A 72089-nucleotide genomic window follows, 5' to 3' on the forward strand; every position below is an offset into this window, starting at 1 on the left:
GGACGGCGCACATTTCAAATTGGACTGTGTGGGAGCGGCGCATGCGCAGTTCCCACACAGACGGCGTACACAGAAGTGGATGGGACGGGACCCGTTCGCAGTCCCTATGGGACTGTGGCTGCCGTATTCCATGTCTGTATGTGTCGTTAATCGACACATACAGAAATGGAACAAAAAATGGCAGCCCCCATAGGGAAGAAAAAGTGTAAAAATAAGAAAAAGTAAAACACAAACACACAAATAAATATAAGCGTTTTTAATAAAGCACTAACATCTTTAACATATTAAAAAAAAAAAATTGTGATGACACTGTTCCTTTAAGGTGCCCATACACTTTAGATGAAAGTCAGCCGAGCCCACCTATTTGGCCGACTGTCTTAAGGGCTATGTACACTTTTTAAATCGTTTATATATATATACACGGACGTAGCTATCTTTATCTTGATTCTGATAACTTGCTGCAGCGTGATATCACACAACAAATGCCATTGAAAAATCATTGAAGAAGTCAAGATAAAGGATCTTGCCATCTGTATATATATATATATATATATATATATATATATAAAATGTCGATCAGTGTATTTGGTGCAACTTCCTACATTCATTCTATTAAAAAATATTTTTTTTTACTCTTTGAGATACAGCTGCTTTGTATCCTGTATACAGAGCAGCTGTATCGTTCGCTAAGACCTGAATCCGTCAGGTCCGCGGGACTGACGGGTTCAGTGAAAGCGGGTCCTGCGGGTCTACACTAGATTTACCTGTAATCAATCACATTTAAGTTATGAAACACCAGAGACATGCAGGACCCGCTGATACTGAATTCGTCCGTATGTCGATCGCACCGATCGACAATTTTATTAGATATTTATTTTAAATTTTATATATATATATATATATATATATATATATATATATATATATATATATATATAAACTATTTCAAAGGTGTACATAGCCTTTAAGGTTTTTTTGTGCCCAAGCGCTCCCCCCAGAGGGCAAATGTCAAGGGAAAATTAGTTATGAAATTTGAATACTTAGTTCTGTGTGATGATATTATCCTACGACGCCCCATCTTAAAGGAAGTGTTTAGTTTATAATTCACATTATCATACCTCCCTATTAGGGAATCTGAGATAATATTGGGGTGTCCTCTGTTCGAGATCCTCATCTCTTGGTCAGAGTGGAGAGCGGTTACATAGAGCATCTCTCCCTCTGGAGGACCTGTCCTCTCCTGTATTACACAGACAACACATTGATATGAATGTACACTGTGTAATACTTAATTTCTCCTGTGGTGGCACTGCAGGGAAATTGAACACTTACTGCCAGGTTTCTCCAAAGATGAGAACTGATCGCTGGGGGTCCCAAAGGACCTTTCGAACAACTTTTCAACCCCCTTGAGGTTTTACTAAATCTTTAATGAATATCCTTTTCCTCCAATATTGAGCAGGATTGTACAATAGTCTTCATGTCTCAGGCCACTATCAGGTAGTTTGAGACTTCCTGCACAGGGACGATGGCAGCACCGCCATCTTCATCCATGCTGCCCGCTCTCTGGACTCCCACTACAAGTGGGAGTCAAGTGACTCCCCTCTCTCCATTCCTCCGACCCCATTACCATGGCCTTTATACCCCACATCCACCCGCACAGTGATCTGACTATTTCCTCCTTCAAAACAGCCAGAGTCTCCAGCTTGTCAAAATAGAGATTTTGCTGAAACCCTCACTTATTTATATATACAAAGTGAGTTTTGGGGAACTACAACGGTGTATACCACCAATTAATGTTATTTATTATATTTTAGGAATAGTCTAGAGAATTTATCAATTGATAGACAGACATTATATCTAATTCTTTGCAACGATCTTGTCCCTATAAGCCTGCTATTTCATATATGTTGTCAGTTATTTTATGTCTGTCTATCAATTGATAAAGTCTCTAGACTAGTAAGCTTAAAATAACACATTCAGTGTAAAGCACAGAAGGAACAGATACAGTGTCTAGTTACTAAAGGATAATATCTAATAAATTGTAAGCCTTTGGCAATTCACTTAGTGCACAGCACAAGAATTAGATACAATGTCTATTTAATAACAGAAAACATTGCAAATACCAGTACACACAAAACTGATACAATGTTTAATGATTGACAGCTAATACTGATTCACACAGTGCATATAATATGCCTATGTGAGCAGATTTATACTTTCTCAGCAAGTAATAGTCCAACTTTATTGTTGTATTATATTAGCATACAAAAGACAAATTTTCGTCTTGAAGTGCAGGACAAGGGGTCCTCTGCACTGCTAAATAAATTTTGACCTACATTGAGAAATATATAGAATCAATTTTTTTTTTTAAATTTCTAATAGGAATTACAAACCTTTTCCCCTTTCCCTATTCCTAAAATATAATAAAGAGTCTCCAGCTTCTTTTTATCTTCCCTAGGTTATCTCAGGGATATAACAGTCCATAAATGGACAGTTACGTAACTGGGTCTATCACAGGAAAGCTCCAGTGACTTAGGTTCCCAGGAGGAGCGAAAAAGAGCCATATCTGAATAGTGACCTCAGGATACTCTCTAGGGTTGGCATTCATGGACAGAGCACCAAGAAGCTCTCTGCCTAGTATGGGGGTTGAGGGGGGGGGGGTCAGGACTGTTCGGGCAACGTATAGCACTATATGCCTATACATTGGAATACTTTGCAGTCTTCTGTTGGACGTTGGGAGTCCTCCTGATGTATACCTCCGACAGAAGTCACTAACGCGATGTGAAGGGGGTCTCATACTTTTTACTCAGACCCTGTTAGTGATTCCATAGCCTGGATCTGGTCATGGCTTTCCCCAGCAAAATCAGATGCTTACCGACTGTTGATCGCCACGGTGACCCGCTGATTGCTGCGGCGGCTCTAATCTTAATGGGGTTGTCTCTGATGAGACAATTGTGATTATAGGCACTGAAGCTGCATAACACCACTCTAAGCCGAATCCGTCAGGGAGCTAGACTGATTGGATTGAGCTTACAACGGCGTTATGCAGCTTTTGTGTATATTAGATACATATAAGCTGCAGCGCTGAATTGGTACAAAATTGTGTATAATACAAGAGTGCCTATAATTAACATATACATGCATTACACTAAAAAATTATATCTCAACCAAGCTTTACATAGCTTTTAAAGGGGTTGTCCAGTCCCTAAAAATTGATGGCCTATCCTCAGGATAGGCCATCAATATCTGATCGATCAGGGTTCAACAGCAGGGACCCCTGGCGATCAACTGTTTTGAATGGGCCACATCGTTTGTACGAGCGCTGCTTACCCTTCTCTCCTCACCTGCTCCTAGTGTGAATCGCCGACACAAATGTAGCGGCGGTTCACAGTATTACAGCCTTCTCCCGATATGTATTACTACAAGTGTGTCGGCGATTCACCGCGCGAGCAGATAAGGAATGAAGGGGAAGCAGCACTCGTATGAGCGACGCGGCACCTTCAAAACAGCTAATCGGCAGGTGTCTCGGGAGTCGGACCCTGACCGATCAGATATTGATCGTTTATCCTGAGGAAAGGCCATCAATTTTTAGGGACTGGATAACCCTTTTACCTGTGTATTTTAAAGACATAACACTCGGACATGATGAGGTTCGACATATAAACCTACAATGATCTAAGTCTAGTTCACTAGAGCCATGGTGGGTTGTTATCTCCGTAATATGTCTGTCAGTGAACGCTCTTGATAAAAACGTATTCACTACTCGCATTATGTTCAGTGGTAATAGCAGCTGAAGGCTCTTGTGTCAGGAAAATGAAAAATGAGATGTTACTATTTTCCACCACAGGTCGAATGCCAAACGTGGATTCATAATAAAGTTCCTTTACTTATTAAATTGAGTACTTGGCCTGAACACCCGTGTGAACAGACATGTGTTCTGATGATACAGATAACCCTGAGCCCATTAAAAGGTTTATATTGATGAGTACAGGCCAAGAAACACTTCACTGTTTGAACATGAAACGTCTCCTTCTCCTTCTTGTCCTGGGACTTGCTGGTATGTAGAATTTAACTTTTTGTATTTTTGGGAAAAAAAATCCCAATTTCCCTACAAGTGTATTGTATATAATTTCTAGAGGAGATATTAATGTCCACTAATTCATATCCAAGAGTTAATATCAGGGATTAGAGTGGCATAGCCTTACACAAGGGTAGACAGTAAGGAAGTATAGAGACGTTGGTGGAAAGGGATATTTGAAGAACATTTTTTTTCTTGATAATGCCTAAAACACATCACAATAAACATGCAGTTTTATACAATTATCACAGCTATAATGTAAGAGTATGTTCACACGAGGTCATTACGTCCGTAATTGACGGACGTATTTCAGCCGCAAGTACCAGACCGAACACACTGCGGGGAGCCGGGCTCCTAGCATCATAGTTATGTACGACGCTAGGAGTCCCTGCCTCTCCGTGGAACTACTGTCCCGTACTGAAAACATGATTACAGTACAGGACAGTTGTCCCGCAGCGAGGCAGGGACTCCTAGCGTCGTACATAACTATGATGCTAGGAGCCCAGCTCCCCGCAGTGTGTTCGGTCTGGTACTTGCGGCCGAAATACGTCCGTCAATTACGGACGTAATGACCTTGTGTGAACATACCCTAAAAGTATACAATCTACTCAACCAAATTTGTTCCTATTTTTTTCCCTTCCTTTCCCTTCCCCCTCCCCTTCTTTCTTTTAAATATAAGAGGGATATGGTAACGGGCCTCTTTTCGTTAAACCACCACTTTTTGGGCCAACCCGAGTCTTCCGCATGATCGTAATCCACTCAAACCTCTAAACCCCCCCCATATGGGTCCTTTCCTTTTACGTTCCCCTTAAACCTCCCTCTCTATCGTTCTATCATCCCATTTATAATTTAGTCTATTGAGTCCCGTTAAACTTATCAGCCCCACAATCAGTACACAAATTCAGTAGATCTTTAATAAAATACAATAGGAAACAAATACAAATAATCACTGCAGGTCAACAAAGAAAGATATGGGACATCAACCTATAGCCATATGTTCACAGAAACAAATCTATTTCAGGCTATGTCATACACATCTTCCTATTTAACATCCCAGTATACACACCCCTCCTATGTACCACTAAGGCTCTGTTCACATCTGCGTTGTGGTCCCGTTCTGACGTTCCTTCGGAGGTTTCCGTCAGAACAGGACGCTGAACAGACACAAACTGACACTGACGAAAACCAGAGGTTTCCGTTTCCACCACCATTGATTTCAATGGTGATGGATCCGGTGCCCATGGTTTCCATTTGTCTCTATTGTGCACTGGACCCGTCATTTTGCTGGAAGCAATAGCATAGTCGATTACGCTATGGCTTCCAGCAAAACGATGGGTCCGGTGCACAACAGAGAAAAACGGAACGCTCAGACAGAACATCAGAATGGGACCACAACGCAGATGTGAACAGAGCCTAACTCCTGTCGTGGTGTATTTTAGCATTAATTCCCATCCCCCCACCAAAATACTTCTAAATCACTGGATCATCCAAATCTCCGGCAACTGTTCTATGACCAATGCCACCATCCCACATGATCATAAGCGATACGACTAACCCTACCCCCAAAGCCTTTATTTCCCACCTACCTAAAGCTGAGTATGGATGTAGCTAAAACATAACTTTTATGGGAGCCCCACTTATGACCTGTCATGGAACTGTTATCTGGTCACTGTATTTTTGTATTATTTGAGCACTATATGGAGGTATTTATTTAGGTATTGTGTGGCACAGTTACTTAGGCACTGTATAGTATATGATTTTTGCAGTGTGGCACTCTAAAGCATTGCCATTTAGGCAACTGTATGGCACCATTATTTGGGCACCCTATTGTATGATGCTTTTAACGAGGCACTGTATGGTATGATTATACACTGTATGACACTATATCATATGTTTGGGGGACATTCAGCCTTAATGATGATTATAATCATGGCCCCTCACCTACTAGGTGCCATTTATAACACCACTGTTTTCCTATGGGGCAGAGGGGCCAATAGGACCTCTCAAGAACCAGAGTGATACAGAAGAACAAAGGGAACAAAGGTTTTCACAAAGATTAAAAGAACCTATGGTAGTTTGGGCATGAGGAACATAAGTAGAGATCTTTTGTTGAGTTGCTTATTCCACCAACGCTGGGATATTGTATAGATATTCTGTATATATTTTGAAAGTTTTTGCTTCTTGAATATTATTTTTACTTATTAATTTATTTCAGCCGCGGCACCCATTGAGGATGATGATAAGATTGTCGGAGGTTACAAGTGTCCAGAAAGTTCTGTTTCCTACCAGGTGTCCCTGAATGTCGGATACCATTTCTGTGGGGGGTCCCTCATTGATACTTTATGGGTGGTGTCTGCTGCTCACTGCTATCAAAAGTAAGTAACTCCGATATACAGAAACATAGTTAGATTGTACGGTTGAAAAAAGTCACATGTCAGTCAAGTTGAACTAACTTTGTTTCCCTACATTGATAAAAAAAAAAAATAACCCCATAAGGCGAGTCAATCTGCCATAAAAGACAAAAAAAAAATCCCTCCTGATCCCAAGTGATCAGACTGGATTTATATAAGTCCAATGGAAAATAAGTAACAAATGGGCACTGGGCTTGGCCTTTCTGATTAAAGCCTTGGATTTGATTTTGACCACAGACCCTAGAGAGTGGAACATCATAGGCAGAATATAGATTTGATCTGGAGCTTCCGGAAGAAATTTAAGAAGTACACAAAGTGGAGCCAATAGGAGAAAGAGCAGTGGGGTGGCATTTGATGAAAAAGATGAGAAGAATATGAGTAAAATCAGCATCTGGACAATACCCCAGTGATTCGTTGATCATTGTGAGTCTGGCATCTCTAACTCTTGATGATAAACTGATATTGCTGATGGAAGACACATGTGACTACTGGCCAACCATTGACGTGTCGAGTCCGGCAAATCAAGAGCTCTCTTGGCAAGGATTCTACACTTTGGCTTATAAAGAGGGGTCTCGATTGGAGAGCCCCACTCTGTGACATTCATATACTTGCAGTTGGCATATGGAACTAGGACCACCCCTTTAATGTAAGATTGGATGGGTGCAAGTTTATTTGTAGACCACAAATAATAATAATCTAGACCGTATGTGATAACTACATGGATTGGCATGAATATTAGAAAATGATCTTGAAGGTTTTTTTGGGGGACTGTAGTGTTGATGGCCTATCTTTAGTTGTGCCGGGTACTGCAGCTCACAGCAGCTCAGTCCTATTCAAGCAAATGAGACTGAGCTGCAGTACCTAGCACAGCCACAACCAACTGTATGGTGCTGTGCCTGGAAGAAGACTGATGGGGATGCGGCACTTCAAAGAGTGCTGTGGCCCCTTAACCCCTTTACGCAAAAGGACTTGCAATTATGTCCTGATGCAGGCGGAGAAGTATGGAGCATGCTCCATACGCTGCGGGTGTCAGCTGTATATTACGGCTGACATCCGAGACAAACGGCCTGGAACAGCGATCGTGCTGTTCCTGGCTTCTTAACCCCTTAAATGCTGCAGTCAATCATGACCGCAACATCTGAGGCATGAGAAAGAGGAGGGAGACCCCTCCAACATCTCATCATCCCCCTGCAATGCGATCAGGGGAGGGGGGGTGATGGTTGTCATGGCAGCCCAGGGGCCTAATGAAGACCCCCAGGAATGCCTTCACGCTGCCTCTGTTAATCAACAGAGCCTGTAAAAATGACAATATACTGCAATACATTAGTATTGCAATGTATTGTACTGGCGATCTAATGATCGCTGGTTCAAGTCTCCAAGGGAGGCTAATAAAATGTGTAAAAAAGTTAAATAAAGTTTAATAGTGAAAAAATAAATAAAGTTAAAAAAAAAACCTTTTCTCATTTTCATCAAGTAATGGGAAAAATAAAAAAGTAAACAAAATTGGTATCACTGCATCCGTAAACGTCTGAGCCATTACAATAAACCATTATTTAACGTGTACAGTGAATGCTGTAAAATGCCAAAATCACAGTTTTTTTTTGGTCAACTTAGCTGCAAAAAAAAGTTTTAATAAAAAGTGATCAAAAAGCCATATGTACCAAAAAAGGGTACTTAGAAAAGCTACAGCTCGTCCCGCCAAACATAAGCCTTCACATCGCTCAACCGACGAAAATATAAAAAAGTTCTGGCTCTCAGAATGCGGTGACACAAAACTTTTTTTTTTACAAAAAGTTTTTTCTTTGTAAAAGTAGTAAAATCTAAAAAAAATATATATAAAGTTGATATCAATGTAATTGTATTAAGCCACAGAATAAAGTTAAGTTGTCATTTTTACCACACGACGAAAGCTGCAAAAACGAAACCCAAAAAACAATGGAGGATTCGCAGTTTTTTCCAATTTCAGCCCGCAAAGATTTTTTTTTCAGTTTCCAAGTACATTATATTGTACTTTAAATGATGCTAATATAAACTACAACTCCTTCCGCAAAAGATAATCCCCACATCACTCTATTGACGGAAAAAGAAAACCGTTATGGCTCTTGGATGGCGGGGAGTGAAAGACAAAAACGAAAAATCAAGACATGGCCTGGTCCTGAAGGGGTTTTTAAAGGAGCTGATCGACGGGGTTGCTAGTAGTTGGACCCCCCCCCCCCACGATCAGATATTGATGGCCTATCCTAAAAATAGGCCATAAATATTACAGTCCCAGAAAACCCCTTTAATGGCTTTTTTAGTGTTATGCTAAAGCATGACCAAGGTCAACCAAGAAGACATTTCTGAACCCATTGACGATGAGTTGTATTTTTATATTTTAGGCATATTCAAGTCCGGATTGGAGAATATAACATCAAAGAATTAGAGGGACCCGAGCAATTCATTGCATCTTCTAAAGTCATTCCACACCCACAGTACGACCCCTCTGTTCTTGACAATGATATCATGTTAATCCGGCTGAAAAAGCCAGCAAGGCTGAACACCCAAGTACAACCTGTCAGTCTACCGACTCACTGTGACCCGGCGGGGACTCCTTGTCTCATCTCAGGATGGGGGAACACTCTGAGCGACGGGGGTGAGGAAACAAATCTAAACATTATTTCATACACTATTATATAGAACGATGGCAGCCAGCTCGAGAAGAGCTAAAGGGAACTCACTGTACCAGAAAAATTAGTTAAAGGAACACATCAGGAAATGCCTACTGCAGGGTCTGAGGGGGCGGAGCATGACACAGAAAGAACTCCAAATACAGACGTCATGCACCATCCCTCAGGCCCAGCACTGGGTATAACACAGGGATGTGTTCCTTTAATTCATTTTTATGGAACACAGTGAGTTCCCTTTAACTCATCTGCAATTGGCTGCCATTTCCGAGAGGAGGGGCTTCTCTAATTAGGCTGCGTGACAACCACAGATGTGTAACGCTATTTGGATCATGATGATGTCACAGTAACGCAAAAGACTGAATTATTTTGGACTTGTTTTAGATTATTTTGGAAACAGTTTTTTTTATTATTTTTCCCTTTATATTGCATAGATTTAGCATAGTACCATTGCTATATTAACTGAGAGTGAATATACACCTTCTAAAACCATTTTATTCTGTACTGATTAATTTCATAACATTTTCATAACAAACGTAATCTTTAGATCAGTCGGAGCTTCAGTTTTCTAAAACGGATCTTCAAATCCTCGACATAGAGTTGAATTATGATATTCTTTCTACCTGCAGCCACCACTAGGGGGAGCTCAGGAGCTTACTGCATACTGGGTTATTAATGAGTTCAATGTATAATCAGTCTACAGTAAGCTCATATATGTGGACATATGTTTAGTGTCCCAATAATAAAGAATTTTGGAATATTAGTCAGATCGTATATACTGACTTTAGAATTTTGAATTCGTGTGTATCACTGTTCACTGTTGATAGTAGGAAGGGGTGGAGCCATGACAACCTCTTCTTTTTACACTCATGTGCCTTTAATTGACTTTTCAGATGGATTTGATGTATAGTAACGACCTTTATGCTGTTGACACTAAAAAAAAAGTTTTCTATCTTTTTTCTAGTTAATTATCCGGATGTCCTGCAATGTCTGGATGCTCCTATTCTGGATGATCAGCAGTGCCATGACGCTTATCCTGAGCAAATCACTAGGAACATGGTCTGCTTGGGTTACATAGAAGGGGGAAAAGACTCTTGTCAGGTAAAAGCCAAACTCTTGAGGCTGAGACAGAAATTGGTTTAATTTTCAGTTGCCTTAAATCAACATTTTACAATTAACTTCGACATATAATATAGAATATATTTGCATATACTTTCTCATACTCCAGTCACATCCAATGCTGTATCAACAATATTGCTGTTTTTTCTTAGCTCTGACTTCACATTTCCCAGTACTTCCTCCTGATTCAGTGTCTGTTCAGAGCATTCTTAACATACATGCATTCGGGGAGGTGTAGTTTTTAGACAATGACCCCCTACAGTCAGTTTATTAAAAAAAAAAGCTACATTTCCTAAAATGCAATGCAGTTGAGCAGTTTTTACTGTAATCCAATGGAACCCCAATCAACATTGGGGACATTAGCAATAGGTAGAGCTGATATGGGTCTGCCAATACCCAGTAGCTTGGGCATACAGCGATCACCTGATTGGCCACATAATTGCTGGGTTCTAAATAGGCAGTGGCATTACCCATTGAGCGCCGTATATGTGTTGAGAACGGGCATCAGGCAGATTCTGAAAATTGGTGCTGTGTGTGCTGCCCCAACTTTTTAGCATTATTCCCATTTATATAGGATACACCTCTAACCTATGGGATTTGAATTGCAAATAGGCCATATGACCCCCTCCTTCATCATACCACAAAATTAATACAGACCCCAGATCAGACCCCCTTAATACAGACCAGAGCCCCCCTAGTACAGACCTCAGACCAGACGTTGTCTGTAGTGGTGATCTGGACTGCAGGAAAGAGAAGAGGTGAGCATGATTTTAAAGAATACGCCCAGGAGCTTTGCCATCTGCCTTTTTAGGGGTCCGGGAGGTCTCCGCCTTTTCTGTTAGTCAGGTATGTTCAAAAGAGAAGATCGAAATAAACCGCTTCTATCTTCTCTCCCGGGTTTCATTTAGCCGGCACCCTTCTAATGCTTAAATTGCAAGCGCAGATCCTTTATAGCTTACCTAAAAGCCTTTAAGCCCTATTTAATCAGGAACATTCAAAAAAGCCTCCCTAAAAAGTGCCACTTTGGGTACATCTGCATAATCCACCCCTTTAAGGTCCATGACAGTTGGGAAGTGGTGTGCGTATAAAAGACAGGATCACACATTTGGTCATTAACTGGTTAATACAGATCTCTATTCCAGCCTATGGACTCATTCTCATTGTCTCTTTCTCTAGGGTGATTCTGGAGGTCCAGTGGTTTGCAATGGAGAGCTGCAAGGAATAGTGTCCTGGGGTTATGGCTGTGCCTTACCTGGACAGCCAGGTGTATATACAAAGGTGTGTAACTATGTGTCCTGGATTGAGAAAACCATGGCCGGATATTAGGAGCTTCGGAAAACAGATTCTAAGCAATAAAATATTGGTGGAAATCATGTTTTTCTCTGCAAACATTTTTGTGACTGTAATTGATCTGCATATAGAGGGAATTTAAAAAATAAATAAATAAATAAAAAAACAGAAAATCAAATAGAAGAACTGGTAACAGAAGTACATTGCAAGCTGAAGAAGTAGATTGCAAGGACCGGTGCAGCTGAATCCAGGGGTCGGGGCATCTACAGGAGAAGGGGGCCACTTTGCCACCGTAGGGCTTTCAGTAGGAGCTGACTTTTGCTGGGGTACGTTACTGCAGCCGTGGGAGGTGGGAGGTGGGTGGCGTGTTTAGCTGTATTCGTGGCCGGCCTTTCTCTTCGCAGGAGATGTCTCCCTCCTGCACACAAGGACTCTACCAAGGGACTGCACTGGGAACTGATTGGTGTGTAGTGTGAAAACATGTGTCCAGTGTGTGACTTGCGTGCTTGTGACATGTGTCCTATGTGTTAGTGGGGTTTTTGTTGGCTGGCATGTATTCTACAGTATACGTGCAGTATGTGTCCTATGTGTGATTGGCACATGTGTGATTTATCTGGTTTGTAAATGGTGAATTTGTGACATCTATCCAGCATATGACTAGAGCGTAAGCAGCATGTGTCCAGCATACGAGTGGAGCGTGAGCGGCATGTGTCTAGCATGCGCGTGAAGCGTGACCAGCTTGTGCCCAGCATACAAGTGGAGCATGAGCACAATGTGTCCCACATACGAGTGGAGCGTGAGCGGCATGTGTCCAGTATGCGAGTGGAGAGTGAGCAGCATGTGTCCAGCATACGATTGGAGCTTGAGTACCATGTGTCCAGCATACGAGTGGAGCATGAACAGCATGTGTCCTGCATACGAGCGGAGCATGAGCAGCATTTGTCCAGCATACGAGTGGAGCGTGAGCAACATGTGTCCAGCATATTAGTGGAGATTGAGCAGCATGTGTCCAGCATAGGAGTGGAGCTTGAGCAGCATGTGTCTAGCATACAAGTGGAGCGTGAGCAGCATGTGTCCAGCATACTAGTGGAGCATGAGCAGCATGTGTCCAGCATATGAGTGGAGCTTGAGCAGCATGTGTCCAGCATACGAGTGGAGCATGAGTAGCATGTGTCCAGCATATGAGTGGAGCTTGAGTAGAATGTGTCCCGCATACGAGTGAAGCATGAGCAGCATGTGTCCAGCATATGAGTGGAGCTTGAGCAGCATGTCTCCAGCATACGAGTGGAGCATGAGCAGCATGTGTCCAGCATACGAGTGGAGCATGAGCAGCATGTGTCCAGCATACGAGTGGAGCTTGAGCAGCATGTGTCCAGCATACGAGTGGAGCATGAACAGCATGTGTCCAGCAAACGAGTGGAGCTTGAGCAGCATGTGCCCAGCATACGAATGGAGCTTGAGCAGCATGTGTCCAGTATACGAGCGGAGCTTGAGTAGAATGTGTCCAGCATACAAGCGGAGCTTGAGCAGCATGTGTCCAGTATACGAGCGGAGCTTGAGTAGAATGTGTCCAGCATACGAGTGGAGCTTGAGCAGCATGTGTCCAGCATACGAGTGGAGCTTAAGCAGCATGTGTCCAGCATATGAGTGGAGCATGAGCAGCATGTGTCCAGCATACAAGTGGAGCTTAAGCAGCATGTGTCCAGAATACGAGTGGAGCGTGAGCAGCATGTGTCCAGAATGTGTCCAGCATACGATTGGAGTGTGAGCAGCATGTGTCCAGCATACGAGTGGAGCGTGAGCAGCTTGTGCCCAGCATACGAGTGGAGCTTGAGCAGCATGTGTCCAGCATACGAGTGGAGCTTGAGCAACATGTGTCCAGCATACGAGTGGAGCGTGAACAGCATGTGTCCAGCAAACGAGTGGAGCTTGAGCAGCATGTGCCCAGCATACGAATGGAGCTTGAGCAGCATGTGTCCAGTATATGAGCGGAGCTTGAGTAGAATCTGTCATGCATACGAGTGGAGCGTGAGCAGCATGTGTCATGCATACGAGTGGAGCGTGAGCAGCATGTGTCATGCATACGAGTGGAGCGTGAGCAGCATGTGTCCAGCATACGAGTGGAGCGTGAGCAGCATGTGTCTAGCATACGAGTGGAGCGTGAGCAGCATTTGTCATGCATACGAGTGGAGCGTGAGCAGCATGTGTCCAGCATACGAGCGGAGCGTGAGCAGCATGTGTCATGCATACGAGTGGAGCGTGAGCAGCATGTGTCATGCATACGAGTGGAGCGTGAGCAGCATGTGTCCAGCATACGAGTGGAGCGTGAGCAGCATGTGTCCAGCATACGAGTGGAGCGTGAACAGCATGTCTCCAGCAAACGAGTGGAGCTTGTGCAGCATGTGCCCAGCATACGAATGGAGCTTGAGCAGCATGTGTCCAGTATATGAGCGGAGCTTGAGTAGAATCTGTCATGCATACGAGTGGAGCGTGAGCAGCATGTGTCATGCATACGAGTGGAGCGTGAGCAGCATGTGTCATGCATACGAGTGGAGCGTGAGCAGCATGTGTCCAGCATACGAGTGGAGCGTGAGCAGCATGTGTCTAGCATACGAGTGGAGCGTGAGCAGCATTTGTCATGCATACGAGTGGAGCGTGAGCAGCATGTGTCCAGCATACGAGCGGAGCGTGAGCAGCATGTGTCATGCATACGAGTGGAGCGTGAGCAGCATGTGTCATGCATACGAGTAGAGCGTGAGCAGCATGTGTCCAGCATACGAGTGGAGCGTGAGCAGCATTTGTCATGCATACGAGTGGAGCGTGAGCAGCATGTGTCCAGCATACGAGCGGAGCGTGAGCAGCATGTGTCATGCATACGAGTGGAGCGTGAGCAGCATTTGTCATGCATACGAGTGGAGCGTGAGCAGCATGTGTCCAGCATACGAGCGGCGCGTGAGCAGCATGTGTCCAGCATACGAGTGGAGCGTGAGCAGCATGTGTCCAGCATACGAGTGGAGTGTGAGCAGCATGTGTCGAGCATACGAGTGGAGCGTGAGCAGCATGTGTCCAGCATACGAGTGGAGCGTGAGCAGCATGTGTCCAGCATACGAGTGGAGCGTGAGCAGCATGTGTCTAGCATACGAGTGGAGCGTGAGCAGCATTTGTCATGCATACGAGTGGAGCGTGAGCAGCATGTGTCCAGCATACGAGCGGAGCGTGAGCAGCATGTGTCATGCATACGAGTGGAGCGTGAGCAGCATGTGTCATGCATACGAGTGGAGCGTGAGCAGCATGTGTCCAGCATACGAGTGGAGCGTGAGCAGCATGTGTCCAGCATACGAGTGGAGCGTGAACAGCATGTGTCCAGCAAACGAGTGGAGCTTGTGCAGCATGTGCCCAGCATACGAATGGAGCTTGAGCAGCATGTGTCCAGTATATGAGCGGAGCTTGAGTAGAATCTGTCATGCATACGAGTGGAGCGTGAGCAGCATGTGTCATGCATACGAGTGGAGCGTGAGCAGCATGTGTCATGCATACGAGTGGAGCGTGAGCAGCATGTGTCCAGCATACGAGTGGAGCGTGAGCAGCATGTGTCTAGCATACGAGTGGAGCGTGAGCAGCATTTGTCATGCATACGAGTGGAGCGTGAGCAGCATGTGTCCAGCATACGAGCGGAGCGTGAGCAGCATGTGTCATGCATACGAGTGGAGCGTGAGCAGCATGTGTCATGCATACGAGTAGAGCGTGAGCAGCATGTGTCCAGCATACGAGTGGAGCGTGAGCAGCATTTGTCATGCATACGAGTGGAGCGTGAGCAGCATGTGTCCAGCATACGAGCGGAGCGTGAGCAGCATGTGTCATGCATACGAGTGGAGCGTGAGCAGCATTTGTCATGCATACGAGTGGAGCGTGAGCAGCATGTGTCCAGCATACGAGCGGCGCGTGAGCAGCATGTGTCCAGCATACGAGTGGAGCGTGAGCAGCATGTGTCCAGCATACGAGTGGAGTGTGAGCAGCATGTGTCGAGCATACGAGTGGAGCGTGAGCAGCATGTGTCCAGCATACGAGTGGAGCGTGAGCAGCATGTGTCCAGCATACGAGTGGAGCGTGAGCAGCATGTGTCCAGCATACGAGTGGAGCGTGAGCAGCATGTGTCCAGCATACGAGTGGAGTGTGAGCAGCATGTGTCGAGCATACGAGTGGAGCGTGAGCAGCATGTGTCCAGCATACGAGTGGAGCGTGAGCAGCATGTGTCGAGCATACGAGTGGAGCGTGAGCAGCATGTGTCTAGCATACGAGTGGAGCGTGAGCAGCATGTGTCTAGCATACGAGTGGAGCGTGAGCAGCATGCCTTGACACTGACACTGAATATGCCCTTATTTGATTATTAGAGGTCATGTATCAATCCAGATACACTAGATTTGTAACTGCATTAACAAAAAACAGTACATTTGGGATTAAAGTCATTCAGTATATATGAAGATACATAAGAGGTAGTTGCCTTCCTGTTGCATGTAGATTTACTAAACATTCTCCTCTTGCGTTGCGTGTGTTGTGTTGAGGAATACAGTGCACAAAATGCTGTACCGAAATCTGGAATCTACCCAAAGACGATTTATGAAATTAACCCCAACGCTCCGGGTAACAATGTAGCGTCTTGACGTAACACAGAGGGAGTTAGGAAAGGGGTGTACACTGACAACGGTGGCTTCAATATCAATGTACACCAGCTGCAACAATATGGCGTAACAGAGTCTTGACGTTACATAAATCAAAGTGCACATGAATAGTTAATAATGAAGCGATAAATCCTGACAGATAAAGGATGTATCGTATGTAGCAAATATATGTAAAGACCACACACGGCATAAGGCACATGTATGATACCAAATAGATCCCCATGCGCAAACATACAATGTGTTTATTGTAATTTGACCAGGATACCATATAGTTAAATAAGTGCAGTTCAATAAGGACATGAATTTTTACAGCATATACACTAGTACGAGTCAACAAATCCAAATAATTACAAAATATTGTACGTGCACTAAAGATGACAAGATACTGAATACCCCATGTACCACCCCTAATAAATTTGTCAATGTCATATGCATATTTTCCGGGATTAATATATTTCTTGTTATGCAATTTAAAAAATGTATTAAATGGGCCACAAATCCGCTCTGTGGGTCACGTAAGGATTTTTTAGATATCATAAACTGGCAAATTGCAGTTGCCACAAGGACAGGATCCTGGAGATCTATTACCAAGTCTCAAGGCCACACGGACGTGTAAAGTGACTCCTTACAAGTATTTCTTTCAGATTACATGTTTGCTTCTCCAGACGCCACCTGGAAACTTGTAGTCCCTGTACTTGTAGTCCCTGTACAGTTGCGACTTAAGGACCTATTACCTTGGCCATTTTGGCCGATGCAACGAGTGCCGATCAACGAGACAGCTGGTTGATCGGCGCTCGTTTGCTTCTGTCACAAGGAGTTATGAATGGGGACGAGCGCTCGTTACTCCGATCACTCGTCCCCATACATTATTATCAAGTCGGCAGCGCGTCTCCCTGTCGATAATATTTCAGTTTTTTAAAACGATACGATCAGCAGATGATCCGGCGTTTGCTTGTTCATCTGCTGATCGTTCCCCTGTTTACACACGGCAATTATCGGCAACGAGCGTTGTATGAACACTTGTCTGCCCGATAATCGCCCGGTGTAAAAGGGCCTTAAATCTCAAAAGTTGTATCCATTTTTAAATGACCAGGATGAAAACTCGAATAGTAAAGCAAATTTTTTGTGGCCGTACTCTTCCTATACAAAACAGTGATAATTGTATTATCCTTTATGCTTTACTCAGACGAACAAGTGTAAACTCCAACGTGAAAAACTAAGTGGAGATTTTTAATCCAAGTAGTCAACAGCTTGCTCAGAGACCTGCGAAGTAAAGGAAAATGTGAAGAGTCCCACTGATCCCTACATGTGTCCAGCATGTGTGTGCCAAGTGTAGCATTTGTCCACCGTGTGAGTGATGCATGTGCACTATGTGTCCATCATGAGTGTGTCTTGTGTGTATCATTGGTCCATCGTGTATTGCGTGTAGTTTGTGTCCATTGTGAGGGTATGTTCACACGGCCAAATTTCAGACGTATACGAGGCGTATTTTGCCTCATTTTACGTCTGGAAATACGTCTCAAATACGTCGTCAAACATCTGCCCATTACTTTCTATGGGTAGAACGCTGTATTGTCCACACGACGCGTAATTTTACGCATCGTACGGCAATTACGACGCGTAAAATTACGCCTCGTAAAAAGAAGTGCAGGACACTTCTTTGGACTTTTTGGAGCTGTTTTCTCATAGACTCCAATGAAAACAGCTCCAAAAACGGACGTAAAAAACGCTGCGAAAACGGCGTGAGAACGCCGCGAAAAATGCGAGTTGGTAAAAAAAACGTCTGAAAAGCAGGGTCTGTTTTCCCTTGAAAACAGCTCTGGATTTTCAGACGTTTTTGTTGACTACGTGTGAACATATCCTGAGAGTGCCTTGTGTGTAGCATGTCCATTGTGAGAGTCTTGTGTCTAGTGTGCCAAGTGTGGGTGTCTGGTGTGTAGCATATGTTCATAGTGAATGTCTTGTGTGTAGTATGTTTCTATGTGTAAGAGTGTTTGTGCGGGTGTGCTATGTTTCCAGTGTGTTAATGGCGGATGTGTGCCATGTGTCCAGTGTGTGAGTGGTGCATGTGTGCCACGTGTCCAGTGAATGAGTGGTGCGTGTATGTCACATATCCAGCATATGAGGGGTGCGTGTGTGTCATGTGTCCAGCGTGTGAGTGGTGCGTGTGTGCCATGTGTCCAGTGTGTGAGTGGTGCATGTGTGCGATGTGTCCAGTGTGTAAGTGGTGCCTGTGTGCGATGTGTCCAGTGTGTGAGTGGTGCGTGTTTCCAGTGTGTGAATGGTACGTGTGTCCAGTGTGTGAATGGTACGTGTGTGCCATGTGTCCAGTGTGTGAGTGGTGCGTGTGTGCCATGTGTCCAGTGTGTGAGCGGTGTGTGTGTGCCATATGTCCAGTGTGTGAATGGTGCGTGCGTGCCATGTGTCCAGTGTGTGAGTGGTGCGTGTGTGGCATGTCTCTAGTGTGTGAGTAGTGTGTGTGGGTCATGTGTTCAGTGTGTGAGTGGTGCATGTGTCCAGTGTGTGAGTAGTGCGTATGTGCCATGTGTCCAGTGTGTGAGTGGTGCCTGTGTGCCATGTGTCCAGTGTGTGAGTGGTGCCTGTGTGCCATGTGTCCAGTGTCTGAGTGATGCGGGTGTGCTATGTGTCCAGCATGTGAGTGGTGCGTGAGTGCCATGTGTCCAGCATGTGAGTGGTGCGTGTGTGCCATGTGTCCAGCATGTGAGTAGTGCGTGTGTGCCATGTGTTCAGCGTGTGAGTGGTGTGTGTGCCATGTGTCCAGTATGGGAGTGGTGTGTGAGTGCCACGTGTCCAGCATGTGAGTGATGCGTGTGTGCCATGTGTCCAGCATGTGAGTGGTGCGTGAGTGCCATGTGTCCAGCATGTGAGTGGTGCGTGTGTGCTATGTGTTCAGCGTGTGACTGGTGTGTGTGTGCCGTGTGTCCAGTATGGGAGTGATGCGTGTGTGCCATGTGTCCAGCATGTGAGTGGTGCGTGAGTGCCATGTGTCCAGCATGAGTGGTGCGTGTGTGCCATGTGTTCAGAGTGTGAGTGGTGCGTGAGTGTCATGTGTCCAGTATGGGAGTGATGAGTGTGTGCCATGTGTCCAGCATGTGAGTGGTGCGTGTGTGCCATGTGTTCAGCGTGTGAGTGGTGCGTGAGTGCCATGTGTCCAGCGTGTGAGTGGTGCGTGTGTGCCATGTTTCCAGTGTGTGAGTGCCATGTGTCCAGCATGTGAGTGGTGCGTGTGTGCCATGTGTCCAGTATGGGAGTGATGCGTGTGTGCCATGTGTCCAGTATGGGAGTGATGCGTGTGTGCCATGTGTCCAGCATGTGAGTGGTGCATGTGTGCCATGTGTCCAGTGTGTGAGTGGTGTGTGAGTGCCATGTGTTCAGTGTGTGAGTGGTGCGTGTGTGCCATGTGTCCAGCCTGTGAATGGTGCGTGTGTGCCATGTGTTCAGCGTGTGAGTGGTGCGGGTGTGCCATGTGTCCAGTGTCATGTGTCCAGCATGTGAGTGGTGCGTGTGTGCCATGTGTCCAGTATGGGAGTGATGCGTGTTTGCCATGTGTCCAGCATGTGAGTGGTGCGTGTGTGCCATGTGTCCAGCGTGTGAGTGGTGCGTGTGTGCCATGTGTCCAGCATGGGAGTGATGCGTGTGTGCCATGTGTCCAGTGTGTGAGTGGTACGTGTGTGCCATGTGTCCAGCATATGAGTGGTGTGTGTGTGCCATGTGTCCAGCATATGAGTGGTGCGTGTGTGCCATGTGTCCAGCATATGAGTGGTGCGTGTGTGCGATGTGTCCAGTGTTTGAGTGGTGTGTGAAAGGGCCCTCTGCTCTCAGCATTAACCCCTATTGCATTGCATGAATTTTATCTGCGATGGGAGGTATAATGCTTTGAGAGGTAGTGGTCACATAATGCTCATGGGTGAACAGGTTCATTATTTCTACCCTCATAAAACACTACACAAATCTATGTGTTCATTGGTTAAGATGTGGCCTAAGACTTGAATGAGTTATTTCTTGTTCTCTTCTACGTTAACTCTTTACATCAGATTTTCCGCTAGTGGAAAATAGGAAGATATTTAGCCCCCTCTAGAGGTGGAGATTTTAAATAACACCAACACAGTTTGGATACAATTGAGAGCTGGACAATATAAAAAACACTTCCATCCATATTAAACTCAGGCATTATTGAGCATCAATTAAGACAAGATAGAGAGAGAGAGAGAGAGAGAGAGAAAGAGAGAGAGAGAGAGAGAGAGAGAGAATTACATGAATAGATATAAATATTAATAGAAAGTTAAATATATAAGAGATTGGCAAACCCCAAATGACAGGTCCCCTTTAATTTATCTCCGCAGATCATTGTGCACTCCTGGCTCTTATGTCTGTTGGGTTCAGGAAGTTTCTGTGATGGTTTTTTGGCCGATGCCTGTCAAGATAAGTGGATGGGAAAGTCACACTAAAAACTGAGGCACAGACTGTGGTTGAAAGCAACCGAAATTCATCAAGAGATTACTGGAAATTCTTTGCGCTTTTCAGACACTGATTTCCTGCAGGATATTGTGGGATTCCTGCTGAGTAAATACATAAGACGAAAGAGAACAAAGTTACAGGAGAACTATCATTTTATATTTATTTCTAAATAGGTGCAATATTCTGTAGTGATTGCATTATTATCATATCTTTATAGTGGTCAGAGCTCTGTTTTTCTTATACAGAGCTCCAAATCCCCAGCAGGGGACTAGTGCATGATCAAATTCTGTCTGCCTGCTGCCTCCACTAGGGGGAGCTTAGGAGCGTCCTGAAGACAGGTTTATTATTGACTTTAATGGAAGCTGTACTAATCCGTCTCCAGCTGTTCGTTTTTAGTTTCTAGATGTAATAAAGTAGTTTCCATTCACTGACAGCAATCAATAAATCTTAAAAATTTTGTACAAAATGAACTACAAAAATGCATAACTTCTCATTATACAATGACTAAACTTTATAGACATAAAAATTAAAACCATTTCAAAGTTCTGAACTGTAGCAACTATAAAATGATCTTCAAGTTTGCTTTCGAGGTGCCCTGAAGAGATCCATTGGATTTGAAGAAGTGGACGGGGGGGTAAACCATAAGTAATCCCCAAAACTGTTATGATACCAGCTGGGCACTTCATTCGTACATGAGATTAGACCACACTGACTCCTTCTTCCAAAAAACAGAGCCACCCTTGTCCGTGCGCTGTACCTGGCATTGCGGCATTTAAGTGAATTTTAATCCCTACAGCTGTCCTTCACCATCACTTTCAATCCCCATATAGGTAAAGGTCACTTTAAAGTTGGAGCATTACTTCAAAGTAGGTATAGAAGATTACAAATAACTTTTCTGCTTTCTAACAGAGACAGCACCACTCTTGTCTACAGGCTGCGTCTGGTATTGCAGCTCAGCCCCATTCACTTGAATGCTGCAATACCAGACAGAGCCTATAGCTCCAGGGATTCAGAGATCCTTTACCCTGGTCAGCAGTCAGATATTGTTTATGGGGATACGCCTATAATGTAGGGTCCATCTTTGCTTTATATGATAGAAGATAAATAAAGAAACAAGAAACTTGAAATAATTACCAACCACTGGTCTGCTCATTGGTCCCAGTTAATCTTTTACCGTGAGGTCATATTGCATGATCGAGCATGCCTCCAACTGTCCCGGATTCAGCGGGACGGTCCCGTGTCCTGCTATCTTGGGCGGTCGGTGGTACGCCGCGGTTTCAACTGTATCTGCGTCCAGAGGACGCAGATACGGTTGATTCCATGGCTGAAGCGGGGAACTGTCAGCTCCCTGCTTCAGCATTCACTGTGTAATGCCGGCCATGAGCGGCTCAGCAGAGACAGGCGGGATGCAGTGATGTCACCGTGACTGTCTGCGCCGAGCCATTTATAGCCCAGAGTTGAGGAGCAGAGAGATCTCCTCCACTTCTCGTGGGAACGGACCATGTGTTGTCTCTCTTTGCAATACTTGAAAGTTTGGTGCTATGGATCAAGGCAGCTAACCACGGCTGAACGCGCTGATGTCACTTTGGACAATTGGCTGCAATGGTCATGTGGCATATCACTGCCGTAGATTTTGCGCCATCATACCGCTTTTACAAAAAGAGCAGCCTGGATTGTCCAGGGCTGGCAACAGTAGAATGAATGGATATTCGAAAGGTAAGTCTGTTGTAAATGTTTTCTTATGGGGGACCACTTTGCAGGAGTAAGGGGTAGAAAAAACAGGTCTTAGACAACCCTTTTAGGAACCAGCCATTGTTCAAAAATATAAAAAATAATAATTTGAAATTCAAATTTTTTTGTCATTATGGGTATTAGAGGTCAATTTATTAGCAAAGAACTCGACTTTTTGGAGTTTAGGGTAGAAAATTATCATAGAAATAGTCAACGTTACCTGGTTCCCTCTCTGCTCTGATTGGCTGATTTTCAGTCTGACACCATTGGGTGCGCTCTACGTGTGACCTAGTTTAACGTGCCATAAAACAAAGTGGGTCAGAAAGCTAAATGGTAGTACGTGTATTCGCTACGATGGGAAGGTCTCTGAGTTGTGGGCTTGTAAAATAAGACCAAAAAATCAGAGGAGAATTTTTTTAGTGCTAAAGGAACTTTTTTAACTTTATTTTTGTTAAATTTAACTTTATTTTTCCATTGGGGTAAATTTTTGAAAATTACTTGTATTAAGACACTTCCCAATTAGACAAGATACTTATTATTAACATTTTCTCTTTTTTTTTCTCTCCATCTCTATAAAGGGAGATCAAAAACAATCTATAGATAGATACTGATGTGAATTTCTAAAAAATCGTTAATTTAAAAACCACAATCAGCAGCTCCTCCTGCCGACTTCCCAGGTGAGTGCAGCCAAGATCTGTCATGTAATACTGCAGCTGGGAGCACATTCTGTTCTTTTTGTATGAGAGTGTAACATTGTGGGGACAGGGGGCACTGTGATACAAACTTATGAGAAACCTTTACAAAAACCCCTTAGGGAATTTATCAGTGTAGAGTAGAAAGCATGCACCTGATATTGTAAGGACAGCCATTCGACAGGAGGATCTGTCAAAATCTTGAGACATCGGCCCATCCTCTTACCCCTTACCCAGTCTAAGGGCCACACGGGCCCAACCCAACAAGGATTGCTTAGTTGCAAAAAGATTTTCCACCAATTTTGTTGTGATTATCTTGTCTGGTCATCAAAAGTTCTCAATGTTTCCCCATAGAGTGGATCTTTTTAGGGCTGCATTACCGGGGAATTAAAAAGAGTTTACAAAGAAGGAAGAATAGAAATGGGCAAAACGCTGAGATATAAGGAAGATAATCACAGATAAAGGGAAATAAGAAATGTTTCTTATAAGGCTTTGGAGACCTTAAGACGTGCATGGTAATATCATGGCCACCACGCAACTTTTTCTCTGAAGGGAAAACAAGTCACAATTGACCGTGTAACTATAGCAAAAATTCTGAGTTTGTTGGAATTTTTGAAAAAGTTCTCTAACAACTTCCTAATTTCAGTTTTGTGGCGGAAGCAATTTTACCGTAATTTGTGCATAATTTCATGTAAACGCGTAGCCCTAATGTAATAAAATGATGAAGAAACTTTGGAAGAAAAAATGCTCCTTACACCGGGCGCTCTGGTGTGAGTAGTTCACTGATTCCACTGGTTCCATGGAGTCATTGGTATGGATTAAAAGGGTTTATTGGAGAACAAATTATAAAAACAGTAAAAGGATTTGCTGCAACGCGTTTCAAACTCGCACCGAGGTCTTCGTCAGACATAAAAGAAAACGAGGGACAATTAAAAACACACCAGAGGAAATTATTTAAGGACCCACCAACCAACTATACAGACTTTTTAAACTTGCCACAGACAGGACAAATCATCAAAAAAGTCTAATACTGCAGGTTATTTTTGGATCGTCTCATTAGGAGATGGTCATCATAGTCAATGACAAACCAACAATAAGATGTAGATGACAACATGGTGGCGAGTAGGAAGAAATACTGATCAAAAAGACATAAATGGTTTAGGGAAATAATAAACAATGGTTAGACTAGACTAGATGGACAAGGCTGTTGAGATAGAGGGTTATAATCTTAAACATTGTAAAGCTAATTATGATGATGGAGAATTAAGGAGGATATTTAGGAACAATAAAAATAAAAGTGGGGAATATAAAAGAAAATTAAAAATATTATAAACCATCGGAAATAGAGAAGATTGAATAGTCTCATGGATACCATATGGAAAAACCATACAGTAAATGGCTTAAAAGAGATTGGAAAAATGCAAATGTGACATCAGATGAAGATGGATGGAGCCAAGAAATAACAAAAAATAGTAACTAATGCAATTATTGATGAATGAAGATGAAGAAAGAAGAGAAGAAGCTTGTTGATGAACTATATACATGGACCTGAGCATCTGACTACGGGTGGAGGAAGTGAGACGTTTAGTTTCAGTAGAATAAGGGTTGTAGAAGGAGGATAAGAAATGTAGAAAGAGTCACTCAAACATCTGAGTAGGATCAAAGGAGATCTTCAATGAGAAATAGAGAAGGAGATTCATATTCTAAGTGCAGAGAGGGAAGGAGACATCCAAAATCTTCAAGCAGTCAAGGATTAGAAGAAGACATTTCTGATGAGATCACCCTTTATATTAGAAAACACATTCAGATGGAAAATCACGGGGGAAACTATTCAGTGTATGAATAAATGGACAATGGATTTATAGACATTATACTTAATGATGTTTTTGCTCTTGGAAATGTCTTTGTGGTCTCATATGGAGCTGCTCTTGTTTTTGGAAAAGGGACAATACTCATCGTCTTGGGTAAGTGTTGCCTCATCTTGGTTTTTTTATGGACTACTAATACGACTGTACAGTCATCTTTATGCTTCATTTCTATGACTAGAACCTGGTTGGTGTCAAAAGTCCATTTAGGGTTGGCCAGGTCAGAGAACACTGCACCCACTGCTGCACATTAAGTTCTTGAATTGGCCATATACCCTGTGTAATTATCAAGCGTATTTCGGAGAAGGGACGGTCCTCTCTGTTTTAGGTCAGTATTTTTGAATATTGGATTATACTTATGTATTTTAGATTTCGTTTTTTATATCTGGAATAAAAAGATATGTTAGTTGTACATTTTTGAGATGTTTAAGATTAGGAGACATGGGACGACATTGAACCAACAGAACGTACAGTTGTGTAGATTGGTGGAAATGGTAGAATTTATTCCATAGGTTTGAGATTCCCAATGAGCCAGAGTCTCTCACATTTTGGAGAACATAGGAGAGGGGTATTTTCTCTATAGATCATTATCAATACTCATTACGTGATGTTGAGGTGATTTTGACGCCTAGAGACCATATGAATAGTGTTTCTACAGAACGTCCTATCTTCTGTTAGTAAAGTTCTTGATTTCTCTCCTTTCAACTTGGGGCTGGTCTCCCAAACATAATTGTCTTCACAGATAAAGTGGAGCTTCTTATAATATGTCCAGAATAAGTAACAATTCAGTCTTGTCAGTTGTACTCTAAATAGAGGGTCCAGCTTAATTCGTCCAAGGGTAAACTTGTGTGCCCACCCAAATGTCCGTAGTGTTCTCATACCAACACCGAAGTTCAAAAGTATCAATACTTTTCCAAGTCCATGTTCATTTTCAGATTTTGTAGCCTTAAAGATTCCCAAACTATGTTGATTTGAGTGGAATGATTTGGGTGGAGATATATTTAGTAGAAAACATTCATTTGGAGGACCATGTTACAAATCAGCTACAGTAGGGTTTGAAGAAAGGGCTTTGCCTCTGTGACAAACACTGTTGCTTACTTCGGAGCAGGAACAGTACTTAGTGTTTTGGGTAAGTTTTGATGGTCTCAAAAAGTTCTGAGTTCAGTCTACATTCAGATGTCGTTTTTATACAGCCATGGCGGGCTGTGAATGCCCAGAAGCTGGAATTTGGAGCTGGAACGGCTCTTTCTGTGCTAGGTAAGGACCATGCTGCCACTCTTGGGGTAGGTTTTCAGAGAGGGTAGTATCTCTGTGACCGCCTCTGTTGCTTACTTTGGAGCAGGAACCGTAGTCAGTGTTTTGGGTAAGTTTTAGCTCTTAGTATAGTCAGCATACTGGTGAAGTTTTTTTTACATTCAAGGGGGGCTGCGAATGTCCTGAAGCGGGAACTGTCCTTTCGGGGATGAGTCAGATAAATGAGCTTAGAGGATCATGCTGCAGCTCTCAAGGTAGGTTTTCATAGAGGGTCGTGTCTCTGTGACCAACTCTGTTGTTTACTTTGGAGCAGGGACTGTAGTCAGTGTTTTAGGTAAGTTTTTATTGTCTATGTGACCTCAAGGTAATCTAATGTGGGCTGAATATTGATGGTCTCAGAAATGGAAATTTTTATACAGTCATAATGAGCTGTGAGCAATCAGAAGCAAGAATTTGGACCTGGAACTGTCCTTTCTGTGTTGGGTAAGATGACTGGGAGGGACACATGACTTAGACATCGATAATCAATTGTAATTAGATATGTAGATTTGATACATTGAAATAAAAAATGGTTGAGGAGCGTGAAAATACTAGACTGGGAAGTAGGACTAGGAAGAATTATAGACTAGATGATATTGGGTATAATGTGTCGCTGAAGGGTTTTTGAGGTTTCCTAGTCTTACACGATCGCCTCAATTCTCCTACAATTGTGGCTAAAATATATATTTTTGTTTTTTAAATCATAGTGTTAGTTACATAGGGGTCTGTCTTTTTCATAAAGTTACGATAGTATAGTGAATTATGTGGTATGATTTGGCAAAATGTTGCCAACGGCTCATAATGGTCAGGGTTGTAATGCGTGGAAGTACTGCTGTGATAGCAACATACAATATTTCGGAGCCGGGAGTCATCTAGTTGTATTGGGTAAGTAATTGTGGCAATTACCATGAAATGTGTCTATGAAATACTCCTGTAGATCATTATTTATACTTCACCACAATATTAGTACATGATTGTAGAAGGACATATTGTAATTGTCTTTCTTTTTCAGATTGGTAAAACTTTTTGCCAATATTTTTGTATATAATCACTTGTTCGAAGCCCACATTAAATTTAATATTATGTAAGTCATTGGCTACGAGCTAAATTTTGTATTTTGTATCATAAGTGGGGTGCAATTTGTTAAAGACATTTGTGACTATGATCGATGGTAAGGGACAACATTTTGAAATTGTAATCCGAGTTTATGTAATGGGAAAGTAACCCAAAATTTGTTGTAAAATTGATATAGTTGTAATGGGTTAGATCTTGGTATAGTGAGTAGGATAACCATAGTAAAGATTTCTAAAGATCTATTCACTAGAATATACAAATTTTTTAGGTAACGTAGATAATATCATCATAGTCCAATTACTTGGGGATGAATAAATGAGTTCTAGTAACAGTACCAAGATCATGTAACGTAATTTTGATAAGACTATTCCCATTTTTAAGAAAATTTTTCATTTAGAACAATGAAGGTTTCCATCATTGGTAAAAAACAAAACAGTATGTTGGTTTACAATCACATTCTTTTCCTCAATTATTTGTGTTCAATTTTTCCTACAAATTTCTGGTGTGGAAATGAAATGTTAAATACTTTTGTGTAGAGTATGGTGGCTGTGAGTATGGCCGATAGACAGTATTTTGGAGATGGGACTATTCTGTTTGTACTGGGTGAGTCGATTATTCATCGTCTTCTTATTTCTGAATCAGCTCTATGAAGGGCTTTTTTTAGGATCACATTACTTAAGTGTTTCATGGCATCTTATATGAATATAATTTAAGATCAATTATAGAATATAGGACTTGGTCTAAAGTGGTGCGGAAATGAAAACACAAGTGTCAACAGAGCCTAGAATTAGTGGTTTACATAAGTTGTGAAAAAAATTCTGGAACAAAAATGATTGCCTAATTTTACCAATGAGCCCAATTCAGATTTGGTGCTAACTCTTTTCAATGTGTTCCTATAACACCCAATATTTTGGTGGGGGGACCTTGCTGCATGTCCTGGGTAAGTCAACTAAACACACTTTATAAATATTGATTTGAAGGCTTTTGTGTACCTAGTGTTAAAAAATATATATATTTAAAGGGGTAGCACTAAAAATTTTTTTTTTTTTTTGTTAAAATCAGTCATTGGTTAATGTGATTTAGGTGGTATTTGTCCCTTTCTCTTGGTCAGAGGAGTCAAGATTATCATAAAGTGATTGAATACAAATCAGAGAAAAAAAAATTCCAATAACTTTTTCCAGGCATGACCATTGTGTAAGTTTATTCCATGGCGTTAGAAAAATGGGTTTAGTATGGTGCAAATCAGTGGTGGTGCGAATTTCTAGGACAATGCAAATGACTGAACCTAAAGTTCCCACTGTTCTACCCAACAGAACTTACATGATCGTAGGGTGCTGTGGTTATCTAGCTTCAGTTGAGTAGATCCAATGGGGGTTAAGTCTAAGGAAACATTTGCTTTGAAATTGTTGTACAGTGGATCTACAAGAAGCAGTAGACTTGTCATTTCATCGTCTTGTCTACACATGTATGGTAAATGTTGGATCTGAAGTTGAAAATGTAAACTTTCGAGAAGAAGAAAGTTTAACCAGCATGAGGCCAGTATCACCATCTCAAAGCCTTCTAGTCTGTGCACCTGGGTTGAAGCTGGTGGATTTTCTATAGAGTATGGTGGCGGTGAGTACGGCCGATAGACAGTATTTTGGAGATGGGACTATTCTGTTTGTACTGGATGAGTCGATTATTCAACGTCTTCTTATTTCTGAATCAGCTCTATGAAGGGCTTTTTTTAGGATCACATTACTTAAGTGTTTCATGGCATCTTATATGAATAGAATTTAAGATCAATTGTGGAATATAGGACTTGGTCTAAAGTTGCAACATTGCATCGGCATAACAAATGTTCATTAAGGTTCCTTAAGCTTCGTTATCATAGAATCAATTACATTCACTCTTGATCTCACTTTGTAATATAGGTTTGTCCATTATTCTGAGATCTCGGGTATCATGGCTGGAGGACCCTGCTGTCCATGTCCATACAGCATCATTTATGCAAGCCCTAAAGTTCGATAAACTGAGCTCACCCATAGACATGGTCAGACTGGTCCACCAGAGGATCTTTCAGAGAGCCCAGGTCTTGACCCAATAACCAGGTTTAACCCAAACAGGGTCCATGAGGAACAGAAGAGGAAAACCTAGGGTCACTCAATGTTGGACTATACTACTTTTTTTTTAGGTTAGTTGAAGATGGGCACTCAAATGATTTCCTCTGGTGGGCCTATATTCCCCATCAGATACTGCCCATAGAAGTTGCACCATGGATATTGATGTGTAAACAAAAAAATGCATGTCCGCACAGCCAAGGTAATCAAAATCTCAACCCAGGAACTCATTTTGATGCCTTTTGTTCACATAGACATAAAATTGTGTGTTTAACTCAAAAATTCATATGCAACATAGAGTTAAAAAAAACGTAACCATTGTATCAACCTGGAGTTTATTTATAGGGCAGAAGTTTCTACGTAATATCTAAGACACGACATGAAGAACTAAAAATTAGATATGAGACCTGGTCAAGTATTTAGTTGGGAATATTAGAAAGCTGTACAAAATTTTGGGAAGGGTCTTTCAATATGAGAGTGTCGCATAGTGAGGAGGAGCCTCTGTTGTGTACATGGGCAGTGGGACAATTATTGGTGTCTTGGGTGAGTACATGATCTGGGGGATACATTAGATGGAGGATAAAGGAGTAAGGGATGTAAATTAGCACATTGACACTATGTAAGTAAACGGATATTCTTGTTAGAATATTCTGAGGCCACAAACGGAAATTAAACATGATACCGCAGAATACATCCCCTCCCCCACCTCATGTGCTCCGTATGAAATATTCTCTCCACAAAGCATAGAAAAACATTAGTATTTATGTCAAAATATCAGAAAAATAACTTAAACATTTTATAATTTTATATCGTATTTATAGTGCCATACGCATGAAATAGATGAGAATTATCTAGAATAATATCTAGACAAGTGGAACCTAAAATGAGATGTGAGCTCTGGAAAACTTGTGTTAGTTTGGAATAGTGTGACATTCAAGAGATAAAAAGACTGAGAAAAATTGGGTGAGCAGCATCATCTTGTGTATTTTAGCAGTGGTACCACGATCAGGGCACGTTCAGACGTGGCGGAAATTTTTCGTTGCGGATTTTGCCACAAATTGGCGGAATTATGCAATGAATCTGCTGCAAAATTTGCATCTGTGAGATTTTATCCAGACGTGGCTGATTTCGCAGCAAACTTACTGCTGGCTTCAGCCTTTGCATTGCAAAAAGTGAAATCCGCTGTGAAAATCCGCTGCTGCTCTGCAACCGACTGAGCATGCTGTGGAATGTAAATTCTGCGCCGAAAGCTATTTTCCGTGCCGTTTTCTGCAACGTCTGCACTAAGTAGACAAAAAAGTTATAGAAACCAAAGGAAAAAAAGTCTGCTGCGGATTTCCACTGCGGCCTGTCCACAGCCAACCCACCACGTCTGAACATGTCCTTAGGGTGGATTGGCAAATCGCAATTTTTGTGTAGAATTTCGGCTGCGGAATCCGCTCCAAACTTCTGCAACAGAATACTGTACAATGTTAGTGAATGGGGTTTTAAGAAACCCCATCCATCACCGAGTAAAAAATCTTTTGTAGATTGTAGGCATGCTGCAGATTTTCAAAATCGGTTGCGGAATTGCAGCGAATTTTCACAGCGAATTTCATTCATTGCAATGCAATGTATTAAAATCTGCCACTAACTTCCGCACCAAAATCAACAAAACAAAATGTTGCCGACTTTGGTACGATTTTTACACCATGTGTGAACCTTGCCCCGAGGCTTCATGCACACGAACGTGCTTTTGCGGCCGCAGTTCACCCAAAAATCCACGGGAGAATTGCGGCCCCATTCATTTCTATGGGGCCATGCACACAACCGTGGTTTTCACGGTCCGTGCATGGCCCAGGAGCCCGGACCGCAGAAAGAACGGGCAAGCCTTATTATGGCCGTGTTCTGTGGTCCAGCCTCATAGGAAACAATGGCGGCGGCCATGTGCACAGTCCACGATTTGTGGGCGGCTCGCGGGTGACACTCCGGCCGTGCACATGGCTACGGTCGTGTGCATGAAGCCTTAGTGTGTTGGGTGAGTACATAGACGGTAAAAAATAATACTGATGTTGGTCAATGATTTTATCTAGTGGTAAGCCGGAGTTTGGAGGGGGTAGAACATTTTCAGGGATCGGTACGTTCACAAAGTTTTGTCATTAAAGGTTTTTATGTGTTGGCTCAGTTGGTGGTAGGGAAAGGGGTAGGATTTAGTATCGACATTTCTGGCTGTGAGCGGAAATGAAAGACAATATTTTGGAAGTGGGACGATCCTGGCGATCTTGGGTAAGTTTCCAATTTAACAAATTATACACTGTTTCCCGGAAGGAACCCGCATTTTGGTGAAGAATGACCCATGACTGTTATGATGGTCAATTGTAAACTGGTAATAATGGGTCAAGGAGTAGGACTGAGATCACTGACACCAGTACAATATTAAAATGGGTCAAATATCCAAAGTAGGAAATAAAAAATAATGATAAAAACGTTCAAAAAATTCTAGAGATAGAAAGTAATACATATATTTCTAAATAACTACACAACACCTACTGCATTTTACATCGTTTTAGTAGACAAAGACTTGTGACAATGTCTATACTTACACCTTATATGATATTATATGATGTGCGTTGCTTATCGTGCCCTAAACTGTAATTGGCCCTAAAAAAAATTAAAGTACGTTTAGGCAACCAGTGGAGTCTACTGTGCCCGTGATACTACAGTTACAACATAGTAGATACTAAGACAACAAAAATACAAAAAACACGAAAAAAATATCAACTTTACAGGTTAATAAATCCAGAAACATCTAATCTAGTAGAGTTGAGCTTGTCACGTATAGCAGAGCTGAGTTTGAAACAATAAATGCTGATGTTGTCTACAGTAGTACATAGGTCCATATTACAACGGCAACTACCAGATTCGTCTACTGCACCGAACTTAGATGATCACAGGGTTCTAAACTCAATTTAGTAGAACCATGGGGAGGACCAGGGGATGTAACCGTATAATGGATGGAGAAATGTGGTCAAATTATGGAAATGGCTTAACTCAGAGAATTATTATTATAATGAACAGACAATGCAAAGAGTTAAATGACAAACTCAGCTCTGATACATCCGCATGTGACCGAGTTACCTATTCACAACCTGTGTTCATACAGGTGAACATATACAATGAGACGCCCAAAAAGCAAATAAATAAGAACTTTCTGAAACTCAATTAAGATTGAACGTGCTCATACAGGAACTAGGGAATAGTTTTTTGTAGCAGACTATAACATTGTGGGTAGCGGGAGCACCATGATTCAAATGAATATAAGCACTTTACAAAAACCCTTTCCATGGGGTATGGCAAATTCCCTATAGATGGACCTGTCCGTGCTTCAAAACAGTCTATGGGCACCAAAGATGGCTTCTTTCCAAGGTCACAGTAACAATGAATGACAACTGGTCCATATTGGAGGGTTTTCAGCTCAAATGAAGGTCTGAAATTATCCCCATGAAACAACCATAGTGATTATCCCATAGGGCTGGCAAGAGCGCCTGTTAAAGGAATTGACTATAAAATTGGATAGAACTTACCCTAGAAATGGGTAATGACGAAAAAAGAAAAAAAAGTATTTGCTGATGTCCTGGGACCCCTCATTTTGGGTTGGGAGGTGTTTTGTAGGAGGGATTGCCTACTGTGCAGGTTATTCTGCTGTTTACTTTGGAAGTGGAACTGTGGTCAGTGTCTTGGGTAAGTTTAGGGATTTCAGTAAGTTTTTATATTATGTTGTACGGCTGTGACCTCTGGTGCCAAGCTTGAGTTTGGAGGGGGCACAGTATTATCAGTGCTTGGTAAGTGATATTGTTTTATATCTCAATGGTAATACGAAAAAATCCATAATATCAGATGTGGAAACATATTCCTGATCTCTATCAGTGTCAGAGGGTTCAGCTACAGTCAGATTAATACTCAAAAAAGACACTCGGAACTAAATTTCCTAAATTTTGGTTATAGTTTTAAGAATTTGTCGAGATATTAGTTTATTTAAGAGCCAGGATTGAAATAGGGGAGATTTAGTATAGTGGTTTGCGACTGTGAATGCCGACAGACAGTATTTTGGAAGTGGTACAATTCTGACTGTATTAGGTAAGTGTAAAAAAATATATATAAAAACCTTACAGGCAGGATCATACACGCAGTTTTGGTGCAGTTTTTGGCTTAATTTTTTTGAGCCAAACAAAGTAGTGGACACAAAGGAAAGGAGAAGCATCAGCCTCTTCTTTATACCTTTCCTTCCTTTTGGATCCACTTCTGGCTTTGGCTTAAAAAACGGAGCAAAATTTTTTCTATTATTGAGTTTAATGTGTATTTTACCATCTAATTTCTGCAGATTTAGTCAGAAAAATATCTGCTGTAAATTTTTTAAATATTACCGTATGTTTTATCAATTATTAGAATTATGTTGTTTTTTTTAATAATTAATGCATTTATTTAAATCGTTCAGTTCTACATTTTTTGTTATATTAAGACTATTTAATAAAACAAAAGTTTGGAAAATACTCTTTAATAATTTACTGATAAGTTTAACTAAAAAGTTTACAAAAAATGCAAAGACATGAAAAAAATTTTTGGGGTAAATATTGACTTTTTATTCAAATTTTATTAGTGCATTTTAATATCGAATATGCAAAATATATATAAAACTGTAATACCTGGACATTTAAAAAATAAAAATAAAAAAGAGAAACCTGACCCTAAAAGTCGATTTCAGAAAGCTGTAATTCAGCCACATTTTTACAGCCGTGTTATGGCCATAAGACCTGGACCCCATGTGCTTCTACTAACTGAACTTAGATACCATCGGGGCTCTATAATGTTCTCAGTTCAGTTTAGTTGAGCCAAATTGACAGGGGAGGTGTCCGGGTTTATGTGACCGTAAGACATATGTTAAAATGTGTCTGTAATAGGGACATCTGAAATGGATGAGCCATAGTCCAGTGGTTGTATAGACTCTGCCGTATGTTGCCTAGTCTTCCACCCAAAAAACTGCGATTAATCACTAACGTAAGATAAGCTTTGCTACATCTAACAAACTCCGCTCTGCTAATATCTTTAAAAAGTTACATTTAAAAAAGAAAATTCATAAATTACATGTTTGAAAAATACTGTTGTATTTGTGGGGGACGGCGGAGCACCGTAATCGAAATTATAGGCAGCGCTTTGCAAAAATCTGCTCATGTGAATGTATAATATGTCTCCAAATAAGATCTGGACAGAATACTTCTCCATAAATTGAAGAGAATTCTCCTATATACAGGGCAGTATAGTGGTTGTCCGGTATTGAGCACTACAGTATGTGTTATAGATTCCTGGGCCATTATGGGGTTTACTATTCCCACTGTGACTACCTCCAATGTCTACTTTGATAAAAGTTAAAAAAAATAAACAAAAAGAACCATAAAATTAAATTCTGGAGAGTTTTTATACGCAAGTATAGGGTTGTGAATGCTGGAAACAAGCAAGAGTTTGGACAAGGCACAATAGTTTCGGTGATTGGTGAGTTAAGTAAAACTAATGAAATAAAATAAAATATATGAATTTATATAACTGGATGAAAAAAAATTAATATGTTTTTTTTTTCTTTTTGACATTGAATTTTTATAATTTACCCTATATCAAATAAATATATTGTCAGAAGAAATGATAATTTTGAGGAGATAATGTAAAGTTTTAGGGGATCATGTTCAGACCCAGGTAAAATACAAAATATTTTTTTTTATGGTATACTAGATCAGTTTATTTCGAAGGACATTTCCAATAATTTGGCAAGTTAGAATATAATATTTATGTAGAGCTTAAACCCTTTGTTTTCAAAAATATTCACGAATTTGAATATTGGGACCCCTCGTTTTGTATTTGGAAGGGTTTTTTTTTTTGTTGGTGGGATTGCCTTCTCTGTAAGAGCTTCTGCTCCTTACTTTGGTCAGTGTTTTGGGTAAATTTAGGAAATTCAGTAAGTTTTTATATTATGTTGTACGGCTGTGACTACAAATGCTAAGCTTCAGTTTGGAGAGGGCACAGTATTATCAGTGATTGGTAAGTGATGTTTTTTCTATATCTCACTGGTAGATATAGGAAAGATTTAGTATAGTGGTTTTCAAATGTGAACGCCGAGAGACAGTATTTTGGAGGTGGTACAATTTTGACTGTATTAGGTAAGTGTAAAAAACCATTGAAATTATTTTAGTTCTAAATTTTATGTTACATCAAAACTATATATATATATATATAAAATTAAATACCATGACATATTAAAAAATAATAATACTAATAATAATAATGAAGGAAATAGAAATTTGACCATTACAACGCTAAGGCCTCCTACACACAGAATTATTAAAATATTAACATGTGTTTTTTAAGGCATTTTTTAGTTGGCATTTTTGGTGAAGTTTTTCAAATGGCGTCATTCTGTACTTGTTTTTTTTTCTGGCGCAGCATGTTCTGGGTGTGGTGTTTTTCCCATAGGCTTCTCTATAGGACCTCCATATTTTATTCCTGGTTGTGACTCACAAATTCTTAAGCAAAATACTGACCCGAGACCCGATTCTTGTGGCCGTAACATCCCCATTAAAATACAGCTATGTTAAGACGTCTAAAATAATGATATCTGTATGTTAAAATTGTTATAGCAATACACTATACTATGATGGCTAGTCTTGCACCCCAAAAACGGCAATAAATCACTAACTTAAGATAAGCTTTGCTACATCTGACAAGCTCAGCTCTGCTACATCTGTAAAAGTTACATTTAAAAAAGAAAATTTAGAAATTGCATTATTGAAAAATACTGTTTTTGTATCACAATAAATTATTGTGGGGACTGGGGGAGCACCGTAATAAAAAGTATAGACAGCTCTTTACAAAAATCTGCTTATACGATTGTATGATATGTCTCCAGATAAGATCTGGAAAGGATCGAGGTTAAGCTCTCATTCCAAAAACGGCAAAACTCCGTGAATGGAAAAGAATTCCCCCATGGATAATGTAGTCTAATGGTTGTCCAGTATTGAGCATTATGTGTCATAGTGTCCGAGGGCATCGCTGGGGTTTCCTGATTACTATGTCCCGCTGTGACTACCTCCACTGTCTACTTTGGAAGTGGAACCGTTGTCAGAGTGTTGGGTAAGTCTAAGAGATAAGGCTTAAAAAATCAAAAAAATTGAGAAAAAAAAAAATCAGGAAAGTTTTTATACGTAAGCATACGGCTGTGAATACTGGAAACAAGCAAGAGTTTGGACAAGGGACAATTGTTTCAGTGATTGGTGAGTTAATTAAAATTAATCAAATCAAATAAAACATTAAATACTGTATATATTTATATACAATCAGGCATTATTTATTTATCTGTATATAATTTGTTTTTGTTTTAAAAAATTGTTATTTACTAAAATGCGACAAAAATAAAGTGTGATTTTTTTAAGTTGAATTTATATAAATGACCATTATTAAAATAAATAATTGTAAAGAGAAAAAAAAAAACATTTTATTTTAAGAATTTTTTTTTTAAAAGTTCTAAGGAGATTATGTTCAGGTCCAGGTGAAACCGGAAATATTTGTTTTATGATATTATAGATTAGTGCAAATGGAGAAAAAAAATATGGTACAGTATATTATGTTTATATTGAGCTCAAATCCTTAGTTTTCCCAAAAACGTATTGAATAAAAAGTAAAAAAATTGTGTAGGTGCTATTAACATAAATCGACTGATAGAAATTTTGTCTAACCGTAAGTTTATAATCTCTTGTAAATGATTTATTATATGTTTTGCCTTTAAACGGCACGTTGAGATGTGGCGGATTTGCAGTGTAGATTCCGCATCCCAAATCTGTAGCAATTTACAGTACAAGACAAGTGGATGAGGTTTTCAGGACCCCATTCACATGACTGCGGAGAAAATCCGCAATGAAAACAGAGAATGCCGCAGATTTTCCTTCGCAATGGATAGAGTGAAGCCCGCTGCGTTCTCCGCAACAAAATCTGCATGTTTCATATGGAGATTTTGCTGCAGACCCATGTTGGTTTTGCCGCAAGTTTGTGACAAATTGTCGGGGCCCTAAATGGGTCGTAGAGTCGTATATGTGTATATATACTTCTATAATTCTTGTATATATACTTATAAAACTAAGCACAGCAGTTTAAAATGTGATGTATTTCTTATGAAATTTCAAAAAAGGTTTTACCATAGATTGTATTAAAAAGTCTAGTGGAAAAAAATTCAACGAATCCCCAAAAAAGGGCAATAGATGGTCTAAAAAAAAACACGAAAAACTTAAGCCACACATATGGCCATATTAATGCTCCGTCCAACCTAAGAATTGTACGGAGCCATGATACAGCATCCATAGAAGCATGAATAGAGCTGGCCATGTATAGTAGACCAAAGTTGACTTAAATGTCCGATTTGGCTGAATTCATCATTGATCTTATATATTTGGGGGCAGCCCAACAGTCCTGGATTGCAGATGTCGGGGGGAAAAAATATTGGATAGGTTAGATGTCAACATGTATGATCAATGGGAGATAAAGTAATGATAGGGGGTGTCTGGCAGCCACTTATCCTACTCTTTCTATTGAAATACACAGGCATGCTCAGCCGAATGTAATGTTCATGGGGGAACTGGGAGACAAAGCTGTAGTCCAAATGAACGATAACCCAATAGCTAACCAATGTGTATGGCCACCTTAAGTACTAAATTAACAGATTTAATTGTCTCATGATACAGATGTAGGAGACTTGGTTGTCTGATGTAGCATCGTTTACGGAAGCACAGCGACTTTTCTGTTCATCGCCCCATCACTGTGCGGATCGGCAGCGATCCTGAGGATCGACTATCGGTGTTGTAGCCCCTATAGCTTTTTAATGATCAATGTAAATTTGTTTAGTGGAGCCGAACTGTGAAAATTGCATCAACAAATTTCAATTGCTACCACAATCAGTAGGAAGGGTGTTTTTCTCATCTATATTCAATTCTTACAGAGGAAAATCAAGTAATAAAAGGGCCCAACGTCTCAATCTACCGTCCCAGCAAACGAGAACTTGAGGATCACAACTTCATCTCCTTGGTCTGTGTCGCAAGCAATTTCTTCCCAGAACACGTGAAAATCCGATGGTTTGTGGATAATGAAGAGAGAATCAACTTGTATGAGCCGGTACCGCAGAATAGATCCGGTGCTTCTTCCTACTCCACCAGTAAACGTCTCACCCTGACTCGATCTGAATATTTTAATCCGGATTCCACATTTCGATGTGAGGCTGCATTTCTGGATGGAACTTATAAGGATTTTCAAGAAGTTAAAGGAGAAACAGGTAATTTAAACCACATCAAAGTAAGACTTAATACAAAAAGGTTCTCGGTAAGGTCGGGGTCCAACAGCGAACACAAAACGAGAAGGATCATGGAATGATGTGGTAGTAGTAGAGAAAGAGAAAGTAAGGATGAGAGTATATTGGGCTGAGGTTGACCAGAATAAAATTTAAGCCAATAGTTAAAATGAAAAGCCCTTATGGTTAGATGATTGGTAAGATGATTGTACGATTGGCCACCAAAAAATATTCTAGTCCAATAGATATTAGATAACTGTTGTTGCACCCTGAAGTTTTTAGTAGGATTCACCACTTATAAATGTGTATAGGGGTTGCCAGACTCTTCATTATATGTCAGTCGAGTTAGTGGGACATCCACGCAATTTTTTTAGGGATTATTGCTCTGACCGTTAAACTCAATGACTCAGTAATAATATTTTTTGAGAATACCTACAGTAGTTGACATAAAGCAAGGGATTCCTTGTTAAGGCTTAAGGACAACCCCTTCTTAAATTGAAGTCACCCTAGCGATCAAGTGATCGCTATGATTCCAGATTTTTTACCCCCACCATTCAGCTGTTATGGCTGGCCTCATATGGCCCCTCAGATGTATAATTTGGTGCACACTCAAATGACCATCTGTACCTCCATAGTTTGCCCCTGCTGCTCCTGTTCATAGAGGGGTTCTCATATGAGGTCACCTCTATGACCTCAATATAGCAAATATCAAAAGGGGTTGTCCAGATAACTTCAATTACGATATATCTAATCACATTGCAAGCAAGAAGGTGGAAACACACCCAAAAACAGGCTCAATCTTCATTGGAAAGTTGACCAGATGTGCCACTCTACATTGCTTGATAATGAATTACATATAAATCCCCATTCTCATATAGGGAGAACTGCTTTGATTTTCTTTGGGTGGTGACTATGCACACATGGCCACCTCTCTACTGAGGGTACAACCTGAGACTGAAACAGTTCCAGGTTTGGTGGGGGTCTATCGGCTGCCTTTACGCAACAATAGGTTCACTCCCTTACAAAATCCAGCCAATTAATCCAGTAGACAATTAATGACTAATTATTACAAAGTATAAACTTTATATTAGAGCAATGTAATTGTAACTACCAAAAATAATTCTGAACGCTAACGTAGTCTTCTGTTTTGTTCACAGATTGTGGCGTCTCTAAAGGTGAGTAACATCTGTGAGCTTTACTAATTTACTATTTCCCAACCCTCAGACACTAGACATACTCATTTTAAAAGCCCAAGTTACAGGTTCATTGAAAGTCCCTCATGAGGGGAATAATAGTCACATCCACAACCATTGAAATCCAGTTTAGCCCTGATAGTAACAGGAGTTCTTAGAGAGTTATGGTCCTTTAACTTGGCCTGACGTAGGCCGTGTAAACGAGTGCCGATCAACGATCAGCTGGTTGATCGACGCTCGTTTTCTTCTTTCACAAGGAGCTATGTATAAGGACGAGCGCTCGTTACTCTGATCACTCGTCCCCATACATTGCTATCATGTCGGCAGCGCGTCTCCCTGTTTACACACCAAGATGTGCTGCCGACAACGATAATATTTTTGGCTACATAAACAATACGATCAGCAGATGAACAAGAGTTTGCTCGTTCATCGGCTGATCGTTACCCTGTTTACACGGGACAATGATCAGGGAAATCTGTGAATGCCTGTTTGCCCGATAATTGGCCCATGTAAAAAATCTGCCCAGTTACAGTCCCATATTAATTGTATTGGTTTGTTTGCTTGACATGTAGAATAATTTAATCTACAAACAATGTTAATTATTTCAAGGCTGGAGGCTTCTAATACTTGTCTCATTATTTACAGAGTCTTACACCAGCTACATTAACCAGGGGAAGATTTCCTACATTATGGTTCTCTGCAAGAGTGGCCTGTATGCACTGGTTGTCCTTGTCTTAGTGTGGAGGAAAAAGGTAAAACAGACACAAAATACATGCAATTTAATTTAAAAAAAAAATATTGGATCCAAAGGTGTCCAAAGCCTTTAAGTCACTTTTTAAGCCAAATTGGCTATTGCGCTGAAAATTTTTGTGGAATCTGATGTTCATCACAATCCTCTATAATCTTGTTTCAAAGTATTTTGGTGCTGATTATGACGTGGAACTCGTGTCGGAATCAGTCAAAAATCGTCCGAAATGACCCCCCATAGATTTTAATGAGAGGCAGAGGCAATTTATTTTGGGGAAAAAAAAGCGCATTGTTATATCTTGCCTCTGAAATCTATGGTCAGAAAAAACCTGTGGTGCTCGTTTCTGAGCTTTTTTCGCTGCGTTTTTCATCCACGGTCCTTGCAATTTATAATATTACTACTATAATACTGCCCCTATATACAAGAATATAACTACTATAATACTGCCCCTATATACAAGAATATAACTACTATAATACTGCCCCTATATACAAGAATATAACTACTATAATACTGCCCCTATATACAAGAATATAACTACTATAATACTGCCCCTATATACAAGAATATAACTACTATAATACTGCCCCTATATACAAGAATATAACTACTATAATACTGCCCCTGTATACAAGAATATAACTACTATAATACTGCTCCTATATACAAGAATATAACTACTATAATACTGCCCCTATATACAAGAATATAACTACTATAATACTGCCCCTATGTACAAGAATGTAACTACTATAATACTGCCCCTATATACAAGAATATAACTACTATAATACTGCCCCTATATACAAGAATATAACTACTATAATACTGCCCCCTATATACAAGAATATAACTACTATAATACTGCCCCCTATATCCAAGAATATAACTACTATAATACTGCTCCCTATATACAAGAATATAACTACTATAATACTGCCCCCTATATACAAGAATATAACTACTATAATACTGCCCACTATGTGCAAGAATATAACTACTATAATACTGCCCCTATATACAAGAATATAACTACTATAATACTGCTCTTATATACAAGAATATAACTACTATACTACTGCTCCCTATATACAAGAATATAACTACTATAATACTGCCCCTATATACAAGAATATAATTACTATAATACTGCCCCCTATATACAAGAATATAACTACTATAATACTGCCTCCTATATACAAGAATATAACTACTATAATACTGCCCCTATATACAAGAATATAACTACTATAATACTGCCCCATATATACAGGAATATAACTACTATAATACTGCCTCCTATATACAAGAATATAACTACTATAATACTGCCCCTATATACAAGAATATAACTACTATAATACTGCTCCTATATACAAGAATATAACTACTATAATACTGCTCCTATATACAAGAATATTACTACTATAATACTGCCCCTATATACAAGAATATAACTACTATATTATTGTTCCCTATGTACAAGAATATAACGGTTATAATACTGCTCCTATATACAAGAATATAACTACTATAATACTGCCCCTATATACAAGAATATAACTACTATCATACTGCCCCTATGTACAAGTATATAACTACTATAATACTGCTCCCTATATACAAGAATATAACTACTATAGTACTGCCCCTATATACACACGAATATAACTACTATAATACTGCCCCTATATACAAGAATATAACTACTATAATATTGCCCCTATATACAAGAATATAACTACTATACTACTGCCTCCTATATACAAGAATATAACTACTATAATACTGCCCCTATATACAAGAATATAAATACTATAATACTGCCCCCTATATACAAGAATATAACTACTATAATACTGCCCCCTATATAAAAGAATAGAACTACTATAATACTGCCCCCTATATACAATATAACTACTATAATACTGCTCCTATATACAAGAATATAACTACTATAATACTGCTCCTATATACAAGAATGTAACTGCTATAATACTGCTCCCTATATACAAGAATATAACTACTGTAATACTGGCTCCTATATACAAGAATATAACTACTATAATACTGCCTCCTATATACAAGAATATAACTACTATAATACTGCCCCCTATATACAAGAATATAACTTCTATAATACTGCCTCCTATATACAAGAATATAACTACTATAATACTGCCCCTATATACAAGAATATAACTACTATAATACTGCCCCCTATATACAAGAATATAACTACTATAATACTGCTCCTATATACAAGACTATAACTACTATAATACTGCCCCTATATACAAGAATATAACTACTATAATACTGCCCCTATATACAATAATATAACTACTATAATACTGGCTTCTATATACAAGAATATAACTACTATAATACTGCCTCTATATACAAGAATATAACTACTATAATACTGCCCTATATACAAGAATATAACTACTATAATACTGCCCCTATATACAAGAATATAACTACTATAATGCTGCCCCCTATATACAAGAATATAACTACTATAATACTGCTCCTATATACAAGAATATAACTACTATAATACTTCCCCCTATGTACAAGAATATAACTACTAAAATACTTCTCCTGTATACAAGAATATAACTACTATACTACTATCCCTATATACAAGAATATAACTACTATAATACTGCTCCTATATACAAGAATATAACTACTATAATACTGCTCCTATATACAATAATATAACTACTATAATACTGCCCCCTATATACAAGAATATAACTACTATAATACTGCCCCTATATACAAGAATATAACTACTATAATACTGCTCCCTATATACAAGAATATAACTACTATAATACTGCTCCCTATATACAAGAATATAACTACTATAATACTGCCCCCTATATACAAGAATATAACTACTATAAGGGTATCTTCACACGGGCTAGTTTTAGCCGTTTTTCTGGGCCGAAAACTCCCCGAAAAATGGCTAAAAATGTGGAGGCTGAACGCCTACAATCTTCTGCCCATTGATTTCAATGGGAAAACGTCATTCTGTTCTCACAGGGAGTTTTTTATGTGGCCAATTTAAAAAATGGCCACGTAAAAAAATACCTTGTAAAAAGAAGTGCATGTCACTTCTTAAGCCGTTTTTCATTGACTCAATATAATAACAGCTCCAATAAAGGCCGTAAAAAAACGCTTGTTGATTAAAAAACAGCTGAAAATCAGCAGCAGTTTTCCATGGAAACAGCGACGTTGTTAAGCATGTGAACAGACCCTACCGCACATTCAGACATGACGGACAGTCCGCAGTGGAATTCTGAAGCAGCCATTTTTTACATTTGTTTCTTTACATTTTTAGGAATCTTAGTTCAGACTTTGCGGAAATCAGGCTGCGGTGCAGAATTTTCCTTCCGCAGCCTGCACTGTATGTTGCGGAGAAGAAGCGGAATTTCACTGCGTATTTTAGCCTTTGCAATGCAAAAACTGAAATCTGTGGCGTCCGCTGTGATATCTGCAACGTCTCAATTATCTGTCAAATATGCAAATGTTGGTGCAGATTCGTTGCATAATTGGCCCAAATCTGCTCCAACATTTGCAGCGGAAAAATTCTGCCACGTCTGAACGTTTGATACTTAATGTTTTTAACCACTTTCCTTCATTACTAGTAATATTGCTGACAGGGAGTTTATTTCTGGCAGGTATTTTCTTTCCCAGACTCTAATGACGGGAGGAGTGTGGAATATGAACTGCTGATTCTACAAGAGAAATAAAACTAGTGCAGCGCTTCATGATATTTTTGATTATTGAGTTTGTTTCCTTGCTGTTTATTGAGTGTTTTGATGGGTTTTTTTTTAACTTTGATTTCTTCTTTTAGGTTATTGCGAGCTCCTACTAATGAACATTGCTGATGCCTTAAAGCCATATGTGCCTGAGCTTCATGGTTAAATGCGCCTGGAGTCTTATTATAGAGCAGAGAGAACTGGATAAAACCAATCATGTCTAATTTCTAGTACAACGCAGCCGACATATTCTGTATACCTGTGTATTGTGCTGTGATATTTGTGTGCAATATGTACTTTTTCGCTAATAAACTAATACTGTATTATATATCATAATCTTCTGTCTCATCTATAAATATTGATCATAGCGTGAGGGAGCACCGGTGAACAACATTTTACTGTCTATCTATTATCTCATGATAAAAAGTTGAGTCTCTTTGCAAATATATTACATTACCTATCCTGAGTTACGTCCTGTATTGTACTCCAGAGCTGCACTCACTATTCTGCTGGTGGAGTCACTGTCTACATACATTACATTACTTATCCTGTACTGATCCTGAGTTACATCCTGTATTATACTCCAGAGCTGCACTCACTATTCTGCTGGTGGAGTCACTGTGTACATACGTTACATTACTTATCCTGTACTGATCCTGAGTTACATCCTGTATTATACTCCAGAGCTGCACACACTATTCTGCTGGTGGAGTCACTGTGTACGTACATTACATTACTTATCCTGTACTGATCCTGAGTTACATCCAGTATTAGGGCATGACCACACGTGGCGGAATTTCACTTAAATTCCGCTGCGGACACTCCGCAGCATTAATCCGCAGCGGAGCCGTTTGTCCATTGACTTACACTTTAATTTAGCAGTGTTCGTTTAGACGAGGCGTAAAATTCCGCTGCGGAGCATAGGCTGCGGAGCGGAATTTGGTGTCCGCAGCATGCTCTGTCTGTTGCGGAGCAGTGGCGGACTCATGGCGGAATTTCTCCATTGACTTCAATGGAGATTCAAAGTTCCGCAATGAAGTCCGCAGCTGTCATGCACATGTCATGTGTGCTGCGGATGCGTCTTGCTTTTTTGCCATGACATTTCTTCATTCTGGCTGGACCTATGTATTTCTAGGTCTACAGCCAGACTGAGGAAGTCAATGGGGCTCCCGTAATTACGGGAGCGTTGCTAGGAGACGTCAGTAAATAGTCACTGTCCAGGGTGCTGAAAGAGTTAAGCGATCGGCAGTAACTGTTTCTGCACCCGGGACAGTGACTACCGATCCCAATATAGATGTATCTGTAAAAAAAAATGAAGTTCGTACTTACCGAGAACTCCCTGCTTCTGTCTCCAGTCCGGCCTCCCAGGATGACGTTTGAGTCTAAGTGACGGCTGCAGCCAATCACAGGCCAAGCACAGGCTGCAGCGGTCACATGGACTGGCGCGTCATCCAGGGAGGTCGGGCTGGATGCCGAAAGAGGGACGCGTCACCAAGACAACGGCCGGTAAGTATGAAATTCGTTCACTTTCACTAGGGAAAGTGCTGTCCCTTCTCTCTATCCTGCACTGATAGGGAGAAGGGAAGCACTTTTCCCGCAGTCCGCAGCAGCTAGTCCGCATCAATTTTCTGCACATTTTGTGCAGATCCGCATCCGTAATCCGCAACCCGGATTAGGTGCGGCATTGATGCGGACAGTTGCGGAGGAAATCCGCCACGTGTGGTCATGCCCTTATACTCCAGAGCTGCACTCACTATTCTGCTGGTCGAGTCACTGTGTACATACATTACATTACTTATCCTGTACTGATCCTAAATTATGTCCTGTATTGTACTCCAGAGCTGCACTCACTATTCTGCTGGTGGAGTTACTGTGTACATACATTACATTATTTATCCTATACTGATCTTGAGTTATAAGCTGTATTACATTCCAGAGCTACACTCACTATTCTGCTGGTGGAGTCACTGTGTACATACATTAGATTACTTATTCTGTACTTATCCTGCGTTATAAACTGTATTATACTCCAGAGCTGCACTCACTATTCTGCTGGTGGAGTCACTGTGTACATACATTACATTACTTGTTCTGTACTGATCCTGACTTACATCCTGTATTATACTCCAGAGCTGTACTCACTATTCTGCTGGAGGTGTCACTGTGTACATACATTACATTACTTATCCTGTACTGATCCGGAGTTACATCCTGTATTATACTCCAGAGCTGCACTCACTATTCTGCTAGTAGAGTCACAGTGTACATACATTACATTACTTATCCTGTACTGATCCTGAGTTACATCCCGTACTATACTCCAGAGACGCACTCACTATTCTGCTGGTGGAGTCACTGTGTACATACATTACTTATCCTGTACTGATTCTCAGTTGCATCCTGTATTATACACCAGAGCTGCACTCACTATTCTGCTGGTGGAGTCACTGTGTAAATACATTATATTACTTATCCTGTACAGATCCTGAGTTATAAGCTGTATTACATTCCAGAGCTGCACTCACTATTCTGCTGGTGGAGTCACTGTGTACATACATTACATTACTTATCCCGTACAGATCCTGAGTTACATCTTGTATTATACTCCAGAACTGCACTTACTATTCTGCTGGTGGAGTCACTGTGTACATACATTACATTACTTATCCTGTACTGATCCTGAGTTACGTCCTGTATTGTACTCCAGAACTGCACTCACTATTCTTCTGGTGGAGTCACTGTGTACATACATTACATTACTTATCCTTTACTGATCATGAATTACATCCTGTATTATACTCCAGAGCTGCACTCACTATTCTACTGGTGGAGTCACTGTGTACATACATTACATTACTTATCCTGTGCTGATCCTGAGTTACATCCTTTATTATACTCCTTAGCTGCACTCACTATTCTGATGGTGGTTTCACTGTGTACATACATTACATTACTTATCCCGTACAGAGCCTGAGTTACATCTTGTATTATACTCCAGAGCTGCACTTACTATTCTGCTGGTGGAGTCACTGTGTACATACATACATTACATTACTTATCCATTACTGATCCTGAGTTACGTCCTGTATTGTACTCCAGAACTGCAGTCACTATTCTGCTGGTGGAGTCACTGTGTACATACAATACATTACTTATCCTGTACTGATCCGGAGTTACATCCTGGATTATACTCCAGAGCTGCACTCACTATTCTGCTGGTGGAGTAACTGTGTACATACATTACATTACTTATCCTGTACTGATCCTGAGTTACGTCCTGTATTGTACTCCAGAACTGCACTCACTATTCTGCTGGTGGAGTCACTGTGTACATACATTACTTATCCTGTACTGATCCTAAGTTACATCCTGTATTATACTCCAGAGCTGCACTCACTATTCTGCTGGTGGAGTCACTGTGTACATGCATTACTTTACTTATCCTGTACTGATCCTGAGTTACATCCTATATTATACTCCAGAGCTGCACTCACTATTCTGCTAGTAGAGTCACAGTGTACATACATTACATTACTTATCCTGTACTGATCCTGAGTTACATCCCGTACTATACTCCAGAGACGCACTCACTATTCTGCTGGTGGAGTCACTGTGTACATACATTACTTATCCTGTACTGATTCTCAGTTGCATCCTGTATTATACTCCAGAGCTGCACTCACTATTCTGCTGGTGGAGTCACTGTGTACATACATTATATGACTTATCCTGTACAGATCCTGAGTTATAAGCTGTATTACATTCCAGAGCTGCACTCACTATTCTGCTGGTTTAGTCACAGTGTACATACATTACATTACTTATCCTGTACTGATCCTGAGTTACATCCCGTACTATACTCCAGAGACGCACTCACTATTCTGCTGGTGGAGTCACTGTGTACATACATTACTTATCCTGTACTGATTCTCAGTTGCATCCTGTATTATACTCCAGAGCTGCACTCACTATTCTGCTGGTGGAGTCACTGTGTACATACATTATATGACTTATCCTGTACAGATCCTGAGTTATAAGCTGTATTACATTCCAGAGCTGCACTCACTATTCTGCTGGTTTAGTCACTGTGTACATACATTACATTACTTATCCTGTACTGATCCTGAGTTACATCCTGGATTATACTCCAGAGCTGCACTAACTATTTTGCTGGTGGAGTCACTGTGTACATACATTACTTATCCTGTACTGATCCTAATTTACATCCTGTATTATACTCCAGAGCTGCACTCACTATTCTGCTGGTGGAGTCACTGTGTACATACATTACTTTACTTATCCTGTACTGATCCTGTGTTACATCCTATATTATCCTCCAGCGCTGCACTCACTATTCTGCTAGTAGAGTCACAGTGTACATACATTACATTACTTATCCTGTACTGATCCTGAGTTACATCCCGTACTATACTCCAGAAACACACTCACTATTCTGCTGGTGGAGTCACTGTGTACATACATTACTTATCCTGTACTGATTCTCAGTTGCATCCTGTATTATACTCCAGAGCTGCACTCACTATTCTGCTGGTGGAGTCACTGTGTACATACATTATATTACTTATCCTGTACAGATCCTGAGTTATAAGCTGTATTACATTCCAGAGCTGCACTCACTATTCTGCTGGTTTAGTCACTGTGTACATACATTACATTACTTATCCTGTACTGATCCTGAGTTACATCCTGTATTATACCCCAGAGCGACACTCACTATTATGCTGGTGGAGTCACTGTGTACATACATTACATTACTTATCCTGTACTGATCCTCAGTTACATCCTGTGTTATACTCCAGAGCTGCACTCACTATTCTGCTGGTGGAGTCACTGTGTACATACATTACATTAGTTATCCTGTACTGATCCTGAGTTACATTCTGTATTATACTGCAGAGCTGCACTCACTATTCTGCTGGTGCAGTCACTGTGTACATACATTACATTACTTATCCTGCATTATACTCCAGAGCTGCACCCACTATTCTGCTGGTGGAGTCACGGTGTACATACATTACTTATCCTGTTCTGATCCGGAGTTACATCCTGTATTATACTTCAGCGCTGCACACACTATTCTGCTGGTGGAGTCACTGTGTACATACATTACATTAATTATACTGTACTGATCCTGAGTTACATCCTGTATTATACTCCAGAGCTGCACTCACTATTCTGACGGTGGAGTCACTGTGTACATACATTACTTATCCTGTACTGATCCTGAGTTATATCCTGTATTATACTCTAGAGCTGCACTCACTATTCTGCAGGTGGAGTCACTGTGTACATACATTACATTACTTATCCTGTACTGATCCTAAGTTACATCCTGTATTAGGGCATGACCACACGTGGCGGATTTCCTCCGCAACTGTCCGCATCAATGCCGCACAGAATCTGCGTTGCAGATTCTGCTGCGGATCTGCACAAAATGTGCAGTAAATTGATGCGGACTAGCTGCTGCGGACTGCGGTAAAAGTACTTCCCTTCTCCCTATCAGTGCAGGATAGAGAGAAGGGACAGCACTTTCCCTAGTGAAAGTAAAAGAATTTCATACTTACCGGCCGTTGTCTTGGTGACGCGTCCCTCTTTCGGCATCCAGCCCGACCTCCCTGGATGACGCGCCAGTCCATGTGACCGCTGCAGCCTGTGCTTGGCCTGTGATTGGCTGCAGCCGTCACTTAGACTGAAACGTCATCCTGGGAGGCCGGACTGGAGACAGAAGCAGGGAGTTCTCGGTAAGTATGAACTTATATTTTTTTACAGGTTGCTGTATATTGGGATCGGTAGTCACTGTCCCGGGTGCAGAAACAGTTACTGCCGATCGCTTAACTCTTTCAGCACCCTGGACAGTGACTATTTACTGACGTCTCCTAGCAACGCTCCCGTCATTACGGGAGCCCCATTGACTTCCTCAGTCTGGCTGTAGACCTAGAAATACATAGGTCCAGCCAGAATGAAGAAATGTCAAGTTAAAAAAGCAAAACGCATCCGCAGCACACATAACATGTGCATGACAGCTGCGGACTTCATTGCGGAAATTAGAATCTCCATTGAAGTCAATGGAGAAATTCCGCCATGAGTCCGCAACCAGTCCGCCACTGCTCCGCAACAGACAGAGCATGCTGCGGACACCAAATTCCGCTCCGCAGCCTATGCTCCGCAGCGGAATTGTACGCATCGTCTAAACGAGCACTGCTAAATTAAAGTGGAAGTCAATGGAGAAACGGCTCCGCTGCGGATTAACGCTGCGGAGTGTCCGCAGCGGAATTCAAGTGAAATTCCGCCACGTGTGAACCCAGCCTTATACTCCAGAGCCGCACTCACTATTCTGCTCGTGGAGTTACTGTGTACATACATTACATTATTTATCCTGTACTGATCCTGAGTTATAAGCTGTATTACATTCCAGAGCTGCACTCACTATTCTGCTGGTGGAGTCACTGTGTACATACATTACATTTCTTATCCTTTACTAATCCTGAGTTACATCCTGTATTATACTCCAGAGCTGCACTCACTATTCTGCTGGTGGAGTCACTGTGTACATACATTACATTACTTATCCTGCACTGATCCGGAGTTAGATCCTGTATTATGCTCCAGAGCTGCAATCACTATTCTGCTGGCGGAGTCACTGTGCACATACATTACTTATGTTATACTGATCCTGACTATCCAAAGACACACTCACAAGTCTACAGGCTTCACAGCAGAAATCTCCCAAGGTTCCCTGCTTATTCAGCATCTGCACAGAGTTAGTTCTGGTGATTTGCATTTAGGAAATGTTGTCTTTACATCAGGCACTGTCCAGTCATCTGAAGTAAGAGAAGCTAACTGTCCCCCCGCCCCTATATTAAAGCAGCTGGGTGTGCCATTAGGGATGTGTCAAGTGAAAAGCTTGCTGACTGTTTCCAGTGACATCTAGCAACATTGTAAATGCAGCTGTGAAGTATATTAAAGACTGTAATTTAGGATACATACAAGATAAATAATATAATGTATTTATGGCACCGGTCCAGCTATAATTGTACAGTCTGACTCCTATGATTGCACATTGTGCATCGCTCTGCAGTCCTGTGACTCGGAGGGTGTTGGTTGTTTCCTGAGCATGAGGTTAATTTACAGGAAACAGAGCTCATTGCTTATTATAAATATGGTGACCTTATTTTAGCCGCAACCTCGTAAAGAATAACTGACATGGAAATCACACGCTCAATCTTCTCACCCACAGAACCCACCCGGCAGGAAAAATACATCTGCAGTCACAGGCGGAAGCTGCAGGTGTGTATGAGGCGGCTACTCAGGTTCCGGCTGATCTCACCATACAAGTCATTATCTCCCATAACACATGTCAAGTTTTGCTATGATAAACATCTCACATTTATACCTTCTGCAAAGTTTTTTTTCCATAACTGAAGTCATTTTCGACATTCGGACCAGATTTGCATTAATTTAAAAATTGTCGCCTACCACTAAAGTTTTGTATGTTGCTACAGATGTAGCCAAGTTTATCTTGACTCTGATAACGTGCAGCAGCGTGATACCACTCAACAAAAGCCATTGAAAAGTCATTAAAAAAGTCAAGTTAAAGTTTCTTGACACTGTGTATTTAATGTGTTAAAATTCAAGATAAAGATGGCTACATCTGTATATAGTAGGTACTCCAAGCCCCTGTTACTCTTCCTCTTCAGGGCTATCGTTATGTCAGGTGCACCTTAAAGGGGGAAATCTTGTTACAATGGTGTTCTGATCGGTTATAGATACAGGTGAGTAGATGACATTGGTGAAGTCTGTGGTCTCACTCCACTCATTTCCTAATGACAGGACCCCACAGAGCTCACATCAGTGTTGTGCCAGATATCCAGTAGCAGAAATCTCTGAGCAGTGTCAAAGGGGTTTTTCTCACTATAGAACCATTGCAATAAGAAGTCAGTTGGGAGTCATTGTTATTATTGTCAATAATAATACAGATGTAGCCAAGTTTATCTTGACTCTGATAACATGCTGCTGCGTGATGTCACACAACAAAAGCCATTGAAAAGTCATTGATAAAGTCAAGTTAAAGTTTCTTACTACTGTGTATTCAATGCGTTAAAGGTCAAGATAAAGATGGCTACATCTGTATGACTTCAGGGCTATTCTTACTTTTTGATTTAATGCAGTATTGTCCATAGAAAGTATGTATTTCATCCTGGCGTATAGCATTGCAATATTATGGAAAGGACAATCCAGGACAACGCATAAAAGATCTTACTGCAAGTGGTGCTTACAACTGATTTTCTGTTTGAGGCGAAACGTAAAATGATGCACCTGCCACCCCCTTCCCCAATTTTGGGGTGGAAAAGTGAATAGATAAGCTGCATATCTAGTAAATACCCTAAGGGTGCCACCACAGGGGAAATTCTCTTGGATGGTGCACCACTTAATAAGTGGAAACAACAACTAGCTGTAGACCTTGTAACAGCTTCGGACAGCCAGCAGGGCTTCGGTTATATATTTTTTTCGTACTCTGAAGCATGCCCATTTGCTTTTACGAGCAGCTGGTCTGTTCCTGCACGCTCATCATCTCCGAGCTGTTAGGCCTCATGCACATGACCGTAGCCATGTGCATGGCCCGTGATAACAGCACGGACGGCCACGGAGTGTCATCTGATGGCCGCCCGCATATCACGGACCGTGCACAGATTGATTTAAATGAGTCAGGACCGCAAATGCAGCTCGTATAATGACATGTCCTATCTTTTTGCCATCCGGGCTCCTGGTCAATGCACGGACCATGGAAATCATGGTCGTGTGCATGGGCCCATAAAAATTAATGGGTCTGCAATAAAACCGCGGGTGAATTGCAGCCACAAAAACACGTTTGTGTGCATGAGGCCTAAATCAGCAGCAGTGACAGTTGTTAAAGACAACTGCTGAACAGCTGATTCATCAGTGCAGGTCAGATGACTACACTGATGTGAGCCACTGAGGCTTGTTTTGAGAGAGCGACCTGATTGGTCTGCCTCTCCTTAAGAATCCCTGACCTTAGCATTAGGGTGTCGGGGATAGTGTATGCTATGTGCTTGTTGTGCTTCTCTATACTCAGTGCAAAATCGTGTGTTACCAGCCTAGTGTTTCTCCAGCTCTGTATTGTATTTCCTTAGTCCTTGTTTGCTTCAGTGTTTGGTCTTCTTTAGCTGTTCAGTTTATCCTGTCTCAATTGTTCTGATTGCCTTTTGGTTTGGTACAGTGAGGGTTTGTGGTGTCTGGTGTTGGGGTCAGTGAACAAATATTGGGTGAACTAGAGTTACGGTCGGCTTGATACCATCACCCATGATCCGTTTGTTACCATCATTCGACTGCAGTCATTATCCATCATGCGTTTGTTCCTGTCATCTGTCTGACGTCACCATTGTATTACTAACCCTGTCTTCAATCTAGTTCCTGTTTCTTGTATTCCTGTTGCCTGCTAGAGTTGTGCTCCATATTTCCCTTTCCTTCAACAGTCCAGTTGGATCATATTTCAGCCCTACTATAAGTCCTGTGCATAGCTGAGTACCAGGAGACACTGGTATTTTCTGGGAAAGGGGATTGTTATAGATTAAGACTAATTCTGCCGTCTTGTGGACAGCCGGCATGTTACACTCCCTCTACTAACCTGAAAAGTTAGGCACTACAAAGACCATGTCTCATTCTGGTGGACCCTGATCACTGAGTCACAAAACGCAAACCCATTGACCTCAATGTGGGTTGTGTAATTCTAAATTCCCCCTGTAGCGTAAGAAGGTGCTTCTCCTGGAGATAACAGCTGATCAACGGGGGGTCCCAGCAGTAGAACCCTTGCAATCAACTCATTGTTGGAAGAAGTGACTACTGTCAAAAATGGATTGTCCCTTTAATGAGATTTAACTCTCTGCTGATTGCAATATAATACCGGTGTGAGCTATTATTGTAAAATGAGGGAGATGTGTATAAGGATTTTTTTGATTGAAAATAGCTTTATTAGCAATCAATTATCAAAATACAAGAATACAGTATACTGCGACCAGTGCAACTGGATCGCAGCACAATAAATATCACACACATTCTAAGTAATACAGAATCACAACATACAGAAAGGCACAGATCCTACACTATACATTACACTCTGCACTACATCAACATTCTGATAAAGCATCACACATCAATCAACAAAACAACAGGCAAGCGATAGGGGATGAGGGGATGAGGGGAGGGAAAGGAGGGCGAAGGGAGGGGGAATCACAGGCCCGAAGCTTTATTGAAAGACAGACACACCAAGGGGGAGAGGGGGGGAAGGAGAGGGGTTTTAATCCTCTTCTTTATCGACGTCCAAACTGTCCATGATAGAATAGTCTCTGAGCAGGCTGCGGACCAGCCTGCAGCAGTCCTGGACGGACATCCTCTCCCAGTTCATAACCAGGCGAGTCCTGGAAAGCCACAAAGCGTCCTTAACACAGTTCATAAGGCGCCAAGCTTCCTGGATATCTCCAACGCTATGGATCCCAGGGAAAAGTTCATAGAGCACCGAAGTGTGCTCCAGGCTGTTCCTGGGAACAGAGTCTTTGAGGACATATTCCAGATTGTCCAACAGGGATTGTGCAAACGGGCACTGCCAGAAGAGGTGCAAAGGCGTTTAGTCTGCGAATGGGCACCTGGGGCAGTACCTGGTGTTGCATAGTCCATGGGCGTGCATGAAGGTTCTCAGGGTTAGACCTCCCTGAATGGCCATCCATGCCAGATCTTTGTGCCCATTGGTTAACCTGCTAGAAGCCACGTTCTTCCAAACAGTCTCGGCTGTTGCAGCAGGGAGCCCTGGAATAGACTTTGCTATGTCCTTTGCTCGGATGAGCTTGTGGATAGTCTTTGGCTTCCACAAGTCGGGTTTGAGTCCCTCCAGCTGGTGTTCCCTCACAAACTTGAGAAGGTCCTGGTAATACCAGGGAACAACCAAGTTGTAAGTGTAGGAGCTGTCCCACTTGTCCCGTCCCAGCATCCTCCAAAGAGGCAGGAGAAAGAAGCGAAACACGGACCTGCCCGCCGAGCCAACATCAGTCTTTTTAAGAGTCCTGCGGATGTTGTCACACACAAAAGATGCCCGCAGCAGAGTGGGGATGTCTAGGACTCCTTTTCCACCCTTGTGGGGCTCCTTGTACATGACTGTCCGCTTTACTCTGACCATTTTGGAGCCCCAGACAAAGCGAAATACAGCCCTGGTAATGGCCTGGCGCACAGTGACATGTGGCGGCCAGGCCTGCACTGTGTATTGAAGCACAGGCAGGATCTCATTACGCAGTACAAGAGTCTTTCCCTCGATGGTAAGCCGTCTGAGGCTCCACAGTCCGGTCTTCTGATTGACGATAGCCAAGCAGTCTTGCCAAGGCTTTAGGGCTGCTCCTTCATTCCCGAACCAGGATCTTGATGAAGTCTGGCTGTATAGAAAAGGGGAAGGGGGCAGAGGAAGTGTGGGTCCATCCTCCAAAGAGCATGGATTCCGACTTCTCGCAGTTGACCTTGGGCCCTGAAGCTCGGCTGAATTCCTCACAGGTCTGGACGAGTGTAGTCACCGAATGCTGGTCAGCGCAGAAGACGGTCACGTCGTCCATGTACAGCGAGCACTTGACCTCAAAGTGTCCTGGGCCTGGTGCGGTGATCCCTCTGATCTCTCCATTCTGCCAGATAGACTCCGTGAAGAGTTTTATAACACAAAGAAAAAGGAGAGGTGAAAGAGGACAGCCTTGTCTGACCCCAGAGAGTACCGGGAAGGGGTCAGTCTTCCAGCCGTTCACCAGCACTGTGCTGAAAATGTCAAGGTACATCAGGTTAACATAGGAACAGAACATTTCTCCCAGTCCGAACTTTCGCAGCGCTTTGCCCATAAGGACGTGTGAAACACGATCAAATGCCTTTTCCTGGTCAAGGCTGACCAGGGCCGCGGACATGTGGCGGGCATTCACGTATTGCACAGTGTCTCTCATGAGAGCAAGGTTGTTTGCGATCCTGCGGCCAGGAATGCCGCAGGTCTGGTCCGGGTGGATGATCCGCCCGATGACACCCTTCAGCCGGTTGGCCAGTACCTTGGCGAGGATCTTGTAGTCCACGTTCAGGAGAGAGATGGTACGCCAGTTTTTCAGGTCCCGTCTCTCTCCCTTCCGCTTATACAGGTTAGTGATCAACGACAGAGGCATTCTGCCCTCCACCACCATCTCCCTGTACAGCTCCAACAGGTCCGGGCCAATGAGGTCCCACAGCGCTATGTATAGCTCTGCTGGGAGACCGTCACCGCCCGGGGTCCTGCCGTGCCTGAGGGATGTAGCAGCAGAGTGCAGCTCCTCCATAGTTAAGGGGGCATCCATTGCCGATGCACCTGCAGGATCAAGAGGACTAGTGATACCTGACAGGAATTTGTCGACAGTATCCGGATCAGTGGTCTTCGGGGAGTAGAGGTTGCTGTAGAAGTCTCTGACGACTGCCATCACTCCCTCCTTCCCCGTCGTGATGTTTCCGGTCTCGTCTCACAGCTCTGACAGGGGCATGTGGCTTGCGTGGAGCTTCCTGAAAAAGAAAGAGTTACATTTTTCATCCTTCTCCAGGTGCTCCACCTTGGAGCGAAAGATGATGCGCTTGGACTCCTCCTCAAAGTGCCTTTTCAGACCCTTTTTGGTCTCCTCCAGCTCAACTCTGACGTCCCAGCCGCACTGGTGGAGGTCTTGCAAGGAGCGCAATTGTCTTTGCAGATCCAAGAAGTTCCTCCTCCGCTCACACGCTTGTTGACGGCCCTTTGCCTGAAAGAAACTGCAAAACTTAACTTTAACATATTCCCACCAATCAGCAGTGTTGTTAAACAGACATTTATCATTCCTCCAAACAATGTAGCCATTCCTAAGTTCCTCCAACACCTCTTCTCTTTCCAGCAGGGCACAGTTGAGCTTCCAGGAGCCCGGGCCGGGAGGAAACCCGGAGCCCAGAACAGCCTGCAGCCTAACGGCCCTGTGGTCAGAGAAAAAGCATGGGACCATGGAACAGCCAACATGTTTCACTGCCCGAGATGTGAATACAAAGTCTATGCTTGATCGATGTGAGCCATCGGGTGGCTCCAACTGTAGTTGGCAGCGCCGACCGCCATGGATACCACAGCGTCCCGCAAGGACGCCTGAGTCACCGTCTCGATTAGCAGTTTAGAGGAACAATCTAAATTGGACTTTGCCAAGATGTGACCATACTCTTCGATAGGGCAGTTAAAGTCCCCACCCAACACCACTGCCCTAGTGGTGACAAGCTGGGTGCGCAGGAGCTGGAAAAGTTCCAATTGCTCGCTCCCTACCAGGGGGGCTTACAGATTGATGAGCCTAAGCGGCTCGCCCGCCTAAAAACCGTCTACGGCCGATTTATGTGTGATTGCACCCCCCTTGATAAGGACAGCGACTACCAGTAGGAAGGGCCGTGAGACCACTTCCTGGCCAAATGTTTGTATGACCTAGAAGAAGGCAAAGCACATTCCTGCAGCATATAAATATCACAGTCCTGTGTATGTAAAAAGGTTAGTACAGTCTGCAGTCTAGACCTGTTCCTTATGCTTCTCACATTGATGATAAAGATGTTGAGATTAGCCATACTGCAAGATAAAAAGAGGGGTTAGTACAGAACGATACTCGTTAGTTACCACCACGGTCAGGCGGTTCCTCATCTCTGGTAGCTCCGGGAGCTCTATCAGGCCCTCTTCGGCAAGTCTGTCAAGTAGGGAGTCTGCATGGGTGTCTTGGGGGGCTCAGGACCCTGGTTCGGACACCAGTTGCTCCACAATGTGCTCAATTTCTTCCTCTACCAGCAGCAGGTCCTCAGTGACCTCCACCACCTTCTTTTTGTGTTTTTTGGCACTGGGGTTGTCCCTCTCTTTCCTCTTCCTCTGAAGAGAAGCTGCGGGGACAATCCTCCAGGGAGAAGATTGCAGCAGCGGGCGGAGGGACAGTTAGTGCTGCTGCAGGGGAGTGAAGGGGGTTCGGTGGGGAGAGGGGCAGGAGACAAAACCCCTGAGGTAGGGAAGGTAAAGTGAAAATCCTCAGTGGGGGTGACAGGAGGGGAGGGGACCCGAGGGGGGTAGGGCTCGGGACACAGGAAGGGAGGGGAGTAGGAGGAGTCTTCTTACCCTGCTTCTTGGTGGCTTCCTGGGGCCGGTGGTGGTACAAGCTTTGCTCCTGCCGGTCCCTTGGCAACCGAGGCATAGGTTCTCACTCTCATGGGACAATCCTTGTAGACATGGTCTGCCTGGCCACAGAGGTTGCAGACGGTCTTTTTAGGACAGTCCTTCGTTTCGTGTCCTGCTAGACGACAGATCCTGCAGGCGGGCTCTTTACAGTCCCTTATTCCATGACCCTTCAAACTGCATTTTGGCAGGTCTGTGGCATGTCGGGGTAGAAAATCTGTCCTGAAGAGTTCCCCAAAGAAAATGCCTGGGGCAGGTGCTGCACTCCATCTGGAGCAGATGAGTCCTTGTGCAAGCGAACAATGACGGACCACTCGCCTGTCCAGAAGCCAATCCCGTCCAAGATGTGGGTGGGGTCCCTCACCGCAGTGCAGAAATGCTTTAGGAAGGTTGTTATATCGTTTCCTGGGATGTGTGGGTTCCGCAATGAGACGGTTACCCTCCTCTCCTCTCTCTGGACTGGGCAGTTGCCCACAAATTGAGCAAAGGGGGAGTCCGGTTTCGCAGCTTTTACCATCTCCCAGTAGCGCTTGCAGATATTAATGCTGGCAAAGGTGATGTAGAACATCCCAGTAAAGAAGGAGTGGATGCACATAGTCTCTGCCTTTGAGAAGCCATGGTCCAGGACCATCTTCGTGGCGAACACCTCCCGGGACATGTCCGGCACTCTCCCATCAACCTCCTTCAGCTTGAGAACGACAGTCTGCCTCATCCAGGGCTCCAGAAAAGGGGCACCTTGGCTGGGATTCCTGCCGGCCTCTTGCCTGGATGTCAGGGGACCTGGCCGGGCAGCATCCGGGGGGGGCCAGGGTCGATGGCCCGGGTTGGGCTTCCGTCGTCGTCGTCTGGGGCTCCGCAGTCTTCTTCTTCGGAGCCATGGTCTTCTGGGGAAGCGGCAGCAGCTCCTCCAAGGGGGCAGGACTGTGCAAATCCCTCAGCGGCGTCTTCCTCAGCAGCGGGTCTTCCGGAGGATCTTCGTCTGCTCCCCGATTAGGAGCAGAGGGGCTAGGCAGTAGACCAAGACCAGAGCTTACACAAGGCCGTCTAGCAACAGGCCGAGAGGTGATCAGAGATCGGTTCGCTCTCATTCCCTAAGGCAGGGCCCAAACACCCAATAGCGGCAGTGAACTCACGTTCAAAGGCCGAGTGCGTGGGGTACCCAAGGGTCCTGTACAGACACACCAAGGTGGTCCGATCAAGGAGCTACACTTGCCAGGTAGACCTAGGTCGGTACTGCACGAGAATGTTGAGCAACAGACCAAGAGGTGATCAAAGATCGGTTCGCTCTCGTTCCCTAGAGCAGAGCCTCAACACCCAATAGCGGCAGTGAACTAACGCTCAAAGGCCGAGTGAATGAGGACACTAAAAGGACCTGTGCTGACAAGCCAAGGCTGACCAGTTAAGGAACTACTATTGCCCAGGAAGCACCACTCTCGCCTTAGTGATCATGGTATCTCCCCTGCCAATAATAAGATACATATTTTTATTTTTTATTTTTTTGAAAGTCAGAGCCGTGCTTTCTATCACCCAAGTGCATACAAAGTGCAGAGGTGCCACACAAAAAGTGCACAAGGATGCGGTCTATCACAGCCCTTCTCTTAAAAGAGAGAGGCCCCGCATAACCATTCCTCGACCCTCCAAGCCATAGGCCTAGAGGATCAAGGATCGATGATACCCCCTCGCCGAAGCTTAGGGAGACCCAAACACACTCCTAGGCTTCTACCTGGGCTGCCACCCCAGTGTCCACCTAGGAGCCTGCATCAAAGGTGCACCTCCCATCCGAAGAAGGGAGGCCGGGTTGCAGGGGAAAACGGAACCAGAAGGCCACACATTTTCCCCCTAGACCTCAGGAGGGTCCCAAAAGGGCACCGCATCCCAAAATCCTTGTGACAAACGTGACAAACACACAGTGAAAAACAAAATTGGATGTGCGCTGTGATACAGCCTGGACATCCGCCAGGTATAAAAAAATTCCTCATCTCCCAGCCAGAAGGCCGGGAGAAAAATGGTGTGTGCTTAGAAGTGTGAAAGAAGAGTGCGTGCAAATGTGCCTTCACTCAGTGGGATCCCACCCCCAGTGAGTTAGGGCACCCCAGGGTCACTAGCCCTGGGGCACATAGCAACTCGGGCTTTCAAACTACCCGATCTCCTGACCTCGATCCGGCGGTCGCCTGGTCACCTACAAATGGTACCTTTAAACCAAATGCGTACACCAGAGCAATGACCGTTGTGGTTCCCTGCCCTCACCTCGGCATTCTGTCATCCCCCTACGATGGCCCATTAACCACCGGCAGGGATGATTGCTAACCTCAGCTTGAGCAGGTACTACACTTGATCTTAGCCAAAAGGCCGAGAAGCGACATATAGGTCATGTATGCTAAACATTTAATATTATCTTGTTTCACTTTATTACTGACATTTTATTGGAAACAGTTGTCTGTTGGGAGATACCGATTCTCCTTGTGGAGATCCAGCTGGTAGGGAGTCTTAAGAGCAATGATCCCTGGGAAAAGTATGCAAAATAGCTCTTCTTCAGAGGGAAGAAAACTGTCTCTCTAGTGCCATCTATAGGAGACTACATTGTAAATCAATGTCCGACCTTTTTTAAAATCTTGAAACATGGCTCGGGTTAAAAGCCAAACCAGAGACACCCATCTGTAGCCGGCAGTGGTTGCTCCTCATCAGAACAGAGTAATGTCCTGGTTGGCTGCATGAGACGACTTTGACGCAGCACTTGGAAGTATCCTTGCAAAAATCCAGCTGGTAGTGAGTCTAAGGCTGGATTCACACGAGCATGCTACGTCCGTAATGGACGGAACATATTTCGGCCGCAAGTCCCGGACCGAACACACTGCAGGGAGGCAGGCTCCTAGCATCATAGTTATGTACGATGCTAGGAGTCCCTGCCTCGCTGCGGGAAAACTGTCCCGTACTGTAATCATGTTTTCAGTACGGGACAGTAGTTCCATGGAGAGGCAGGGACTCCTAGCGTCGTACATAACTATGATGCTAGGAGCCCGGCTCCCTGCAGTGTGTTCGGTCCGGGACTTGCGGCCGAAATACGTTCCGTCCATTACGGACGTAATGTGCTCGTGTGAATCCAGCCTTAGGGGCAATGCTCCTCGAAAAAAGGGGCTGTCTGGAAATTATGACTCGTGTCTATTAGCAATACAGTGTCTATAACAAAGAAGTCCATGAGGGTAGATTTTAGGGACCCCACTGTATAGACTTATATCGCTGCAGCTCATTGATAAAATCACCGTATGGACCCGTAAGCATAAATAAACACACATCTCCATATAGTATTGGTAATGTGGTTTTCTTCTTCTGAACCTTTAAAGCCCAATATTGTTTTAGAGCCGGAGTATCCTCTGGTACTTTGAAGCCATTGCACCCGTAATAAAACCCTATTATAGCAGGTATATTATTCTACTTATAACCAGCACAGAAAACGAGGATCATTCAGTCACAGGTAGGTCTAATGGAAATAATAATGCTTGGCTGGGCTCCCAGGTGTGAGATGGCATCGGTGTATATTTGGGTCACAGTTGTGTGCGGGGACCTACTTTACAATTTTGTTGCAATTGCAACACTCAACACACAGCTGCAAAAAAATACACAAGTCATGCGGGTATACTGACTATTGACACAGCAACCACATCCTATAGCTCCGTCCCCCTTGTGCTCAATCTTCTTGTGTTGGGCTTGAGTCTCACGTGATGTGGTTGGAAACAGGTGTAAAAACAAACCAATATAGATATAGGTATAGTAAAAAAACAACAGCAATGCACAACGAGACCCCGAGAGATATTTATTGTACAAGTGTTTGCATTTGTTTATTGGATTAGGAATACAAGAACAATATAATACCACCATAACTAAAGCCGGCCATACATTTGGGAGCAGGGGTGTAACTATAGGGGTGCAGAGGGTGCAGTCAAACCCGGACCCAGGAGCCTAAGGAAGCCCAAAAGATATTTTTGCCCCATATAATTAGACCAGTACTATGAAGGACCCATGATAGTTGGGGGGGGGGCAGACTTGGGGCCCAGGAGCTTCAAGTTACACCTCTGCTGGAGATACAATCTCATTGGATGACTGGCTCCCGATTGCAGATTGGGGAAAGTGTGATTGAACAACCTGTATTTCAACATAGCCGATCCTTTGTTCCTGTGCCAGGTAAGCTACTGCCGGCCGCTTATTCACCTCTCCCAATTGAAATAAACATGTTTGCTTTGCCAGGCGTGCATGTTTGTGGTTGAGACGGGAAAAATAGTGTTCACCCAACTATCATATCTTCACCTATGGGGTTGTCAGGCAGTGCATTCCTAGTAAACAGTCCAGCTCAGATTGCTCAAGAGTCCAATTCAAGGCCAATTTGACCCTAAGCTGAGGACAAAGTACAGTAAGTCAAGAAGGCTTGATGGTCCTCAACCAGGATTTCTCTATTTCTTGTATGTTCTCTTTGGGTTTCCTCCAGGGTCTTCAATTTCCTCCCACACTCCAAAAAAACATTGGGGATTCCTATGAAATTTGTCCCACTGGGAATGAGTCGTTAATACAGGCGTGAAAAGCCTAAAAAAAAAGCTCAACCTAACGTCAGACCACAATAATGAAAAATGAGGAGGTAGAGGCAGCACCGAGGATCCTCCATTCTTTTATTCACTCATTGCCATGTTTCAAGGTGGAGAAATCTTGGGGAAGGCGGAAACGTTGCGATGACAATGAATGGATGGTGTGATATTGAGCCTGCCACTTCATTTTAGTCTAGAGATTGAGATTTTGGTGCTAGAGGCAACAGGAAAAAAAAATCAAGTAAATAAAATGATTGGACGATGAAACTTTGTCAAGAACAACAGGACCTCTGCATTATTCTTCATGGAGCGATGACCTTGCATGGCAGGTAAACCCTAGATTGAAATCAACTGGAGTTATGGTAACCTATGAGGGCTCTTAAAGGAATACTCTGGGCAAAACTGCTCTGTGATAGGCTCAATGCAGTGTCTGAGGGGGCGGGGCAAGACAGAGGGACTCCCTTTTTGGTGTTCTTTGAATCCCTGTGTCATGCTCCGCCCCCTCAGGCCCTGCACTAGACATAACACCATGCATTCGTTTTGCCCAGAGTATTCCTTTAATCATACGTTTTTCCCATTAACGTAGTCACAATCAAAGGATGTAAGCAAAGATGGCGGCGTGTGATAATAAACATGAACATTCGAACATTGGCTTTCTTCTAGCTCACAGTGTAGGCAGATGGGTCATCAGCATGGCTAAATTATAGGGAGTGCATAAGGGGCACGTGCCCTAGGGCATCCGCTAAACTTAAAGTGTGGCACTGTTATTGGGGGCACTGTTTTTTAGCTGCTCATCGCCCCCTCTATTAACTTAGGATTCTCTAACAGGGTACGAGATGGAGCCTTTCCCTCTATGTCGGGCCACTTCAGGCTGTTGTGGAGAGTAACATTCCAGTATTCCCAGTAAAAATCAACATTTATCACTGTGACCACTATCCACCGAAACAGAACTCTGCCCCCCAGTAATAGAGGTAACAGTGGCACCTGACCCTCTGCTCTTCTTGATCATAATACTGTGCGCTCTTGGTGTTAGACTTGACTTACTGTATATCACTGTATTTCTATTTTATATTTTTGTATATATTTCAGTTGTTCACCCTGAAAAATTATTGTGCATGGTCTATGGTTATCTATCTATCTATCTATCTATCTATCTATCTATCTATCTATCTATCTATCTATCTATCTATCTATCTCATATCTATCTATCTATCTATCTATCTATCTATCTATCTATCTATCTATCTATTTATCTATCTATCTATCTATCTATCTATCTATCTATCTATCTATCTATCTATCTATCTATCTATCTATCTATCTCATATCTATCTATCTATCTATCTATCTATCTATCTATCTATCTATCTATCTATCTATCTATCTATCTATCTATCATCTATCTATCTATCTATCTATCTATCTATCTATCTATCTATCTATCTATCTATCTATCTCATATCTATCTATCTATCTATCTATCTATCTATCTATCTATCTATCTATCTATCTATCTATCTATCTATCTATCTATCTATCTATCTATCTATCTATCTATCTATCTATCTATTATCGATCATCTATCTATCTATCTATCTATCTATCTATCTATCTATCTATCTATCTATCTATCTATCTATCTATCTATCTATCTATCTATCTATCTATCTATCTATCTATCTATCATCTCTGTTATTTGGGGTGAGACAATGCTTGTGTGAGTGGTTGATGTTCTTCCTGAGCTTCTGGATGATTTCACACATTATAATTGGGCACTGGTGTTAGATCAAAGCCCTCGGGTTCTTTGTGTCACTGTGCATCACTGGAAGCACAGAAATAAACCCCCTGATCCTTGGCTGCAGGAGACTTGATTCTTAGGGAGCTGTGTTTGTCTCTTCTGGTCCTGTTCATCTCGTAGCCAACCTTGTAGTCACCTTCATAGGTAGGATCATCTCCTCTCAGCATATAGGTGACCAGCTTCAGCCCCTGCCCTCTCCTGTGGTAATACCAGTACATGTACTCATGGTCTGTAGTCAACTGTTCGCAGTCCATTATGACTTCAGAACCGACCTTTCCTATAAGTATTGATGGATTCTGGGTAATGGAGACTTTTTGGGTCAGACCTGCAGAGACGTTATGACCATGAACCATAAATTATTCATTAATGATGAAGAAGTGGCCTCCAATCTGTGGCTTTTCACCTGTTGAGAAACTACAGCTCTCAGCCTACCAATGTATGGGCATGCTGGGAGATGTAGTTTTTCACAAGCTGGAAGGCCACAGGTTGGGAACCCCTGATATAGAATCCACTGTAATTCTATATCACATTAGACTTAAATTATACTTACAAACTGGAACAAGAAAACAAATTAGAAACCTCTGTATAGAAGACATGGTGATGTTGCTCTCTCAGAACCATAGGTGAGAAGTGAAATACTCTTCCTGCAATATATAAGGGGTTGTCCCAACTAGACCCCGCCTTCTCTAAATGTAGAATATGCTGGTGATCATCTGATTGCTGCAGGACCAGAAGCTGACAGTCACACAGCAGCCACTACAGGAAAAATGTGGTATTACATGGTTCCCATTAAAATGAATTTGTGATTTGGAGACGATCTTTGCAATGGATCTCCACTTTGACTAATACAGGCTTTCCCAAGCATAGGACCCACCCCTTTCAGGGGTTATCTATGGGTTGTGAAAAGGTAGCAGTCTGCTACATAAAAAGACTCTAGTATTATAAATGGTACATAGTATGTGGGGGGCCCTATTACAAATTTTGCAATGGCGCTCAGGAGTTTTAAGTAATGTACTGCCCTCGCTATAAAATTCATATGCAATATTAGACCATGTGAACAGGGTTGTCATAAAGGGACAAACTTTTTAACTCAAAATAAATAATGTTCTACATCTTCTACTTGTTCAGTGTCTGCACAGAGCTTTGTCTGGTAATTTCCCTCCTCAAAAGTGCTGCCTTTACACCAGGTATTGTACAGTCATTTGATGGACAACTCCAGTAACTGTCACCTGCATTGTAGGAGCTTAGCTAAGCTGTTAGAGGTATATCTGACTTCACACTTGCTGACTGTTTCCAATAACAATCAGCAGAATACTCAATGCAATTCTGGGGAATAATACAGGATGTAACTCAGAATCAGTACAGGATAAGTAATGTAATGTATGTACACAGTGACTCCACAAGCAGAATAGTGAGTGCAGCTCTGGAGTATAATACATGATATAACTCAGGATCAGTACAGGATAAGTAATGTAATGTATGTACACAGTGACTCCACCAGCAGAATAGTGAGTGCAGCTCTGGAGTATAATACAGGATGTAACTCAGGATCAGTACAGGATAAGTAATGTATGTACACAGTGACTCCACCAGCAGAATAGTGAGTGCAGCTCTGTAGTATAATACAGGATGTAACTCAGGATCAGTACAGGATAAGTAATGTATGTACACAGTGACTCCACCAGCAGAATAGTGAGTGCAGCTCTGGAGTATAATACAGGATATAACTCAGGATCAGTACAGAATAATTAATGTATGTACACAGTGACTCCACCAGCAGAATAGTGAGGGCAGCTCTGGAGCATGATACAGGTTGTAACTCAGGATCAGTACAGGATAAGTAATGTAATGTATGTACAGAGTGACTCCACCAGCAGAATAGTGAGTGCAGCTCTGGAGTATAATACAGGATGTTACTCAGGATCAGTACAGGATAAGTAATGTAATGTATGTACACAGTGACTCCACCAGCAGAATAGTGAGTGCAGCTCTGGAGTATAATACAGGATGTAACTCAGGATCAGTACAGGATAAGTAATGTAATGTATGTACAGAGTGACTCCACCAGCAGAATAGTGAGTGCAGCTCTGGAGTATAATACAGGATGTTACTCAGGATCAGTACAGGATAAGTAATGAAATGTATGTACACAGTGACTCCACCAGCAGAATAGTGAGTGCAGCTCTGGAGTATAATACAGGATGTAACTCAGGATCAGTATAGGATAAGTAATGTAATGTATGTACACAGTAACTCCACCAGCAGAATAGTGAGTGCAGCTCTGGAATATAATACAGGATGTAACTCAGGATCAGTGCAGGATAAGTAATGTAATGTATGTACACAGTGACTCCACCAGCAGAATAGTGAGTGCAGCTCTGGAGTATAATACAGGATATAACTCAGGATCAGTACAGGATAAGTAATGTATGTACACAGTGACTCCACCAGCAGAATAGTGAGTGCAGCTCTGGAGTATAATACAGGATGTAATTTAGGATTAGTACAAGATAAGCTCACTTCACATCACATTAAGTGGCCTACATTTCAACAATGACACTTGGTGTACAGGATACTGACACACTGACACTTGGGGTACAGGACAATGATACAATGACATTTGGGGACAGGATACTGACACACTGACACGTGGGGTACAGGATAATGATACACTAACATTTGGGGTACAGGATAATGACCCTGACACGTGGGGTAAAGAATAATGATACACTGACACTTGGGGTACAGGATAATGATACATTGATACTTGGGGTACAGGATTATGATACACTGACACATGAGGTACAGGATTATGATACACTAACACTTGGGGTGCAGAACTAGCAAACATTTATTCTGGGGGTTCAGGACAGTTGGTAGAATGGTGTGTTTTTTTCTCCAATTTGGACAATCACTTTTGAAAGGAATTATATTCATTTGTAAATGGGAAATAATGAAGGTTGTTGTGTTCCATGGCGGTGTCTGGACTGTTTACATTCTTCTTCCTGCCAGTAGGGCCGGATTATCTGTTCTCATTGCTTTATTACAGTCATCAAGCAGTTAAAAATAGTCGCCTGCCTTTAGTCGTACACTCTCTCACATAATACCATATATTGTAGTCCGTGCTGCCCCCTCATGGTGACTTATTTGCTGTTCATAATTTTTGAGTTGTCACTTCTGCTCAGTCATTGGTGACCACGTTCATCTTTGTTCTCAGGTTCCTGCCTCATATTAGGAGTTGAGGTTATTTCAAAGCCTTCAGCTCTTCTGTATCGCTGTGCTTGGCTTGAAGCACAGAAATAAACCCCTTGAATTTGGGCCGTTAGGGACTTGATCTTGAGGTAGCTTTGCGTTTTGCCTCTGGTTCTTCCCATCTCATAGAGATCTTTGTAGCCATCTTCATAGATTGGTTCCTGATCCAACAGCTTGTAGGCAATGAATTTCAGACCCTCGTTGACTCTTTGGTGGTACCAGTACATGTAGTTATGGTCTGTTGTCACCTGTTCACAGTCTATCACAGATTCAGAACCAACTCGGCTCATGATAGCTTGAGGTCTTTGAATGATGGTGGCTTCCTGAGCGAGACCTGGAGACATAATACATCAACAATTATTAATTAAGAAGATGGATCACCTCATGAGATGACGAAGATCCACCAAGACATCTCTACTTCGTGTCATTGAGTTGGCAGGATCCAAATGGTCCCACCACATCTCCTTCTCTTACCTTCTAAGGTCCTGGACCTGCTTGTAAGAAACACATTCGGATAATCAGATTAAATCAGAGAGTTTCTTCCAATACAAGTCACCAATCTAAAAATGAAGATGGACCTAACCCCAGAACTTCAGTTTGATGATAAAGTTCTCCTTCCCTTCCTAATACTTACAGACTGGGATAAGCAGATAGATTATCAGCTGCGGAGGAGACATGGTGGCAATGAGGCTGGAAAGTCTAGAGCACCGAACATGTGGAGCGGAAGTCAAAACCCTCCATGGGAAAATAGCTGAATTAACCCTTCACTGCTCACATCTGCATGAGTTGTATTATTGTATTGCGCATGAGATGGAATAAAATGTGAATACTACACTAATTTTCCCAAATTATCTTTGTTGTAGACCCTACTTTGTAATTGTGCACTATACGGACACTCGGGGTACAGGATAATGACACTGACACTTGGGGGACAGGCTAATGACACACTGACACTTGGGGTACAGGATAATGACACACTGACACTTGGGGTACAGGATAATGATACACTGACACTTGGGGTACAGGAAAATGACACACTGACACTTGGGGTACAGCATAATGACACACTGACACTTGGGGTACAGGATAAGGATACACTAACACTTGGGGTACAGGATAATGATACACTGACACTTGGGGTACAGGATAATGACACTGACACTTGGGGTACAGGATAATGACACACTGACACTTGGGGTAAAGGACAATGACTCTGACACTTGGGGTACAGGATAATGACACACTGACACTTGGGGTACATGCTAATGACACACTGACACTTGGGGTACAGGATAATGATACACTGACAATTGGGGTACAGGATAATGACACACTGACACTTGGGGTACAGGATAATGATACACTGACACTTGGGTTACAGGATAATGACACTGACACTTGGGGGACAGGCTAATGATACACTGACACTTGGGGTACAGGATAATGATACACTGACACTTGGGGGACAGGCTAATGATACACTGACACTTGGGGTACAGCATAATGACACACTGACTCTTGGGGTACAGGATAATGATACACTGACACTTGGGGTACAGGATAATGACACACTGACACTTGGGGTACATGATAATGACACTGACACTTGGGGTACATGATAATGACACACTGACACTTGGGGTACAGGGTAAGGATAGACTGACACTTGGGGTACAGGATAATTATACACTGACACTTGGGGTACAGGATAATGACACTGACACTTGGGGTACAGGATCATGACACACTGACACTTGGGGTAAAGGACAATGACTCTGACACTTGGGGTACAGGATAATGACACACTGATACTTGGGGTACATGAAATTGATACACTGACACTTGGGGTACAGGATAATGATACACTGACACTTGGGGTACAGGATAATGACACACTGACACTTGGTGGACAGGATAAGAATACACTGACACTTGGGGTACAGGATCATGATTCACTGACACTTGGGGTACAGGATCATGATACACTGACACTTGGGGGACAGGATAATGATACACTGACACTTTGGGTACAGAATCATGATACACTGACACATATAATGGCATGTGGTGTAATTCCTTGTGGTTTTAGAATAACACTCTTGGTTGTGGTCTCAGAATATTGGGGTGTGTATATTTTGGGCCCCAGTCTCCACAATGAAATTTGCAGTCACGGAGCGATGGCACCCCAACAATCAGATATATCTTTATTTGTAAGACTCTTCTATTAACCAATCATTATTGCCTGGGGCTGTCATCTGCGGCACGCGGTGACACAGAGCCGCTAGACTCTGGAATTCCCTGACATCGCTGTCCCCATATGAACAGCGATGTCTGGGGCTTCCCCAGAGCCGGAGTCCCGTGCAGAGCGCTAGTATCAGCTCTGCTCTGGGACTCTGTGGAATTCCCTGACATCGCTGCCCATATATGGACAGTGTTTCAGGGTCTTGCCCAGAGCGGAGTCCCGAGCAGAGCGCTAGCACAGGCTCTGCTCCGGGACTCTGTGGAATTCCCTGACATCGCTGTCCATATATGGACAGTGTGTCAGGGTCTTCCCCAGAGCGGAGTCCCGAGCAGAGCGCTAGTACAGGCTCTGCTCCGGGACTCTGTGGAATTCCCTAGAGCAGGAATCCCAGTGATGTCAGGACCACAGCTGGAGTCCCAGGAAGAGAAGCATCTGTGGAAGGCACTGTGGTAGCATCTGCGGAGGGCACTGTGGCAGCATCTGCGGAGGGCACTGTGGCAGCATCTACGGAGGGCACTGTGGCAGCATCTGCGAAGGGCACTGTGGCAGCATCTACGGAGGGCACTGCGGCAGCATCTACGGAGGGCACACCGGCAGCATCCACGGAGGGCACTGCGGCAGCATCCACGGAGGGCACTGCGGCAGCATCCACAGAGGGCACTGCGGCAGCATCTACATAGGGCACTGCGGCAGCATCTACAGAGGGCACTGCGGCAGCATCCACAGAGGGCACTGCGGCAGCATCCACAGAGGGCACTGCGGCACTATCTAAAAAGAGGCTGCCCAATCTTGACTTGTGTGTCTGCCATTCGCTGCCAACTGAGCCGCCGAACTGCATTTAGCGACACTTAAACTGGAAAACTGGATTGTTGAAATAAGCACGTGGAGAAATATCTCACATTTTAAACCTAGCGCTATTATTATAGTAATGTAGTATTATTATTATTATTATTATTATTATTATTATTATTATTATTATTATTATTCTAGTAATGTAGTATTATAGTAATGTAGTGTTATAGTAGTTCAAATAAGTAATTTATTAACAATAATTTTGTGTTGTATCAAATTTGAAAGTAATGCAGCCCGTCAACTTCCCATTTTTTCTATATGCGACCCACTTACCCGGCCGAGTTTGAGACCCCTGGTTTAGACCAATGGCTTCCAACCTGTGACTGACAGGGCATGCTGTGAGTTGTAGTCTTACAACAGCTGGAGAGTCATAGGTTAGAGCCCCCGGTTGGACACATGTTGACAAATAATACCTATCTATCATTTTTGATAGTTTTGTTGTTTTGCCTGGATATCGAGGTCACAGGTGTTGGGATCTTAGCTTTATACAGCTGACTGAGGTTTCTCGTTACAGTTTATGGTTATATCAAAGCCTCCAGCTTTTCTGTGTCACTGTGCTTGACTCGAAGCACAAAAATAAACCCCCTGGACTCGGGATG

General features: G+C 42.4%; 1 protein-coding gene and 1 gene segment (V, D, J or C); both read left to right on the forward strand.

The window, feature by feature from the left end:
* Positions 1-4012: 4012 nt before the first annotated feature.
* LOC142664011 (serine protease 1-like) lies at positions 4013-11641 on the forward strand. Its single transcript, XM_075842892.1, has 5 exons — positions 4013-4054; positions 6291-6450; positions 8865-9118; positions 10114-10250; positions 11445-11641. The coding sequence occupies exons 1-5, from the start codon at positions 4015-4017 to the stop codon at positions 11592-11594; spliced, it is 741 nt and encodes a 246-aa protein (XP_075699007.1). The 5' UTR covers positions 4013-4014; the 3' UTR covers positions 11595-11641.
* Positions 11642-24859: 13218 nt separating this feature from the next.
* On the forward strand, positions 24860-44854 carry LOC142664019 (T-cell receptor beta-1 chain C region-like). The segment is given in 5 exon segments: positions 24860-25103; positions 38481-38810; positions 39983-40000; positions 40664-40770; positions 44638-44854. Coding segments are annotated over 5 exon segments (594 nt in total).
* The last annotated feature ends 27235 nt before the right edge of the window (positions 44855-72089 follow it).

The sequence above is a fragment of the Rhinoderma darwinii genome, chromosome 11 (assembly GCF_050947455.1).
Source record: "Rhinoderma darwinii isolate aRhiDar2 chromosome 11, aRhiDar2.hap1, whole genome shotgun sequence".
Classification (NCBI taxonomy): Eukaryota; Metazoa; Chordata; class Amphibia; order Anura; family Rhinodermatidae; genus Rhinoderma; species Rhinoderma darwinii.

Excerpts from the sequence above, each read along its gene's own strand:
- LOC142664011 (XM_075842892.1), top strand. The coding sequence starts at position 4,015 with ATGAAACGTCTCCTTCTCCTTCTTGTCCTGGGACTTGCTG. Across the intron at positions 4,055-6,290 it reads TCTTGTCCTGGGACTTGCTG|CCGCGGCACCCATTGAGGAT; the intron begins GTATGTAGAATT and ends AATTTATTTCAG. Across the intron at positions 10,251-11,444 it reads GGGGAAAAGACTCTTGTCAG|GGTGATTCTGGAGGTCCAGT; the intron begins GTAAAAGCCAAA and ends CTCTTTCTCTAG.